The sequence below is a fragment of the Ranitomeya imitator genome, chromosome 9 (genome assembly GCF_032444005.1).
Source record: "Ranitomeya imitator isolate aRanImi1 chromosome 9, aRanImi1.pri, whole genome shotgun sequence".
Lineage (NCBI taxonomy): Eukaryota > Metazoa > Chordata > Amphibia > Anura > Dendrobatidae > Ranitomeya > Ranitomeya imitator.
In genome coordinates, this window is record NC_091290.1 from 61,295,458 (window position 1) to 61,367,546 (window position 72,089).

Consider the following 72,089-nt stretch of genomic DNA (forward strand, 5'->3'; position numbering starts at 1 on the left):
ATCGGTCAGAGAGATAGGAGGAGAACCAGGAGAGAACGGTGTCCTTGAGGCCGATGGAGCGGAGCATAGTGAGGAGGAGCTGATGATCCACGGTATCGAATGCTGCAGAGAGATCCAAGAGAATTAGCATGGAGTAGTGACCATTAGATTTAGCTGTTAGTAGGTCATTAGAGACTTTAGTGAGGGCAGTTTCAGTAGAGTGTAAAGAGCGGAAGCCAGATTGAAGAGGGTCGAGAAGAGAGTTATCTGAGAGATAGCGGGTAAGACGGGAGTGGACCAGGCGTTCGAGGAGTTTAGAGATGAAGGGAAGATTAGAGACAGGTCATACAAGTATATACATATTTACATACCTTGTCATATAAAGTATATTTTTTATACATTTCTTAATTATTACAGCACTGCAAGAATACATTTCACAAGACTGAGCTATGACCAAGAGCATACCAAATGCATGCTCTATTCAAGACATATTACTCAACACCAAGAGTTCACAATGCTTAGCATTCCTTTTACGTCCACATGTCTATTGAGATAGCACTTTCAATTTTTGAAACACCAAGCAGCATTGTGCATTCTACAAGCTGAACACCTATCTGAATTATGGCACATCATAAAACAACAGCTATTTATGCAGTTCAAAGTTGCAACATTTTCCAAGGGCACCATCACTTACAGTATAGATTATTGTATCAGTTCTGAAGGAATACTCTTTTTTTTTTTTTTTACAGCAAAAATTTATTGTATTTTGCCTGAAGAAACAAAAAGTTTTTACAGAGCTTGGGAAGTTGAATATCCATGCATATCTTGAGTATATTTATGTAGCAAGGAACACAGAAAAGTCTTGCAGTTTTCCTTTTAATTAAAGGTTCCTTTCTCAAAATCAGACATTTGAGATTAAAATGAATGTGTCTGCTCCACTTTTATATTTTTCAGAGATGTGTTAGAAAAAGAGTCAATATAGGGGTCTAAGCCTTTTGGATATCTACAGTATGTCAACACTTATCCCAGATCTTAAATAATAATAATAATAATAATAATAATAATAATAAATGTATTTGTATAGTACCAACATATTCAGCAGCACTTTACATTTTAGAGGGAACTTGTACAGACATAAGACATTACAGCATAACAATAATCACAAAAAAAAAAACAAATACCAAGAAGAATGAAGTCCCTGCTGCTTTCAAGCTCACAATCTATTAGGAAATAGGGGAGACAAAAAAAAAGGTGGATGGTAATAATTGCTTGTATTGTACAGACCAGCCATATTGGAAGAAATTGGGTGTTCATGCACAGCTACATGAACCAGTTATCAGCCAGAATACGTAAAAGTACAGACACAGAGTTATTAAATGCATAAGGCGACTGAGAACATAATACAAGAAACCTGGCAGAGTTAAAATTTTAAATGGGCAACACAGGGATAGTTAATTAAATGTGTTAAGGTGGTTGGCTAGTCTGAGGAATTGTGTGTTTAGGATACGCTTAAAAATAGATATTGGGGATTAATCGAATTATCCTGGTAGTGCATTCCAAAGAATTGGCGCAGCACGTGAGAAGACTTGGAGACAAGAGTGGGAGGTTCTGATTATTGAGGTTGTTATTCTCAAGTCATTAACAGAGCATAGGCCTAGGGTAGGGTGGTAGACTGAGAGGACGGAGGAGATGTAGGGTGGTGCTGGACCATGGAGCGCTGTGTGGGTGAGAGTGATAAGTTTATCATGAATTCTGGAGTGGATGGGTAATCAGTAGTGTTGAGCGATACCGTCCGATACTTGAAAGTATCGGTATCGGATAGTATCGGCCGATACCCGAAAAATATCGGATATCGCCGATACCGATATCCGATACCAATACAAGTTAATGGGACACCAAGTAGGTATCCTGATGGTTCCCAGGGTCTGAAGGAGAGGAAACTCTCCTTCAGGCCCTGGGATCCATAGTGAGGTGTAAAATAAAGAATTAAAATAAAAAATATTGATATATTCACCTCTCCGGCGGCCCCTGGACATCACGCTGGTCACCGGCAGGCTTCTTTGTTTAAAATGCGCCCGTTTAGGACCTGCGAATGACGTCCCGGCTTCTGATTGGTCGCGTGCCGCCCATGTGACTGCCATGCGACCAATCAGAAGCTGTGACGTCATTCGCAGGTCCTAAATTCCTAGAATTAGGAGTTTAGTAAATGAGAATGATGTCGCAGCTTCTGATTGGTCGCGTGGCGGTCACATGAGCGGCACGCGACCAATCAGAAGCCGCGACGTCATTCGCAGGTCCTAAACGCGCGCATTTTAAACAAAGAAGCCTGCCGGTGACCAGCGTGATGTCCAGGGGCCGCCGGAGAGGTGAATATATCAATATTTTTTATTTTAATTCTTTATTTTACACATCCCTATGGATCCGATACCGATACCCGATACCACAAAAGTATCGGATCTCGGTATCGGAATTCCGATACCGCAAGTATCGGCCGATACCCGATACTTGCGGTATCGGAATGCTCAACACTAGTAATCAGTGCAATAACTGGCACAAGGTAGAGGAATCAGTGTAGCGATTGGTGAGGAATATGATCCTGGCTGCAGAATTCAAGACAGATTGGAGAGGGGAGAGTTTGGTAAGAGGGAGACAAATTATTAGAGAGTTACAATAGCCCAACAGTAACAGTTTTTGCAGAGTCGAAGGTAAGAAAAGGTTGAATTATAGAAATGTTTTTGAGATGCAGATAACAAGAGCGAGCCAGTGATTGGATGTGTGTGTGTGTGGGTGGGGGAATGATAGCACTGAATCAAGTTATGACCCCAATACAGTGGGCATGTTGCTGGGAGTAATGGTAGAACCACACACAGAAATGGCAATGTCGGGCATAGGTAGGTTAGTAGAGGAAACACAGGGAATTCAGTTTTGGAAACCAAATCTACTAATTGTTTGTCCAATAGTGGAATCATACAAGGAGAAGAGGAGGGGCATAGAACTGTTCCTTGAGGAGTCCCATCAGTAAGGGGAAGATGAGAGGAAGAGGAGCCAGCAAAAGAAACAGTGAAGGAGCGGTCAGAGAGGTAGGAGGAGAACCAGGAGAGAATGGTGTCTTAGAGGTTGATGGAGCTGAGAATAGTGAGGAGGAGCTGATGATCCAGTGTCAAATGCTGCAGAAATATCCAGGAGAATTAGCATGGAGTAGTGACCATTAGATTTAGCTATTAGTAGATCATTAGAGACTTTAGTGAGGGCAGTTTCAGTAAAGTGTAAAGAGCAAAAACCACATACAGAAGAGAATTATCAAGAAGAGTTATCTGAGAGATAGCGGATTAGACAGGAGTGTACCCATTGTTCCAGGAGCTTAGAGATGAAGGGAAGATTAGAGATAGGTCTATAGTTAGGTGGGCGCAACATTTATTCATTGGTCTTTTTCATCTCACCTTCCTTCAGGTCTAGAGTTAGCAGCACAGTTTTGGTCGAGGGATGGTTTTTTTGTAATTAATGGATGTATGATGGCATGCTTAAATGAGGAGGGAAAGTTACCGGAAGAGAGAGAGGTTGAATATTGAATAGATTAGTGGTGACAGCAGGGGAAAGGGACTGGAGGAGATGTGATGAAATAGGGGCACCGTTGCAAGTAGTAGGGCGAGAAGATGCAAGGATCATGGTCACTTCTTCTGTGACTGGTTCAAAGTCAGAGAGTGAACTATATGCAGTGAGGGAGGGCAGGAGGGAGGACAGTGCATGGTATGAGGGGATTAGGACAAAATTTCCTGTCGGATATGGTCATTTTTTTCTTTTAAAAAATTGGTCAGATCATCAGCATGCAGATCTGTGGTGGGGGCACGCACTTTTTGGTTGAGAAGTGAAGGGCAGAGTTGTATGTTTTAAGCATACACTTATAATGGATGAAATCTTCAAGCAGATTGGATTTTCTCCACCGACGTTCGGTGCACCTGGAGCACCACTATAGAAAATGTGTTTGCAGAAAGAGCCAGGGTTGTTTTAGTCTGTGTTGAGTTGTTCTATGTATAGGAGGTGCAGCTTCATACAGTGCACATTGCAGTGTTTCATTATAATGTTTCAGTGCAGCATCGGGACATGAGAGGGAGGAGATTGGGGCCAATGTGGACTGCAAATTCTTCATGAGTTTCTGGGTGTTAATGGCCCATATATTTCTACAAGTGTAGAAAGTGGGGTGTGTCCTGAGCGGGATGACAGTTCATGACAGAGAATGAAAGAAGGTTAAGGCCAGAGAGCAGGAGACAGGAGTTGGTAAAATCATACACTGATCAAAGCCAGGGAAGACCAGGTTAAAGGAGTTTCCATCTTCATGCGTAGGAGGGTTAGTAAGCTGCGAAAGGCCAAAGGAGGAGGTTAGAGATAAAAGGTGAGTGGCAGATGGGGAGAGCGGAAAAGCAATGTGGATGTTAAAGTCTCCCATGATGAGAGACATGAAAATGTGGAAGCCAGGTGGCAAAGTGATTCAGGAACTGATGGGAGGGGCCTGGAGGACCATACACCAAAGCCACTTGCATAGAGAAGGGGAGGTAGAGTCTGATGGCATGGACCTCAAAAGAAGGGAAGATAAGTGAGGGCACTTGGGGGATAACCTGAAATGTACATTTGTGATAGGAGCAGACCAACACCTCCACCTGCTCTGTTGTCTGATCTTGGGTATGAGAGAAGTGTAGACCAACATATGAAAGAGCAGCAGCAGCGGTGGTGTCTGACTGCTGGATCAAGGTTTCAGTAAGAGCTAGATGGTTAAGAGAATCAGAAAGGAAGTGGTCATGGATGAAGGAGAGTTTACCACACACTGAGCGAGAATTCCAAAGGATACAATTAAAGTAGACAGAAGGCATGCAGGGAATATTAATAAGATTTGAGGGGTTTCAGAGTGTAGTAGTTGAGGGGTTCGACTTACTATAACATGGAGTGCCAGGGATGGGAGAGATATCTCCTGCAACTAGGAGGAGGATAGAAAGAGTGAGCAGATGGTTAAGTGATTTGTGAGAGCGTCTCTTGTGTTAGATGGTGGGACTGAGTGGATCTGTGCAGTTTAGCAATTTGAAAAGAGCGTAAGTGATGTGCATAGGAGAAGAAAGGACAGAGGGGCTGATAAAGATGGAGTGTGAAGAGTTAGTTCAAAGACAGTGGATGTGAGTGAATGCAGCAACCAGGATATAAATTAAACAAATGCATATGGTTAATATTTGTTACAATCCAAATGTAATGGGAATAGCTTTTTTTAAATGTCTTATCTGTCTCCTGCCCTGTCTAAATGACATGATAAACTGCAAAGTACTTTGAAAAAATGTACTTAAAATAAAATGTACATAAATGCCCCCCCCTACATAAATGCATCCTCGAAGCTATGTCTGAATATATATACAGGAGGTGTACTCTTAGGCCGGTTTTACATTTGCGGTTGTCTCCGCAGCGTTTCATCCGCACTAATCCGCATACATTGTGTATTTCTATATTTAACATTAGAAACGCAAGTGGCTGCGTTTGATTTGCCTTTGCCGCGTTTGACGAGGCATACGTCGTTCCGTCGTCTGCGGTTTGGCGTGGTAAACGCTGCATGTAGTAATTTTGGAGGCGTCAATTAGCCGCCTAGAAACGTATGCGGTTGTTAGCGGTACAAATGCGCCAAAAAACGCATTGCTGTCTATGTGAACGCATGTGGCCGCAAGCACATGCGTTTGCTTGCGTTCGTGAACGCATGCGTTGCACCAGAGAAAAACATGTCTAGACACTGATAAACCACCCCCACATACAAGGAGATAAAGGGAGGGAGTGGGCAGTTGCAGGTCACTATGCAGCAGACAGAGAAGCTTTCCAGGTGCAGCAGAGCAGAAACAGGAAGCAATCTACACTCAGAACAATGTGAGTATGTCATAGCCAATGCCTTTATTTTCTATTTTCTGTCTCTACATGTCCTAATTTCTTCCATTTCTTTCTTTCTGCATGCATCAGAATGTCTTCTTCTTCTGATGAGGAGCAACGTCCTGGGCCTTCTGAAGCGGAACATGTCAGTGAAGTGAGTACTCAACTCATCAGATTGGAAAGTATTCACTGTCACATCTACACATATGACAATTTTTTTTTCATTTTTTTAGAGTACTTCTACTGCGGCAGAGGCTGGGCGGGAGCAGCGGCAGCGGCAGCGTCTATGTATACAAGGCTCACTGTTCACTGTATCCTCACTTTAGCATTCTTGAATCTTCCTTTCTTTACTTTCCTCTTTCTTTACACTTTTCTTCTGGAGTCCTTTTGTATCTTGATTTTCCTTATTCATGCCATTTCTCATCCTCTGTTTTCTTTCTTTTGCTTATGTTAATGCATCCAACATTAATGTCTTTATTTAATTTTTAGGCTCCAAAATGGGATGAAGACCTCATAGAAAATGACCTCCTCATCTCCCTGGTCCAGGAGCGAGTCCCGTTGTGGGACACCTGTGATAGAAATATATATATCATGTAGATCTCACTTGCATGTATACTCCTCTATAATTATCTCACACCTGCGTGATCAAGAAGTAAAATGACCTCGACCATGGTACAATATAAAAGAAGCAGTGTGAAACGCGCGTCGGGGCAGAGGGGCGCCGCGGCTTATCCCCTTGGGACTGACTATCAGGTACACCTTTTAGACTTATATCTATACGCCTATTTGGAGGAGAAATTTTTTTTGACATACCATTAGGAGAAATAACGTTTAGCATCTTTAATGTGTATGTACTCGGGCAAATGAGTCTCTCCATAGGTATCATACCTTGTATAAGTTACTAGGCTATATATGGTGAATTGATATGTTAATAAGTACGTTAGTCCAAATGTTAGAGATAAGCCTATGGCAGATTTGTCCCTCGTTTATGGTTCCAGCATCCTTCCTTACTAGTAGATATATGTTGTTTTTATACATTTTCTAAATAAAATATTGGTTTTATATTGTACCATGGTCGAGGTCATTTTACTTCTTGATCACGCCGGTGTGAGATAATTTAGTTAATGGTACTTTGTCCCCCATTTGGAGGGACGTTATAGATACTATTGAGCCCTATCAGTGAATATATCCTCTATAATCATATATACTCATATATCCACAGCTAATATATACTCAGCTAGTTTATAATCAATTGCTCGATTTGACCACATGAGCTAGGCCAGATGGTACCTCGTTGCTTTCCAGACACCCGAAAAGCGGAAGAACGCCAGATGTATTAAGTGCTGATCAGATGTCTCAACTCTGCAGCACGGTGGCGCAGTGGTTAGCACTACAGCCTTGCAGCGCTGGGGTCCTGGGTTCTAATCCCACTCAGGACAACATCTGCAAAGAGTTTGTATGTTCTCTCCGTGTTTGCGTGGGTTTCCTCCGGGCACTCCGGTTTCCTCCCACATTCCAAAGACATACTGATAGGAATTCTAGATTGTGAGCCCAATCGGGGACAGTGATGATAATGTGTGCAAACTGTAAAGCGCTGCGGAATATGTTAGCGCTATATAAAGATTATTATTATTATAGATTATTAACTCTGTCCTAGATCCTGAGAGCTACATTTTAGTTGCTTAATCAGCATTCATATGTGCATTAATCACAATATTCCATATATATTTAGATAACCAATAACAGAGGAGCTAGACAATATGGTAATTAACTAACCACCCCTAACCACTCCTTTCTATATGCAATTATAAAACTATGTATGTACAATAAATCATCAGTTTTGATGGAATGCTTTTCTGTCACAATGGTGTACAGTCCATTCTTGATGAGCGCTCAAAATACTCAGTCTTATTGGGAACGGCCGCAGCACACACAGGGATAGATTTATCCAAACCAAATTTCCATAACACACCCGGGTTCCACAGCACTCGGACAATGTGACGATCCTGCGCCTAAGGAATGAGGTGGCCAAAGCAATGTGGGATGGCTGGGATAACGCCCCTACTCGGGTCCGAAATGCATTTTCTAAGTTTTGCAATGCAGTGTGAAGCAGCAGTGACCTTGGCCGTGCTCACACCCCTGTCTGTGTTACGAGAGAAACTCTTAGGAGTTTCTCTCATCACACACAGTTGTGTGAGCACGGCCAAAAGTACATTGTATAACCATAATTTTTTGCTTTTTCAACAGTGCAGAAAGTCAAAACACGTTGGCGTTCGATGAAGGACCGCTTCAACAAGGACCTGCATCAAGAGAGCCGTGTTCCCAGTGGTTCAGGAGCAAGGATCCGAAAGTACAAATACCATCGCATTCTGGCATTTTTAAGATCGGTCCTTTCCCAGAGAATGTAAGTATTTCTCCCGTGCATTTGGTTGTGTTGTATTGCCATAATCTGTATGTTTCTATTCCACAGGAGTTGGCATCTGGTTAATTTTTGGTATTATTTTTTTTCCCTTTTTTTAACAGCACATGGATCAGTACTGTTGGCCCAAGTTCTGCAGCAGTTCTTCATTAGACAGCCACGGACCCGCCCCAGCCATCCTGCAGCGCTGCAGCAAGTGGACCTGTCACACTACCTGGAGACCAGGAAGCTGGTCCATCAGGTGTTCCCCTTTCCCAGTCCTCTGCCTCTGCCCCTTTTTTTTTGGGCTCCTCCCAGCAGCGGCAGAGGGCATCGGACAGGTCCCTCATGCCCGAGTTTTTGCACTTGAGCTCGGTTTTTCACGAAGGACTCAAGGCTTTGGGTGACCGAATGGATTTTTCCCTTAGCCACATGAATACACATATCCAGGAGGTCACCAAAAGCCTTGGCCAAGTAAAAGCCGACCTCCAGAGGCCAGCACATCATTTCTTTAACCAAATTGAGCAGGGCATGTCGGAATACCTTACTCCTGATCTCCAGCTTAGTGTCATGCAGGCCTGCAATGCTGCTTACATGCAGGATATGCAGCACAGTTGGTATTTTCAGCAGACAGTGTCGGCATATCCACCTGTGCCTTCACTGTCACGATTAACCTCAATGTCGACCTCTGCTGCATACCACTGCATGGCCACCTCTATTTCTAGCACTGCCGGACACCACTACAGCAACACCACCATGCCGAGTGCTGTAGGACAGCCCACCGCCACCACTATGACAAACGCTGCTTCTGCTTGGACCTCCTCCACTGACACCATGATGCAGCAGCAGGACCCTGGCATGGCCTTCCGTACCACCACCACCACGATGCAGCAGGACCCAGGCATGGCCTTCAGCTCTACAAGTGCTATGGACTCTGGAATAGCCTTCCGCTCTACGAGCACTATGGACTCTGGCATGGCTGCACGCTCTATGAGCACTATGGACTCTGGCATGGCTGCATGCTCTACGAGCACTATGGACTCTGGCATGGTTGCACGCTCTATGAGCACTATGGACTCTGACATGGCTGCACGCTCTACGAGCACTATGGACTCTGGCACAGTGCAGACCCTGACAGGTCATCAACCACGACCATGCCACGACATATGAGCCCACCGAGGCTTACCAGAACCCAGCGATCCCAGAAAGGGAGAAAAAATAAAAAACAGCGTACTGTTACTATTCCTCCCCCCTCACCTTCCAGTGTATTTGTTATGTCAGGTTTGTCTCACCCTACCAGTGTGTCTCAGGCCTCTCAAGTGTCAAGCCCTATCCCCGAACTACCAGACCCCACAAGTTTAATTGCCCCTTCTCCTGCCACCCCTGCGTTGTCTACAGTTAGCCAGGCCTCACAGCTTCACCCCCCCCCCCCATTTCCATCACTCTACCCCAAGCAGGCACAGTTAAATAAATATTTTTGTTGTTCTAAAATAAATACAAGTGTTTCGCCCCAATTATGTTTGGTTAATTGTGTCTTTCGCCACCGACAACACACACCGTGCGCCAAATAAAACACTGCGCCGCACACTTTATTTTTTGGCCACATCATAGCTCCAGTAGTTAGCAAGTACAACACTTTGTGTGTCTTTAGTATAGAGCTATGAGGTGGACCAAAAAATTTATACTTGTATTTTCTCCATAATCTCTTCATTCTGCTTAGTCTGTGACTAGTGTTGCAGACTGAAGAGAAAATGGTGGCAATACACTGCAAAACTATACTCAACAGGTCAGGTGTCCAAAAACTCAATAGTTAGGACGCCTGACCAGGTGAGTAGAGAAGTGCATTGTATAACCTCCTTTTTCTCTTCTGTGTACGTAATCTATTTCACACAAAGTGAATGGACGATGGCGGTCATACACGGCATATCTGTGCTCACCTGGATATGTATCAGGAATAGTGAATTCATGAGGCTGTTATATGTGCATCATGAATTCATTATTTCTGACACCTGACTTGATGAGTATAGATCTGTTTTGTATGACAGCCATTGTCTCTTCAGTCTGTGTCCAATGGATACTGCATAGCAGAACAGAATCAGGATGCAATGACGTCAACAACCTTACCACTAAAACAACATCACTGCCATCACACTAGCAGTATGTGGTCAGTATTTTATATCAGTATTTTTAAGCCAAAACAAGGAGTGGAACAATTAGAGGAAAATTATAATATTAACATATCTAGCACCTCAGCCTTTATCACCCACTCCTGGTTTTGGATTACAAATACTGATAATAAATACAGACCAAATACTGCTATTGTGAGGACAACCTCGGTTTGTAGAGGAAAAACATATGAGACACGGTCAAGATACCAAAAAATAAAGTTTATTAACGAGAAACATTAGTAACATGTAAGAAAATAACTGGTACAGATAAAATAACAACAGGACATTTACACAACATAGTCCTGCCATGACACACGTCCAATATCTGAATAAAAAGAGGCAGCAAATTGGTCCCGCATGTGGCCAACTTCAGCTGTTGACCGCAGTGGGTGATGCTGGTAATCGGGCAGTGGGTGTGCAATTGGTTCATCCAGTTCAATGTTGGGCCGCTCCTAAGCCATTATGTAATTGTGCAGAACCACACAGGCTTTGACCACCTCGTCGACTGTCTCCATTTTTAGATTAATGGCTGATGCAAGAATGCGTCATTTTGAGACTAGAATCCCAAAGGTACACTCTACAGTTCTTCGGGCCCTGGTCAGTCTGTAGTTAAAGATCTTTTTAGTGTGGTTCAACTCCCGACTGAAATATGGCTTGAGTAGGTTTTCACACATCTGAAAGGCCTCATCCCCAACCATAACAAATGGCATCGGTGGACCTTGAGTGTTGGGGAGAGGTTGTGGCCGTGGAAAATTAAAATTTTTGCCATACACACGGCGGCCCATATCCGACTTCTTGAAAGTCTGGGAATCGTTGCCACGGCCAAAAGCTCCAATGTCCACGTGATGAAGCGACAGTCCGCATCGGCTATTGCCATGAGCACAACAGAAAAATATTTTTTATAGTTGAAGTACTCCGATCCTGTTCTGGCTGGTTTGATAATGCGGATGTGCTTTCCATCCACAGCTCCCAAACATTTGGGGAAATCACACAAACTCCAGAATTTTTCTGCAATTCCAATCCACATGTCCAAGGTTGGTAGGGGTATAAACTCATCCCGGAATGCATTCCACAAAGCCCGGCAGGTGTCTGCAACTATTCCTGACAGGGTGGATATTCCAAGCCGGTATTGGAAGTGGATGGATGATAAACTCTCTCTGGTTGCCAGAAATCTGGAAGAAAATAAATCATTAAAAAAATTACAATCAATTCTATTTATGATAACCAACGTCCAAATAATAATGCTGGCACTTCTAATTACACTATGAAAAACAACGGTCACCCAGATAGGTAACCAAAACGAAGAGATCCAGAATAAAGTGAATTAAAGCTTTTATTGGAAAAATTGTAAAATGCATAAAATGCCCAAGCACCCTAACATAAGGTACATAACCCAGGTGGAACGCTGTGCTGACTGCAGGTAAATATCATTATAAAGTCTGGGTCATGTACACTGGTGTTTTATGCATTACGGGTATGCTTAGGCAGCTAGAGGTGTATCGGACAAATATGAGATTATGGAGCTACTACCGTACATTTGATATTATTGAATGATGTACTGGACTTAGCCTTCCATCTTATCTTAGGGTGCTTGGGCATTTTATGCATTTTACAATTTTTCCAATAAAAGCTTTAATTCACTGTATTCTGGATCACTTCGTTTTGGTTACCTATCTGGGTGACTCTTGTTTTTCAATTCTATTTATGGTGTTGTTATTCTAAAGACATAAAGGAAAATATCAAGCAAGTTTAGATTTCTTACGTACCTTAATGTAACCAGCAGACGTTCCTCTGGTGGAATCGCTCTACGGAGCTGGGTGTCCTTTCTCTGCATGGCTCCTTGGACACGAGCAAGCAAATCCCGGAAAGAGTCTTGCGACATCCTTGTATATTCCGGGAATTTGTCCGGGTTGGCATTAAGCTCGCCATACAGCGTGTGATAGGCTCCACGTCTCTCACGTAATTCAATAATGGGGTGTCTCCATAAATGCCTACGACATCTCCTCCATCTTTTGCTATTTCTGTCTTGCTCCCAAGCAAACGCACAGGCAAGAAACAGGTTGATGCTTAAATCCAGGTTGAAATAAAAGCTCTCCATGCGAAGATCCATCATGACACAGGATACAGGCAGGATACAGGGGCAAAATCTGAAGATTTCAGCTGTTCAAGGGTCTATATAAAGATATCCCATAATACACGCCCTCTGTAGTCACATTGGCGGTGTCTGGTTATCTAGATTTTTCTCCTGTAAAATTTGTCACCATGCGCACCAAAATGCAGACGCAGGCAAAAATGCATAGAAAAGCGTACAAATGTGGCGTTTTTTTAACCGCATGCGTCAAAAAACAAGTTTTTTCCTGCACTTGCGGATGCAGATTAAACGCTGCGACTTCTAATGCAAATGTGAAACTAGCCTTAGATCTAGCAGTAATTCGACTTGTCAGCAATGAACCAACTAAATTAGGAGAGCAGAAGACAATAAATGTAGAGACAAATAAACAAATTTGCAGGCCAACATGGATCATAAACTCCTTTGAGAAAGTGACATGACCTTACAACTTAATTTAAGGGACCAGCTCAGTAAGATTATTGAACTATTTACCATTAAAATATGCTTGCAGAGATTGAATTGAAGTGACAGGAGACAAGCAGGATATATGCAGCAGATGAACTATATGCCTGTATGAAGAGAATAAAGATGAGTGTTAGATTATGCCATGATTAAAGGGACACTGTCACCTGAATTTGGAGGGAACAATCTTCAGCCATGGAGGTGGGGTTTTTGGGTTTTTGATTCACCTTTTCCTTACCTGCTGGCTGCATGCTGGCTGCAATATTGGATTGAAGTTCATTCTCTGTCCTCCATAGTACATGCCTGCGCAAGGCAAGATTGCCTTGCGCAGGTGTGTACTACGGAGGACAGAGAATGAACTTCAATCCAATATTGCAGCCAGCATGCAGCCAGCGGGTAAGGAAAGGGTGAATCAAAAAACCCCAAAACCCCGAATCCATGGCTGAAGATTGTTCCCTCCAAATTCAGGTGACAGTGTCCCTTTAACTGCAAGGTACTTTTAAAAACAATGCAGTTAGAATAAAACGTATACGTAAATGCCCCCGTACATAAAAATATACCCAGTATCAAATATTTAGTGTACTTAAAGAAAATTCTGTAACAAAAGTGCTGTTACTCTATGAATTTGGACCAATTTATAAATATATAATCCATGCATTTTATATTGCATATACTGTGATCCTCCAGAATTCTAATCCAATTGAAGGATTATGAATATATATTTGAGGTCCTTCCCTTGCCTTACTCTCTGATAGCTGGTTGGCCTGTGACTGGTCAAAACATTCACTTAAAGAGGGACTCCCATCAAAGTTTTTATCCTCTTAATATATTGCTATTACAGTGCCTTGCGAAAGTATTCAGCCCCCTGGAACTTATCAACCTTTTCCCACATATCATGCTTCAAACATAAAGATACCAAATGTAAATTGTTGATGAAGAATCAACAACAAGTGGAACACAATTGTGAAGTTGAACGAAATTTATTGGTTATTTAAAATTTTTTGGGAAAGTCAAAAACTGAAAAGGGTGTTCAATATTATTCGACCCCTTTACTTTCAGTGCAGCAAACTCACTCCAGTAGTTCATTGTGGATCTCTGAATGATCCAATGTTGTCCTAAATGCCTATTGATGATAAATATAATCCACCTGTGTGTAATCAAGTCTCCGTATAAATGCACCTGCTCTGTGCTAGTCTCTGGGTTCTGTTTGAAGCACAGAGAGCATCATGAAGACCAAGGAACGCAACAGGATACAAAATGGTTTCCAAAAACTTTAACCATCCCAAGGAGCACTGTGCAAGCAATCATATTGAAATGGAAGGAGTATCATACCACTGCAAATCTACCAAGACCCGGCCGTCCCTCTAAACTTTCATCTTAAACAATAAGAAGACTGATCAGAGATGCAGCCAAGAGGCCCATGATCACTCTGGATGAACTGCAAAGATCTACAGCTGAGGTGGGACAGTCTGCACAAATCTGGCCTTTATGGAAGAGTGGCAAGAAGAAAGCCGTTTCTAAAAGATATCCATAAAAAGTGGAGTTTAAAGTTTGCAACAAGCCACCTGGGAGACACACCACACATGTGGAAAAAGGTGCTTTGGTCAGATGAAATCAAAATCAAACTTTTTGGCAACAATGCCAAATGATATGTTTGGCGTAAAGGCAACACAGCTCATCACCCTGAACACACCATCCCCACTGTCAAACATGGTGGCGGCAGCATCATGGTTTGGGCCTGCTTTTCTTCAGCAGGGACAGGGAAGATGGTTAAAATTGATGGGAAGATGGATGGAGACAAATACAGGACTATTCTTGAAGAAAACCTTTTGGAGTTTGCAAAAGACCTGAGACAGGGACGGAGATTTATCTTCCAACAAGACAATGATCCCAAACATAAAGCAAAATCTACAATGGAATGGTTCACAAATAAACATATCCAGATGTTAGAATGGCCAAGTCAAAGTCCAGACCTCAATCCAATCAAGAATCTGTGGAAAGAGTTGAAAACTGCTGTTCACAAACGATCTCCATCAAACCTCAATGAACTCGAGCTGTTTGCCAAGGAAGAATGGGCAAGAATTTCAGTCTCTCGATGTACAAAACTGATAGAGACAGACCCCAAGCGACTTTCAGCTGTAATCGCAGCAAAAGGTGGCGCAACAAAGTATTAAGTTAAAGGGCTGAATAATATTGCACGCCCCACTTTTCAGTTTTTGAATTCCCACAAAAATGTAAAATAACCAATAAATTTTGTTCAACTTCACAATTGTGTTCCACTTGTTGTTGAGTCTTCCCCAAAAATTTACATTTGGTATCTTTATGTTTGAAGCATGATATGTGGGAAAAGGTTGAAAAGTTCCAAGGGGCCGAATACTTTCGCAAGGCACTGTATCATATTATATAGCACCGTGTCCTTACAATTGCTCATTTTTCCTTTCTACCCAGTTATTTAATTTTTTCTTTTTTCTGCTCTATGTAGAAACAGGAAGTCTCTTTTCCTTACACGAGTCTTCCCCTATTCAATTCCTGACTTAGCTGCTCCATTTTCTGCCTGGGTCTTTTGCAATGATGACTCATACTGGGATAATATGCCTCCTACTTCTACATTGAGCTTAGATGGATTCAGCTAGTCAGTTATTAATCACATGATGTCACAGACCTAATGGAAAACACAAGAATTAACTTGGTAGAAAGGCAAAATGAGCAATTGTAAGTACATAGTACAAATAATATGATGACTGTAGTATATTAACCCCTTTCTGCCTATCCTGTCGAAGTGACCTGAGACTTAATTCCCAGGGATGGGATAGTATGTCATCACCGATCAGCCGTCCTCACGAGGGGGAGCGTTGCCGATCACGGCCGGGTGTCAGCTGATTATTACAGCTGATATCCAGCACTATGTGCCAGGAGTGGTCACAGACTGCTCCTGGCCCATTAACCCCCGAAACACTGCGATCAAACATGATCGCAGTGTTCCGTATCATAGGGAAGCATCGCACAGGATGGGGGCTCCCTGCGTGCTTCCCTGAGACCCTTGGAACAAAGCGATGTGATAGCATTGTTCCGAGCATCTCCTCCATCCTTCTCCCTGCAGGCCCCGGATCCAAGATGGTCACGGGGGACCTTCCAGATCCTGCAGGGAGGTGGCTTGCAAGCACCTGCTCTCAGCAAGCATCGTGCACTGCCTGTCAGATCGCTGATCTGATACAGTGCTGTGCAAAGTGTCAGATCAGCGATCTGAAAATATATAGTGATGTCCTCCCCTGGGGCAATGTTATAAAGTAAAAAAAAAATAAGATGTGTAAAAAAAAAAAAAAATTCCTAAATAAAGAAAAAAATATATATATTGTTCCAATAAATACATTTCTTTATGTAAATTTAAAAAAAAACAATAAAAGTACACATATTTAGTATTGCCACGTCCGTAACAACCTGACCTATAAAGCTGTCCCACTAGTTAACCCCTTCAGTGAACACCGTAAAAAAAAAAAACGAGGCAAAAAATAATCCTTTATCATCATACCGCTGAACAAAAAGAGGAATAACACGCGATCAAAAACACGGAAAAATTGAGCCACCATACAGCATCATCAGCAAAAAAGTAAAATTTGTATCCATTAGATAAAAGCGATGCAAAAATAATAATTTTTTTAATAAAATAGTTTTTATTGTATAAAAGCGCCAAAACATAAAAAAGTGATATAAATGAGGTATTGCTGCAATCATACTGATCCAAAGAATAAAACTGCTTTATCAATTTCACCAAACGCGGAACACTATAAACTCCCCCACCAAAAGAAATTCCTGAATTGGTGGTTTTTGTTCATTCTGCCTAACAAAAATCGGAATAAAAAGTGATCAAAAAATGACATGTGCCCAAATGTGGTACCAATAAAAATGTCAACTCGTCCCGCAAAAAACAAGACCTCACATGACTCTGTGGACCAAACTATGGAAAAATTATAGCTCTTAAAATGGGGTAACGCAAAAACTATTTTTTGCAATAAAAAGCATCTTTTAGTGTGTGACAGCTGCCAAACATAAAAACCCGTTATAAAAACCCTCTATAAATAGTAAATCAAACCCCCCTTTATCACTGCCTTAGATAGGGATAAATAATAAAATAAAAAAAGTGTTTATTTCTATTTTCCCATTAGGGTTAGGGCTACAGTTAGGGTTAGGACAAAAGTTAGGGTTGGAGCTAAAGTTAGGGTTAGGGTTGGGAATAAAGTTAGGGTTTGGATTACATTTACGGTTGGGATTAGGGTTAGGGGTTTTTCAGGGTTAGGGGTGTGGTTAAGGTTAAATTGGGATTAGGGTTAGAGGTGTGTTGTAGAGTTGAGCGACCTTGACCTTTTTAGAGTCGAGCCGGGTTTCGCGAAACCCGACTATCTCAAAAGTCGGGTCGAGTGAAATCGGCCGATTATGACGTAAAGTCGGGATCGACCGAAACACGAAACCCAATGCAAGTCAATGGGGCAGCATAGTCGGCAGTGAGTGGGGGCCAGGAAAACACCTAGAGTGCCCATTTTAATGTCAAAACCATCCATTCTTCTTAATGAAGCTTGTCAAGCGTAATTTACCTTATAATAATTGGAAGGCATTTGAAATTGGGGGTCATTTGGCTAAAGTTGTGGTGGGTAGGGCTGGTTCAAGTAATTAGTGGGCCCAGGAAATCTGGACCACGTCACGGCAGTGGAGCAGGGAGAGGTAAGTATTTCAACTTTGCAAGTGCTGTGAACCTGAGCAAGCAGGGGGGGCCCACTCGTTGGCATTGGCACTGGCATAGGGCCCCTCAAAGTACAGCGGTGTGTTTGCACGGCGGGGGCGCCTCCCACCGGCAGCAACACTTTTGCGTACTATGAGAGGCCCTGTGCCAGTGACGTCGCCAACTAGTATTCCTCCCCCCACCTGATGAAGGAACCTGCACTTTCATCTGCACCTTCCTCTTTGTCCCCGTGTAAGGTGGTATGGTATGCGGGAAGAGCAACCTGACTTTCAGCAGGGTCACAATGTTGTTGTGTAGCGTGCACGGGGAATGTTGCGTTATGGATCAATGTACCAGCAGACTCATCTATCACTGGCTGGGCAATGGGCAGGATGAGGAGGAAACACAGATATAGGCCCAAAGAATAAAGTTGGCTAAATGCAGTTCAAAATTGGTAACACAGGAATAACCAGGGGGCATTGCAGTGGAGGACAACTGGAATGAGAGGCTGACACAGAGAGTAGGCCAAAATCAGTAAGTAGTCGAAATGCAGTTCAAAATTGGCAACCGTAGTAAACAGGCGGCACAGCTTTGTTCAGTGGAGGAGAACAGCAAGGAGTGGCAGACACCGATAGTAGGCCCCAACCCAACTAGTAGGCCAAATGCAGTCTAACATTAACAACTACTTAACGAGCGCCTGAAAACGGAATTTCAGGACAGGAAACCAGGAGAACAGCAAGGAGCAGCAGACACTGTTAGTAGGCCCCAAACCAACTAGTACGCCAAATGCAGTTGTTCCATTTAACCACAATTTAACGAGAGCCTGAAGATAGAAGCTCAGGAAAGGCAACCTGGAGAACACCTTGGAGTGGAACACACCATCTCTCTCCACCCCATACCCATTTTGTAGGCCTAATGCAGTGTAGTTTTCTACAACTACTAAACGAGAGTCGGAAGACCGAAGCAATGGCAAGGAAACCTGGGGAACACCTTGGAGTGTAACACACCATCTCTCTCCACCCGATACCCATTTTGTAGGCCTAATGCAGTGTAGTTTTCTACAACTACTAAACGAGAGTCTGAAAACCGAAGCAATGGCAAGGAAACCTGGGGAACACCTTGGAGTGTAACACACCATCTCTCTCCACCCGATACCCATTTTGTAGGCCTAATGCAGTGTAGTTTTCTACAACTACTAAACGAGAGTCGGAAGACCGAAGCAATGGCAAGGAAACCTGGGGAACACCTTGGAGTGTAACACACCATCTCTCTCCACCCGATACCCATTTTGTAGGCCTAATGCAGTGTAGTTTTCTACAACTACTAAACGAGAGTCGGAAGACCGAAGCAATGGCAAGGAAACCTGGGGAACACCTTGGAGTGTAACACACCATCTCTCTCCACCCGATACCCATTTTGTAGGCCTAATGCAGTGTAGTTTTCTACAACCACTAAACGAGAGTCTGAAGACCGAAGCAATGGCAAGGAAACCTGGGGAACACCTTGGAGTGTAACACACCATCTCTCTCCACCTGATACCCATTTTGTAGGCCTAATGCAGTGTAGTTTTCTACAACTACTAAACGAGAGTCGGAAGACCGAAGCAATGGCAAGGAAACCTGGGGAACACCTTGGAGTGTAACACACCATCTCTCTCCACCCGATACCCATTTTGTAGGCCTAATGCAGTGTAGTTTTCTACAACTACTAAACGAGAGTCTGAAGACCGAAGCAATGGCAAGGAAACCTGGGGAACACCTTGGAGTGTAACACACCATCTCTCTCCACCCGATACCCATTTTGTAGGCCTAATGCAGTGTAGTTTTCTACAACTACTAAACGAGAGTCGGAAGACCGAAGCAATGGCAAGGAAATCTGGGGAACACCTTGGAGTGTAACACACCATCTCTCTCCACCCGATACCCATTTTGTAGGCCTAATGCAGTGTAGTTTTCTACAACTACTAAACGAGAGTCGGAAGACCGAAGCAATGGCAAGGAAACCTGGGGAACACCTTGGAGTGTAACACACCATCTCTCTCCACCCGATACCCATTTTGTAGGCCTAATGCAGTGTAGTTTTCTACAACTACTAAACGAGAGTCGGAAGACCGAAGCAATGGCAAGGAAACCTGGGGAACACCTTGGAGTGTAACACACCATCTCTCTCCACCCGATACCCATTTTGTAGGCCTAATGCAGTGTAGTTTTCTACAACTACTAAACGAGAGTCTGAAGACCGAAGCAATGGCAAGGAAACCTGGGGAACACCTTGGAGTGTAACACACCATCTTTCTCCACCCGATACCCATTTTGTAGGCCTAATGCAGTGTAGTTTTCTACAACTAATAAATGAGAGTCGGAAGACCGAAGCAATGGCAAGGAAACCTGGGGAACACCTTGGAGTGTAACACACCATCTCTCTCCACCCGATACCCATTTTGTAGGCCTAATGCAGTGTAGTTTTCTACAACTACTAAACGAGAGTCGGAAGACCGAAGCAATGGCAAGGAAACCTGGGGAACACCTTGGAGTGTAACACACCATCTCTCTCCACCTGATACCCATTTTGTAGGCCTAATGCAGTGTAGTTTTCTACAACTACTAAACGAGAGTCGGAAGACCGAAGCAATGGCAAGGAAACCTGGGGAACACCTTGGAGTGTAACACACCATCTCTCTCCACCCGATACCCATTTTGTAGGCCTAATGCAGTGTAGTTTTCTACAACTACTAAACGAGAGTCGGAAGACCGAAGCAATGGCAAGGAAACCTGGGGAACACCTTGGAGTGTAACACACCATCTCTCTCCACCCGATACCCATTTTGTAGGCCTAATGCAGTGTAGTTTTCTACAACTACTAAACGAGAGTCTGAAGACCGAAGCAATGGCAAGGAAACCTGGGGAACACCTTGGAGTGTAACACACCATCTCTCTCCACCCGATACCCATTTTGTAGGCCTAATGCAGTGTAGTTTTCTACAACTACTAAACGAGAGTCTGAAGACCGAAGCAATGGCAAGGAAACCTGGGGAACACCTTGGAGTGTAACACACCATCTCTCTCCACCCGATACCCATTTTGTAGGCCTAATGCAGTGTAGTTTTCTACAACTACTAAACGAGAGTCGGAAGACCGAAGCAATGGCAAGGAAACCTGGGGAACACCTTGGAGTGTAACACACCATCTCTCTCCACCCGATACCCATTTTGTAGGCCTAATGCAGTGTAGTTTTCTACAACTACTAAACGAGAGTCTGAAGACCGAAGCAATGGCAAGGAAACCTGGGGAACACCTTGGAGTGTAACACACCATCTCTCTCCACCCGATACCCATTTTGTAGGCCTAATGCAGTGTAGTTTTCTACAACTACTAAACGAGAGTCGGAAGACCGAAGCAATGGCAAGGAAACCTGGGGAACACCTTGGAGTGTAACACACCATCTCTCTCCACCCGATACCCATTTTGTAGGCCTAATGCAGTGTAGTTTTCTACAACTACTAAACGAGAGTCGGAAGACCGAAGCAATGGCAAGGAAACCTGGGGAACACCTTGGAGTGTAACACACCATCTCTCTCCACCCGATACCCATTTTGTAGGCCTAATGCAGTGTAGTTTTCTACAACTACTAAACGAGAGTCGGAAGACCGAAGCAATGGCAAGGAAACCTGGGGAACACCTTGGAGTGTAACACACCATCTCTCTCCACCCGATACCCATTTTGTAGGCCTAATGCAGTGTAGTTTTCTACAACTACTAAACGAGAGTCGGAAGACCGAAGCAATGGCAAGGAAACCTGGGGAACACCTTGGAGTGTAACACACCATCTCTCTCCACCCGATACCCATTTTGTAGGCCTAATGCAGTGTAGTTTTCTACAACTACTAAACGAGAGTCGGAAGACCGAAGCAATGGCAAGGAAACCTGGGGAACACCTTGGAGTGTAACACACCATCTCTCTCCACCCGATACCCATTTTGTAGGCCTAATGCAGTGTAGTTTTCTACAACTACTAAACGAGAGTCTGAAGACCGAAGCAATGGCAAGGAAACCTGGGGAACACCTTGGAGTGTAACACACCATCTCTCTCCACCCGATACCCATTTTGTAGGCCTAATGCAGTGTAGTTTTCTACAACTACTAAACGAGAGTCGGAAGACCGAAGCAATGGCAAGGAAACCTGGGGAACACCTTGGAGTGTAACACACCATCTCTCTCCACCCGATACCCATTTTGTAGGCCTAATGCAGTGTAGTTTTCTACAACTACTAAACGAGAGTCTGAAGACCGAAGCAATGGCAAGGAAACCTGGGGAACACCTTGGAGTGTAACACACCATCTCTCTCCACCCCATACCCAATTTGTAGGCCTAATGCAGCCTACTTTCCGACAACTACTAAACGAGAGCATGAAGATCGAAGCTCAGGAAAGGCAACCTGGGGAACACCTTGGAGTGTAACACACCCTCTCTCTACACCACGGAAGGGCTGATTCTTAGGAAGGAAGGCTGTCGGAAAGAAGCAGGGCGCGTCCGAGGGTGATTATATTCTTATTAGGTATATACTCATCCTCGGACGCGCCCTGCTTCTTTATTTGTAATGAATGTTTATTTGCAATGTGGTTTTGACTTACTCTATTTTTTTGTTAAATAATGATTTTATTATTTTCATTGTTTTGCATCTTCTTGGCAATAATATAAAGAAGACGCGACAGGACAACACTCGGTGGATGCCATATCTGTGTTTTAAATTGAAAAAAACTTTCAGTTAACTACTTGCAGGAGAAAGTTATTGTAGCTGGTGGCCATTTTTAGTACTGTACCAGATTTTTGTTGTATGTGTTTGTTTTTAATGTTAAAATGTCTGCATTTGATATCTCTCCAGTATTTTCTTTTTTATAAGCAAAATACTTATTTTTATATTTTCTGATGTTGGTTCAAGGGGTACACGGGCAGCAGTAGACAGGTCAGTGGAGGCCTAGTGGAAGGAGGGACCACAGACAGGCTTTGAAGGCCTAACATAATAAATTGGGCTGGCTGTAGGCAATTTAAAATTGGTTCCAGGGGAACACGGGCAGCAGTGGCCTGGTCAGTGTAGTAGTAGTGGAAAGAACGGGCCGCAGACAGGCTTCGAAGGCCTAACATAACAAAAATTGGGATGTAGGCAATTTACAATTGGTTCCAGGGGAACACGGACAGCAGTAGACAGGTCAGTGGAGGCCTAGTGGAAGGAGGGACCGCAGACAGGCTTCGAAGCCCTAACATAATAAATTGGGCTGGCTGTAGGCAATTTAAAATTGGTTCCAGGGGAACACGGGCGGCAATAGACAGGTCAGTGGAGGCCTAGTGGAAGGAGGGACCGCAGACAGGCTTCGAAGCCCTAACATAATAAATTGGGCTGGCTGTAGGCAATTTAAAATTGGTTCCAGGGGAACACGGGCAGCAGTAGACAGGTCAGTGGAGGTCTAGTGGAAGGAGGGACCGCAGACAGGCTTCGAAGCCCTAACATAATAAATTGGGCTGGCTGTAGGCAATTTAAAATTGGTTCCAGGGGAACACGGGCAGCAGTAGACAGGTCAGTGGAGGCCTAGTGGAAGGAGGGACCGCAGACAGGCTTCGAAGCCCTAACATAATAAATTGGGCTGGCTGTAGGCAATTTAAAATTGGTTCCAGGGGAACCCGGGCAGCAGTAGACAGGTCAGTGGAGGCCTAGTGGAAGGAGGGACCGCAGACAGGCTTCGAAGCCCTAACATAATACATTGGGCTGGCTGTAGGCAATTTAAAATTGGTTCCAGGGGAACACGGGCAGCAGTAGACAGGTCAGTGGAGGCCTAGTGGAAGGAGGGACCGCAGACAGGCTTCGAAGCCCTAACATAATAAATTGGGCTGGCTGTAGGCAATTTAAAATTGGTTCCAGGGGAACACGGGCAGCAGTAGACAGGTCAGTGGAGGCCTAGTGGAAGAAGGGACCGCAGACAGGCTTCGAAGCCCTAACATAATAAATTGGGCTGGCTGTAGGCAATTTAAAATTGGTTCCAGGGGAACACGGGCAGCAGTGGCCTGGTCAGTGTAGTAGTAGTGGAAAGAACGGGCCGCAGACAGGCTTCGAAGGCCTAACATAACAAAAATTGGGATGTAGGCAATTTACAATTGGTTCCAGGGGAACACGGACAGCAGTAGACAGGTCAGTTGAGGCCTAGTGGAAGGAGGGACCGCAGACAGGCTTCGAAGCCCTAACATAATAAATTGGGCTGGCTGTAGGCAATTTAAAATTGGTTCCAGGGGAACACGGGCAGCAGTGGCCTGGTCAGTGTAGTAGTAGTGGAAAGAACGGGCCGCAGACAGGCTTCGAAGGCCTAACATAACAAAAATTGGGATATAGGCAATTTACAATTGGTTCCAGGGGAACACGGACAGCAGTAGACAGGTCAGTGGAGGCCTAGTGGAAGGAGGGACCGCAGACAGGTTTCGAAGCCCTAACATAATAAATTGGGCTGGCTGTAGGCAATTTAAAAGTGGTTCCAGGGGAACCCGGGCAGCAGTAGACAGGTCAGTGGAGTCCTAGTGGAAGGAGGGACCGCAGACAGGCTTCGAAGCCCTAACATAATAAATTGGGCTGGCTGTAGGCAATTTAAAATTGGTTCCAGGGGAACACGGGCAGCAGTAGACAGGTCAGTGGAGGCCTAGTGGAAGGAGGGACCGCAGACAGGCTTCGAAGCCCTAACATAATACATTGGGCTGGCTGTAGGCAATTTAAAATTGGTTCCAGGGGAACACGGGCAGCAGTAGACAGGTCAGTGGAGGCCTAGTGGAAGGAGGGACCGCAGACAGGCTTCGAAGCCCTAACATAATAAATTGGGCTGGCTGTAGGCAATTTAAAATTGGTTCCAGGGGAACACGGGCAGCAGTAGACAGGTCAGTGGAGGCCTAGTGGAAGAAGGGACCGCAGACAGGCTTCGAAGCCCTAACATAATAAATTGGGCTGGCTGTAGGCAATTTAAAATTGGTTCCAGGGGAACACGGGCAGCAGTGGCCTGGTCAGTGTAGTAGTAGTGGAAAGAACGGGCCGCAGACAGGCTTCGAAGGCCTAACATAACAAAAATTGGGATGTAGGCAATTTACAATTGGTTCCAGGGGAACACGGACAGCAGTAGACAGGTCAGTTGAGGCCTAGTGGAAGGAGGGACCGCAGACAGGCTTCGAAGCCCTAACATAATAAATTGGGCTGGCTGTAGGCAATTTAAAATTGGTTCCAGGGGAACACGGGCAGCAGTGGCCTGGTCAGTGTAGTAGTAGTGGAAAGAACGGGCCGCAGACAGGCTTCGAAGGCCTAACATAACAAAAATTGGGATATAGGCAATTTACAATTGGTTCCAGGGGAACACGGACAGCAGTAGACAGGTCAGTGGAGGCCTAGTGGAAGGAGGGACCGCAGACAGGCTTCGAAGCCCTAACATAATAAATTGGGCTGGCTGTAGGCAATTTAAAAGTGGTTCCAGGGGAACCCGGGCAGCAGTAGACAGGTCAGTGGAGGCCTAGTGGAAGGAGGGACCGCAGACAGGCTTCGAAGCCCTAACATAATAAATTGGGCTGGCTGTAGGCAATTTAAAATTGGTTCCAGGGGAACACGGGCGGCAGTAGACAGGTCAGTGTAGTAGTAGTGGAAAGAACGGGCCGCAGACAGGCTTCGAAGCCCTAACATAATAAATTGGGCTGGCTGTAGGCAATTTAAAATTGGTTCCAGGGGAACACGGGCGGCAGTAGACAGGTCAGTGTAGTAGTAGTGGAAAGAACGGGCCGCAGACAGGCTTCGAAGGCCTAACATAACAAAATTGGGCTGTAGGCAATTTAAAATTGGCTCCAGGGGAACACGGGCGGCAGTAGACAGGTCAGTGTAGTAGTAGTGGAAAGAACGGGCCGCAGACAGGCTTCGAAGGCCTAACATAACAAAAATTGGGCTGTAGGCAATTTAAAATTGGTTCCAGGGGAACACGGGCGGCAGTAGACAGGTCAGTGGAGGCCTAGTGGAAGGAGGGACCGCAGACAGGTTTCGAAGCCCTAACATAATAAATTGGGCTGGCTGTAGGCAATTTAAAATTGGTTCCAGGGGAACACGGGCAGCAGTAGACAGGTCAGTGTAGGCCTAGTGGAAGGAGTGACCGCAGACAGGCTTCGAAGGCCTAACATAAGAAAAATGTCAATACAATGGTATTGACAGTGCCAGGCATTGAAGGATGTCAGCGCATAGACTAAACATTGGTGGAGCTGTGAGAGAAAATTTTGCAAGTGGTAGAGCACTGTTTGACCTGGGGGGGGGGACTGTCTTGTGGCCGGCGGTACAGGCCCAGGGCCCCTCATATTACAACGGTGTGTCTGACGTTGGGTGCGCACCACCACCGCCAGACACTTTATTGTACTATGAGGGACCTAGTGGCAGTGCCGTCGACCAAAAGCGGGCACACCCACCTCTTCAGACAAACAGTACTCTGACGGGTGCTGGCGCCAAGTGGCGATACCACGGCCCCGTGTGGGGACTTTGGCCATTTAGGGAGGTGTTAAGATGTCGGATGCTGGACAATCAGGTGCTGCAAATTACGAGATTGGAAAAGTCGTTCAGAATAGTCCACAGGCAAGACCTTTACATAGGAAAGCTAGGTGTCAGCCGGGCAAGGTGGGGCAAAAGATTTCGAAATCCAGTTGTGGTTCATTTTAATGAAGGTTAGATCATCTACATTTTGGGTAGCCAGACGAGTCCTTTTTTCTGTTAGTATTGAACCTGCAGCACTGAATACTCTTTCTGATAGGACACTAGCTGCCGGGCAAGCAAGCTCCTGCAATGCATATTCTGCCAATTCTGGCCAGGTGTCTAATTTTGATGCCCAGTAATCAAATGGGAATGACGGTTGAGGGAGAACGTCGATAAGGGATGAAAAATAGTTCTGCCCCTCTAACACCTCTGGTCTGCTGGCCCCTGCAGCTCGTGTTAGAACGATCACGGGTGCTGTGTGCAGGGAATGCCAGAAGCAAACGGTCAATAAGAGTTGATTGTTTGGTTGCTAATATTAGTTCCAAGTTCTCATGTGGCATTATATTTTGCAATTTGCCTTTATAGCGAGGATCAAGGAGGCAGGCCAACCAGTAATCGTCATCGTTCATCATTTTTGTTATGCGTGTGTCCCTTTTGAGGATACGTAAGGCATAATCCGCCATGTGGCCCAAAGTTCCAGTTCTCAAATCTGTGGTTGTGCTTGGTTGAGGGGCAGTTTCAGGCAAATCCACGTCACTTGTGTCCCTCCAAAAACCAGAACCCGGCCTTGCCGCGCCAACAATTTCCACTGGCCCCGGAAAAGCTTCCTCATTAAAAATATAATCATCCCCATCATCCTCCTCGTCCTCCTCCTCCTGTTCGCCCGCTACCTCGTCCTGTACACTGCCCTGGCCAGACAATGGCTGACTGTCATCAAGGCTTTCCTTTTCCTCAGCTGCAGACGCCTGATCCTTTATGTGCGTCAAACTTTGCATCAGCAGACGCATTAGGGGGATGCTCATGCTTATTATGGCGTTGTCTGCACTAACCAGCCGTGTGCATTCCTCAAAACACTGAAGGACTTGACACATGTCTTGAATCTTCGACCACTGCACACCTGACAACTCCATGTCTGCCATCCTACTGCCTGCCCGTGTATGTGTATCCTCCCACAAAAACATAACAGCCCGCCTCTGTTCACACAGTCTCTGAAGCATGTGCAGTGTTGAGTTCCACCTTGTTGCAACGTCTATGATTAGGCGATGCTGGGGAAGGTTCAAAGAACGCTGATAGATCTGCATACGGCTGGAGTGTACGGGCGAACGGCGGATATGTGAGCAAAGTCCACGCACTTTGAGGAGCAGGTCGGATAACCCCGGATAACTTTTCAGGAAGCACTGCACCACCAGATTTAAGGTGTGAGCCAGGCAAGGAATGTGTTTCAGTTGGGAAAGGGAGATGGCAGCCATGAAATTCCTTCCGTTATCACTCACTACCTTGCCTGCCTCAAGATCTACAGTGCCCAGCCACGACTGCGTTTCTTTCTGCAAGAACTCGGACAGAACTTCAGCGGTGTGTCTGTTGTCGCCCAAACACTTCATAGCCAATACAGCCTGCTGACGTTTGCCAGTAGCTGCCCCATAATGGGAGACCTGGTGTGCAACAGTGGCAGCTGCGGATGGAGTGGTTGTGCGACTGCGGTCTGTGGACGAGGTCTCGCTTCTGCAGGAGGATGAGGAGGAGGAGGAGGGGGTGCGAACGGCTACAGCCAACTGTTTCCTAGACCGTGGGCTAGGCAGAACTGTCCCAAACTTGCTGTCCCCTGTGGATCCTGCATCCACCACATTTACCCAGTGTGCCGTGATGGACACGTAACGTCCCTGGCCATGCCTACTGGTCCATGCATCTGTTGTCAGGTGCACCTTTGTGCTCACAGATTGCCTGAGTGCATGGACGATGCGCTCTTTAACATGCTGGTGGAGGGCTGGGATGGCTTTTCTGGAAAAAAAAGTGTCGACTGGGTAGCTCGTAGCGTGGTACAGCGTAGTCCATCAGGGCTTTGAAAGCTTCGCTTTCAACTAACCGGTAGGGCATCATCTCTAACGAGATTAGTCTAGCTATGTGGGCGATCAAACCCTGTGTACGCGGATGCGAGGCTAAGTACTTCCTTTTTCTAACCATAGTCTCATGTAGGGTGAGCTGGACTGGAGAGCTGGAGATCGTGGAACTAGCGGGGGTGCCGGTGGACATGGCAGACTGAGAGACGGTGGGAGATGGTATTGTTGCCGCCGGTGCCCTAGATGCAGTGTTTCCTACTACGAAACTGGTGATTCCCTGACCCTGACTGCTTTGGCCTGGCAAAGAAACCTGCACAGATACTGCAGGTGGTGCAGAAAATGGTGGCCCTACACTGCCGGAAGGGATGTTGCGTTGATGACTAGCTTCATTGCCCGAGGGTGCTACAACCTTAAGGGACGTTTGGTAGTTAGTCCAAGCTTGCAAATGCATGGTGGTTAAATGTCTATGCATGCAACTTGTATTGAGACTTTTCAGATTCTGCCCTCTGCTTAAGGTAGTTGAACATTTTTGACAGATGACTTTGCGCTGATCAATTGGATGTTGTTTAAAAAAATGCCAGACTGCACTCTTTCTAGCATCGGATACCTTTTCAGGCATTGCAGACTGAGCTTTAACCGGATGGCCACGCTGTACTCCAACAGGTTTTGACTTTGCCACGCGTTTTGGGCAAGATACGGGCCCGGCAGATGGAACCTGTTGCGATGTTGATGCCTGCTGCGGCCCCTCCTCCTCCGCTTCAGAACTGCTGCCGCCTGCACGCTGTTCCCCCAATGGCTGCCAATCGGGGTCAAGAACTGGGTCATCTATTACCTCTTCTTGTAGCTCGTGTGCAACTTCGTCTGTGTCACCGTGTCGGTCGGTGGTATAGCGTTCGTGATGGGGCAACATAGTCTCATCAGGGTCTGATTCTTGATCAGCACCCTGCGAGGGCAATGTTGTGGTCTGAGTCAAAGGACCAGCATAGTAGTCTGGCTGTGGCTGTGCATCAGTGCACTCCATGTCAGATTCAACTTGTAATGGGCATGGACTGTTAACTGCTTCACTTTCTAAGCCAGGGACGGTATGTGTAAAGAGCTCCATGGAGTAACCCGTTGTGTCGCCTGCTGCATTCTTCTCTGTTGTTGTTTTTGCTGAAGAGGACAAGGAAGCGACTTGTCCCTGACCGTGAACATCCACTAACGACGCGCTGCTTTTACTTTTACCAGTTTCACGAGAGGAGGCAAAAAAGCTAGAGGCTGAGTCAGCAAGATAAGCCAAAACTTGCTCTTGCTGCTCCGGCTTTAAAAGCGGTTTTCCTACTCCCAGAAAAGGGAGCGTTCGAGGCCTTGTGTAGCCTGACGACGAACCTGGCTCCACAGCTCCAGACTTAGGTGCAATATTTTTTTTCCCACGACCACCTGATGCTCCACCACTACCACTACCCTCATTACCAGCTGACAATGAACGCCCCCGGCCACGACCTCTTCCACCAGACTTCCTCATTGTTTTAAAAACGTTACCAAACTAACGGTATTTGTTGCTGTCACACAAATTACACGGTGAGCTATAACTTAAGTATGATTTAGCTACCCCTTTACAGGTGGGTGAGACCACAACGAAAATCAGGCACAATGTTACATACTCTGTTGTTGGTGGCAACAAATGAGAGAGATGCCACACACGCAGGACTGTCACTGAAGAGCAAATGTAAATATTAATCTCCCACTGATTTGTTTTTTTTTTTTTAACAGGGAGACTTTAGAAAAAATAAAATAATAAAAAAAAATGATTTTTTAAGGAAGAATTTATAAACCACATAAAATGAAATGATTGTTTCAGGGAGAATTTAGAAAACAAATTAAAAAAAAATAGGCTTTCTATGGCCCACTGAGTGAGAGAGGACGCACACAGGAGTCAGGAGTGGCACACAAGCCCAGAGGCCAATATTTATCTCCCACTGATTGATTTAGTGATTTTTTCAGGTAGATTTTGGAACCCAAATCAAGCAAAAAAATAAATAGGCTTTCTCTGGCCCACAATTGGAGAGAGAGAGAGAGATGGCACACCCAGGAGTCAAGACTGGCACACAAGCAGAAAGGGCAATATTAATCTCCCACTGATTTGATTTTTTTTTTTTCAGGGAGACTTTAGAAAACAAAAATACAAAAAAATGAATTTTTCAGGAAGAATTTAGAAACAAAATAAAATAAAATGATTGTTTCAGGGAGAATTTAGAAAACAAATTAAAAAAAAATAGGCTTTGTAGGGCCCACTGAGTGAGAGAGGACGCACACAGGAGTCAGGAGTGGCACACAAGCCCAGAGGCCATCTCCCACTGATTGATTTAGTGATTTTTTCAGGTAGATTTTGGAACCCAAATCAAGCAAAAAAATTAATAGGCTTTCTATGGCCCACAATTGGAGAGAGAGAGATGGCACACCCAGGAGTCAAGACTGGCACACAAGCAGAAAGGGCAATATTAATCTCCCACTGATTTGATTTTTTTTTTTTTCAGGGAGACTTTAGAAAAAAAAAAATACAACAAAAATGATTTTTTCAGGAATAATTTAGAAACCAAATAAAATAAAATGATTTTTTCAGGGAGAATTTAGAAAACAAATAAAACAAAAAATAGGCTTTCTAGGGCCCACTGAGTGAGAGATGACGCACACAGGAGTCAGGAGTGGCACACAAGCCCAGAGGCCAATATTTATCTCCCACTGATTGATTTAGTGATTTTTTCAGGTAGATTTTGGAACCCAAATCAAGCAAAAAAATTAATAAGCTTTCTATGGCCCACTGAGTGAGAGATGACACAGACAGGGATGGCACTCTAGCAGAAATGCCAATCTTAATCTCCCACAAAAAAAAAAAAAAAAAAAAAAAAAGGAACTGTCCTTCAATTACTATCTCCCTGCAGTAATCTCAGCCAGGTATGGCAGGCAGCAATAAGGAGTGGACTGATGCACAAATTAAATAAAAAGTGTGGACAAACAAACAAGATAGCTGTGCAGAAAGGAAGGAACAAGAGGATTTGTGCTTTGAAAAAAGCAGTTTGTTTGCACAGCGGCGTACACACAGCAATGTAGCTATCAGGGAGCCTTCTAGGGCAGCCCAATGAGCTACAGCGCTGAGGAAAAAAAAAAAAATGTAGCTTCCACTATCCCTGCACACCGAAGGTGGTGTTGGGCAGTGGAAATCGCTACAGCACAAGCGGTTTGGTGGTTAATGGACCCTGCCTAACGCTATCCCTGCTTCTGACGAAGCGGCAGCAACCTCTCCCTAAGCTCAGATCAGCAGCAGTAACATGGCGGTCGGCGGGAACGCCCCTTTATAGCCCCTGTGACGCCGCGGACAGCAAGCCAATCACTGCAATGCCCTTCTCTAAGATGGTGGGGACCAGGACCTATGTCATCACGCTGCCCACACTCTGCGTTTACCTTCATTGGCTGAGAAATGGCGCTTTTCGCGTCATTGAAACGCGACTTTGGCGCGAAAGTCGCGTACCGCATGGCCGACCCCGCACAGGGGTCGGATCGGGTTTCATGAAACCCGACTTTGCCAAAAGTCGGCGACTTTTGAAAATGAACGACCCGTTTCGCTCAACCCTAGTGTGTTGGAGTTAGGGGTGTGGTTATGGTTGGGATTAGGGTTAGGGGTGTGTTGGGGTTAGGGGTGTGGTTAGGGATGGGGTTAAGGTTAGGGGTGTGGTTAAGGTTAAGGGTGTGTTGAAGTTAAGGTTGGAGTTAGAATTGGTGGGTTTCCACTGTTTAGGCACATCAGGGGCTCTCCAAACGCGACATGGCGCCCGATCTCAATTCCAGCCAATTCTGCGTTGAAAAAGTAAGACAGTGCTCCTTCCCTTCCAAGCTCTCCCATATGCCCAAACAGAGGTTTACCCCAACATATGGGGTATCAGCATATTCAGGACAAATTGAACAACAACTGTTGGGGTCCAATTTCTGTTGTTAACCTTGGGAAAATAAAAATGTGGGGGCTACAAAATCATTTTTGTGGGAAAAAAGATTTTTTATTTTCACGGCTCTGCGTTATAAACTGTAGTGAAACACTTGGGGGTTCAAAGTTTTCACAACACATCTAGTTAAGTTCCTTGGGGGGTCTAGTTTCCAATATGGGGTCACTTGTGGGGGTTTCTACTGTTTACTTACACCAGGGGCTCTGCAAATGCAACGTGATGCCCGCAGACCATTCCAATTAAGTCTGCATTCCAAACGGCGCTCCTTCCCTTCTGAGCTCTGCCATGTGCCCAAAAGGTGGTTCCCCCCACATATGGGGTATCAGCATACTCAGGACAAATTGCAAAACAAGTTTTGTGGTCCAATTTCTCTTGTTACCCTTGGGAAAATACAAAACTGGGGGCTACAAAATCATTTTTGTGGACTTTTTATTTTTTTATTTTCACGCCTCTGCGTTATAAACTGTAGTGAAACACTTGGGGGTTTAAATTTTTCACAACACGTCTAGATGAGTTCCTTAGGGGGTCCACTCTCCAAAATGGTTTCAATTGTGGGGAGTTTCCACTGTTTAGGCACATCAGGGGCTCTCCAAACGCGACATGGCGTCCTATTTCAATTCCAGCCTATTTTGCATTAAAAAGTCAAACGGTGCTCCTTCCTTTCCGAGCTCTGCCATGCGCCCAAACAGTGGTTTACCCCCACATATGGGGTATCAGCGTACTCAGGACAAATTGGACAACAACTTTTGATGTCCAATTTCTCCTGTTACCCTTGGGAGAATAAAAAATTGGGGATGAAAAGATTATTTTTGTGAAAAAATATGATTTTTTATTTTTACAGCTCTATATTATAAACTTCTGTGAAGCACTTGGGGGTTCAAAGAGCTCACCACACATCTAGATAAGTTCCCTTGGGTGTCTACTTTCCAAAATGGTATCACATGTGGGGGGTTTCTACTGCTTAGGCACATTAGGGGCTCACCAAACGCGACATGGCGTCCTATCTCAGTAAACCTCTTTTAATGCACCCCATGATCCTGTTTGCCTTGGCAGCTGCTGCCTGGCACTGGCTGCTCCTGGTAAGTTTATCATTAACTTGGATCCCCAAGTCCTTCTCCCTGTCAGATTTACCCAGTGGTTTCCCGTTCAGTGTGTAATGGTGATATTGATTCCTTCTTCCCATGTGTATAACCTTACATTTATCATTGTTAAACCTCATCTGCCACCTTTCAGCCCAAGTTTCCAACTTATCCAGATCCATCTGTAGCAGAATACTATCTTCTCTTGTATTAACTGCTTTACATAGTTTTGTATCATCTGCAAATATCGATATTTTACTGTGTAAACCTTCTACCAGATCATTAATGAATATGTTGAAGAGCACAGGTCCCAATACCGACCCCTGCGGTACCCCACTGGTCACAGCGACCCAGTTAGAGACTATACCATTTATAACCACCCTCTGCTTTCTATCACTAAGCCAGTTACTAACCCATTTACACACATTTTCCCTCAGACCAAGCATTCTCATTTTGTGTACCAACCTCTTGTGCGGCACAGTATCAAACGCTTTGGAAAAATCAAGATATACCACATCCAATGACTCACCGTGGTCCAGCCTATAGCTTACCTCTTCATAAAAACTGATTAGATTGGTTTGACAGGAGCGATTTCTCATAAACCCATGCTGATATGGAGTTAAACAGTTATTCTCATTGAGATAATCCAGAATAACATCCCTCAGAAACCCTTCAAATATTTTACCAACAATAGAGGTTAGACTTACTGGCCTATAATTTCCAGGTTCACTTTTAGAGCCCTTTTTGAATATTGGCACCACATTTGCTATGCGCCAGTCCTGCGGAACAGACCCCGTCGCTATAGAGTCCCTAAAAATAAAAAATAATGGTTTATCTATTACATTACTTAGTTCTCTTAGTACTCGTGGGTGTATGCCATCCGGACCCGGAGATTTTTCTATTTTAATCTTATTTAGCCGATTTCGCACCTCTTCTTGGGTTAGATTGGTGACCCTTAATATAGGGTTTTCATTGTTTCTTGGGATTTCACCTAGCATTTCATTTTCCACCGTGAATACCGTGGAGAAGAAGGTGTTTAATATGTTAGCTTTTTCCTCGTCTTCTACAACCATTCTTTCCTCACTATTTTTTAAGGGGCCTACATTTTCAGTTTTTATTCTTTTACTATTGATATAGTTGAAGAACAGTTTGGGATTAGTTTTACTCTCCTTAGCAATGTGCTTCTCTGTTTCCTTTTTGGCAGCTTTAATTAGTTTTTTTAGATAAAGTATTTTTCTCCCTATAGTTTTTTAGAGCTTCAATTGTGCCATCCTGCTTTAGTAGTGCAAATGCTTTCTTTTTACTGTTATTTGCCTGTCTTACTTCTTTGTTTAGCCACATTGGGTTTTTCCTTTTTCTAGTCCTTTTTTTCCCACAAGGTATAAACCGCTTACAGTGCATATTTAGAATGTTCTTAAACATTTTCCATTTATTATCTGTATTCTTATTTCTGAGGATATTGTCCCAGTCTACCAGATTAAGGGCATCTCTAAGCTGGTCAAACTTTGCCTTCCTAAAGTTCAGTGTTTTTGTGACTCCCTGACAAGTCCCCCTAGTGAAAGACAGGTGAAACTGTACAATATTGTGGTCGCTATTTCCTAGATGCCCGACCACCTGCAGATTTGTTATTCTGTCAGGTCTATTAGATAGTATTAGGTCTAAAAGTGCTGCTCCTCTGGTTGGATTCTGCACCAATTGTGAAAGATAATTTTTCTTGGTTATTAGCAGAAACCTGTTGCCTTTATGGGTTTCACAGGTTTCTGTTTCCCAGTTAATATCCGGGTAGTTAAAGGGACACTTTCACCTGAATTTGGAGGGAACAATCTTCAGCCATGGAGGCGGGGTTTTGGGGTTTTTTGATTCACCCTTTCCTTACCCGCTAGCTGCATGCTGGCTGCAATATTGGATTGAAATTCATTCTCTGTCCTCCATAGTACATGCCTGCTCAAGGTGCAATCTTGCCTTGCGCAGGCGTGTACTATGGAGGACAGAGAATGAACTTCAATCCAATATTGCAGCCAGCATGCAGCCAGCGGGTAAGGAAAGGGTGAATCAAAACCCCAAAAACCCCACCTCCATGGCTGAAGATTGTTCCCTCCAAATTCAGGTGACAGTGTCCCTTTATAGTCCCCCATAACCAGGACCTCATTATGGGTTGCAGCTTCATCTATCTGCTTTAGAAGTAGACGTAGACTTTCCATGATTTCTGTTATATTTGGGGGTTTGTAACAGACTCCAATGAGAATTTTGTTACCATTTTTCCCTCCATGAATTTCGACCCATATGGACTCGACATCCTCATTCCCTTCGCTAATATCCTCCCTTAAAGTGGACTTTAGACAAGACTTTACATAGAGACAAACCCCTCCTCCTCTCTGATTTTTACGATCCTTTCTAAACAGACTGTAACCCTGTAAGTTAACTTCCCAGTCATAGCTTTCATCTAACCATGTCTCGGTTATTCCCACTATGTCAAAGTTACCTGTAGATATTTCTGCTTCTAGTTCTTCCATCTTGTTTGTCAGGCTTCTGGCATTTGCGAGCATGCAGTTTAGAGGATTTTGTTTTGTTCCAATCTCCTCGCTGTGGATTGTTTTAGAAATGTTCTTACCTCCCTTCTGAGTATGTTTTCCTGGGTCTTCTTTGTTCGAGTCTAATGTTTTTCTTCCCGTCCCCTCTTCTTCTAGTTTAACACCCTCCTGATGAGTGTAGCAAGTCTTCTGGCGAATGTGTGTTTCCCAGGTTTGTTGAGGTGTAGTCCGTCTCTGGCGAGGAGTCCATCGTACAAGTAATTCACACCGTGGTCCAGGAATCCAAATCCTTGTTGTCTGCACCATCGTCTTAGCCAGTTGTTCGCATCAAGGATCCTGTTCCATCTCCTGGTGCCATGCCCGTCTACTGGAAGGATAGAAGAAAAAACTACTTGTGCATCCAGTTCCTTTACTTTCTTCCCCAACTCTTCAAAGTCCTTGCAGATTGTCGGTATGTCCTTCCTTGCCATGTCATTGGTGCCAACATGTATCAGAAGAAATTTGTGGACGTCCTTGGAGCTGAAGAGCTTTGGTATCCTATCGTTCACATCCTTGATCATCGCACCTGGAAGGCAGCATACTTCTCTTGCGGTTATGTCCGGTCTGCAGATGGCTGCTTCTGTGCCTCTCAGTAGTGAGTCTCCCACCACCACCACTCTTCGTTGCTTCTTGGCTGTACTTTTTGCTGTCACTTGTTGCTGTGTGCCCTTTTCTTTTTTGCTTGCTGGTATTGCTTCATCCTTAGGTGTGCCATCTTCATCCTCTACATCATTAGGTGTGCCATCTCATCCTCTCGCGAGACCGCTAAGTCTTCTGGGTAAGTTCGCAATGCATCTCTGGGAACGGAAGATGGCGGCCGGCGCCAGCGCATCGTCCGACGGCGGAAGGTGAGTATAGCAGGTTTTTTATTTTTTATTATTTCTAACATTACATCTTTTTACTATTGATGCTGCGCAGGCAGCATCAATAGTAAAAACTTGGTCACACAGGGTTAATAGCAGCGGTTACGAAGTGCGTTACCCATGGCATAACGCGGTCCGTTACCGCTGGCATTAACCCTGTGTGAGCGGGGACCGGAGGGGAGTATGGAGCGGGCGCTGACTGCGGGGAGTATGGAGCAGCGCTGGTGACACTGACTGCGCCGTGGGGAGTATGGAGCAGGGAGTATGGAGCGGCACCGGGGACACTGACTGCGCCGTGGGGAGTATGGAGCGGGGAGTATGGAGCGGCACCGGGGACACTGACTGCGCCATGAGGAGTATGGAGCAGGGAGTATGGAGCGGCACTGGGGACACATTTTGCTGAATTCGCTTGAATCAAATCACAGAATATTTGAAGTAAATTTGATTTGTTTCAAACTAATTCACTTATCTCTAATATATACAGTGGGGCAAAAAAGTATTTAGTCAGTCAGCAATAGTGCAAGTTCCACCACTTAAAAAGATGAGAGGTGTCTGTAATTTACATCATAGGTAGACCTCAACTATGGGAGACAAACTGAGAAAAAAAATCCAGAAAATCACATTGTCTGTTTTTTTAACATTTTATTTGCATATTATGGTGGAAAATAAGTATTTGGTCAGAAACAAACAATCAAGATTTCTGGCTCTCACAGACCTGTAACTTCTTCTTTAAGAGTCTCCTCTTTCCTCCACTCATTACCTGTAGTAATGGCACCTGTTTAAACTTGTTATCAGTATAAAAAGACACCTGTGCACACCCTCAAACAGTCTGACTCCAAACTCCACTATGGTGAAGACCAAAGAGCTGTCAAAGGACACCAGAAACAAAATTGTAGCCCTGCACCAGGCTGGGAAGACTGAATCTGCAATAGCCAACCAGCTTGGAGTGAAGAAATCAACAGTGGGAGCAATAATTAGAAAATGGAAGACATACAAGACCACTGATAATTTCCCTCGATCTGGGGCTCCACGCAAAATCCCACCCCGTGGGGTCAGAATGATCACAAGAACGGTGAGCAAAAATCCCAGAACCACGGGGGGGACCTAGTGAATGAACTGCAGAGAGCTGGGACCAATGTAACAAGGCCTACCATAAGTAACACACTACGCCACCATGGACTCAGATCCTGCAGTGCCAGACGTGTCCCACTGCTTAAGCCAGTACATGTCCGGGCCCGTCTGAAGTTTGCTAGAGAGCATTTGGATGATCCAGAGGAGTTTTGGGAGAATGTCCTATGGTCTGATGAAACCAAACTGGAACTGTTTGGTAGAAACACAACTTGTCGTGTTTGGAGGAAAAAGAATACTGAGTTGCATCCATCAAACACCATACCTACTGTAAAGCATGGTGGTGGAAACATCATGCTTTGGGGCTGTTTCTCTGCAAAGGGGCCAGGACGACTGATCCGGGTACATGAAAGAATGAATGGGGCCATGTATCGTGAGATTTTGAGTGCAAACCTCCTTCCATCAGCAAGGGCATTGAAGATGAAACGTGGCTGGGTCTTTCAACATGACAATGATCCAAAGCACACCGCCAGGGCAACGAAGGAGTGGCTTCGTAAGAAGCATTTCAAGGTCCTGGAGTGGCCTAGCCAGTCTCCAGATCTCAACCCTATAGAAAACCTTTGGAGGGAGTTGAAAGTCCGTGCTGCCAAGCGAAAAGCCAAAAGCATCACTGCTCTAGAGGAGATCTGCATGGAGGAATGGGCCAACATACCAACAACAGTGTGTGGCAACCTTGTGAAGACTTACAGAAAACGTTTGACCTCTGTCATTGCCAACAAAGGATATATTACAAAGTATTGAGATGAAATTTTGTTTCTGACCAAATACTTATTTTCCACCATAATATGCAAATAAAATGTTAAAAAAACAGACAATGTGATTTTCTGGATTTTTTTTTCTCAGTTTGTCTCCCATAGTTGAGGTCTACCTATGATGTAAATTACAGACGCCTCTCATCTTTTTAAGTGGTGGAACTTGCACTATTGCTAACTGACTAAATACTTTTTTGCCCCACTGTATACTGTGCATATAAATGTGTCAGGAGACTTGCTGTCAGATAATATATTGTGGTCGGAGATCAGATCAATGTGTATAAATGTTTGAATGAGCCATTATAAGGATCTTCAGGGACTTAATACATTTTTCACCCACAGAAGCACTGGGATAGGCACAAAACGGCTGTTGTCCTCCTTCACTTCCACGCTCCCCCTGTTTACCTAAAGATTGACATGCCACATGGAATAAAAGAACATTTTTTTAACGCAATGGTGAGTGCTGTTTATCCTTCATAATTCTATACACATTTGTACTTTAACATTTTTTCATGTACCACCAAGCTTATTTCTATGGGGTATGATCCAAGCTAAGGATTGACTCAGAATTTGTTTAAAAGGTTGGTGCCATTTTTTCTTGTTTTTTAACCAATATTAATATCAGTATTATTGGGGTTTGGACTCCTGGTTCCTCTGCCAATTGTCTCTTCAGAGAGGAAGAGAACTTGAATTCTAGGGACACCTATTGGAAGTAGCAATCCTAAAAGTCAAGATAATATTGACCCTTTAACGAGACTTACCATAAGACTTATAAGCATCCTCACATTGGCATGCCAGGCCAGGCATGTCTCTCTATACAAAGAAAAGCGCTGCCCCTTAGTTCCTTGATTCCTTGCATAGGCACATCAGCCTGTCCTGTTGTATCTGGCAATATAGCTCAGTCTCATTTAAGTGGAAGCAGTATTATGCAGAGCCACATTGCGAGTTTAGCTATGTTCCAAGTAAGTAATAAGAGAGACCTTACCTGCAGGAGTCCCATGAAGACTGTCAACCACCCACTATATCAACAGTGATTCCAAAAAGCCAGAAAAAAAACATAATATTGTAACAAATCTGCTGGCATCACTGCATGGCCTCCCATCCCCCACCTGCATTACACTCAAACTCACTTTTTTCTCTGGGCCTTGTTGTGACTTCTCTCTAATGCCAGCTCCATGCTGTGTGCCTCATGTCTGCTGTTTGCTCTGTTCATGCTCTGTGTGCATAGGGGGTGGTGCCGGCAACTCCTGTTTCTTATAGAGACTGTGTGCACCTTGCTAAGGTGTCCCTGGCCAATTGCCATGAGGCTTCCTGTATTTAAGACATCCCAACCCATTGGTGGGGGCATGTGCAACTTACTCCCTCAGTCAGTTCTTAGCTGCTGAGGTGCCAGGCCATGTCTCTGTGACTCTTGTGTTCCGCCACCCAGGGGGGTATTGCACACTGGTCTGTTTCCTGTGTAGCCACCCAGTGGGGCTTAGTACCCTGGCCTATGTCCTTGTGTAGCCACCCAGCAGGGCTTCGTACCCTGGCCTATGTCCGCCACACAGAGTGTCATCGTACCCTGGCTTGTGTCCATGTCTCTGTGTCTTGTCTCATTCCTGACTCTGTCTTAGTCTAGTCCTGTTCCTGTGTTCATTTATATCCCTTCCTGGTGGCCTTCTGTAAAGCCTTTCATGAGCCAAGTACTGCATCTCCGGAAAAGTCTTCCCCTCCAAGCTCACAGAGATGGTCCAGACAAAAGAAACCTGTAGGTAAACCGTCGCTTCCGTCCATGACCTGTTGTGAATTCTGTTGTCGAACTCCCTCCTGTGGTCGTGAGTGGTACTTCGGCGAGTTCTGTCTATGGGCTCCCTCTGGTGGCTGTGAGTGAAGCTGCTGCTTCTGAGGTGCCTTACACAGGTGACGTAGTTTATCCTTTGGTTGACTGCTCTATTTAACTCCTCTCAGATCGTTACTCCATGCCAGCTGTCAATGTTTTTGCATTTGTTCAGTTCGCTCCTGGATCTCTCTGGTGACCTGCCTTCTCCTGCAGAAGCTAAGTTCCTGATAGTCATTATTTGTTCATTGTTTTCTTGTCCAGCTGGTTTTCATGATTTTGTCTTGCTAGCTGGAAGCTCTGGGATGCAGAGTGGTCCCTCCGCACCGTGAGTCGGTGCGGAGGTCTTTTTTGCACACTCTGTGTGGTCTTTTGTAGGTTTTTGTGCTGTTCGCAAAGTTACCTTTCCTATCCTCTGTCTATTTAGTAAGTCTGACCTCCCTTTGCTGAAACCTGTTTCATTTCTGCGTTTGTGACTTTCATCTTTACTCACAGTCAATATATGTGGGGGGCTTCCTTTACCTTTGGGGAATTTCTCTGAGGCAAGGTAGGCTTTATTTTCTATCTCTAGGGCTAGATAGTTCTTAGGCTGTGACGAGGCGCCTAGGTCTGGTCAGGAGCGCTCCACGGCTATTTCTAGTGTGTGTGATAGGATTAGGGCTTGCGGTCAGCAGAGCTCCCACATCCCAGAGCTCATCCTGTATGAGGTTTAACTATCAGGTCATTCCGGGTGCTCCTAACCACCAGGTCATAACAATGACCATCCAAGACTCACCTGTTCCACAACCTGCCAATGCGGCAACCCAAGCAAGATCCAAGAGGTCTAATAAGAGGGGGCTGGCAAATCTGCAGCCTGAATCTGGTGCTGAGATTGAAATACAGTATCCCTGTGGTTGTAAAGAACATTCAGATGGTCTTTGCCCTGTGAAGCCTGTACTCCAAAACCCTGGGCCAGTAGGATAGGCTGTCCCTGGCAAGAGTACTTCCTCTCCATCAAAGTTAATGACTGTTTCTCTGCCTTCTGGGAGCTTTGGTGTGTTTAAGCCGCCTGTCATACGGAGTCGGTGTATGGTCTCCGTTCTACAGCTCCAGAACCCGGTGTGGGCGTTGCCTGATTATGGCCGAGCCCTGTCAAGAGAAGTCTACTCCTGCAAGGACAACTACAGCTCCAAGTTGGAGCCTTATACACGAAGAAATTTGTTTTCCATATGCTGTCTGGTATGCCCATGTGTCATTCGGAGCCAAGGACTCTACCACTCACTCTGGTCAAGAGTTCCAGTAAAGTGCTTCATCTGAACTTACCCAGTTTTGAGAAGTGTCTGGTTCCCATGCGTCAAAGACACTCAGCAGTGTCATCTTCTTCAGCTGCTCTGCTAGTCGTCATGTCAAGGTGTGCTGACATCACCGAAGATGGGGAAACGGTGATAATGTCTCCACACATCTCCAGCGACTATACCAATAAACAGTTAGTCGTCGAGTCAAGGTGTGCTAACATCACCAAAGATGGGGAAGCGGTGATGATCTCTCCACACATCTCCAACGACTATACCTGTAATCCGTTCCTAGGGACATCCCCACCGTTTGGACGTTTTCTTCTGGATAACAAGCAGAAGATGGCTCCTATGTAGATACCTTCAGCATCCTTGTGGCCGGCTGGTGAAGATTTCAAAGCAGAAGTTTGTTCACCTCAATTTTATTCTGATCTGAGCCGGTAGAGCTGTTGTTCTCCACACTCATCTCTAATGACTTTTCCTGTGTTCAGTATCCAGGAACTTCTGTGCTACTTGTTGGGCAAGAGTTGAACCCCGTGGGAGAGTTTCCAGTTTCCAAGAGTCTGGCTGGTGAAGATGTTAAGACAGCAGCGTTCAAGTCCCTGTTACCTGTCTACCTAGAGGAGGTGGTCCAGCTTATTGTGGAAGCTAACCCCATTGAGCACCAAGAGACTTTGTTTTCTGAGATTCTTGGTGACCCGCCTGCCTTATTCTACACTGAATATGTCATGTTGGCCGGGACAGTGTGTGAACCTATTCTTCTTCTGCAAATCATCCTGGCGAGCTTGAAGAAGAGGGGCCATAAAGGGGGGGTACTGTAAGAACTCTTCTGGCATCAATGCATGGCCTCCCATCCCCCACCTGCATTACACTCAAACTCACTTTTTTTTCCATGCTGTGTGCCTCATGTCTGCTGTTTGCTCTGTGCATGCTCTGTCTGTGTGCATAGGGGGGCAGCGCCGGCAACTCCTGTTTCTTATAGAGACTGTGTGCACCTTGCTAAGGTGTCCCTGGCCAATCGCCATGAGGCTTCCTGTATTTAAGACATCCCCACCCATTGGTGGGGGCCTGTGCAACTTACTCCCTCAGTCAGTTCTTAGCTGCTGAGGTGCCAGGCCATGTCTCTGTGATTCTTGTGTTCCGCCACCCAGGGGGGCATTGTACCCTTGTTTGCTCCCTGTGTAGCCACCCAGTGGGGCTTAGTACCCTGGCCTATGTCCTTGTGTAGCCACCCAGCGGGGCTTTGTACCCTGGCCTATGTCCGCCACCCAGAGGGGCGTCGTACCCTGGCTTGTGTCCATGTCTCTGTGTCTTGTCTCGTTCCTGACTCTGTCTTAGTCTAGTGCTGTTCCTGTGTTCGTTTATATCCCTGTCTTGGTTTGCTTTTTCTGCTGTGCATACTCTGTGTCTTGCTTTGCACTCTGTATCTAGCTTCACTTTGCTCTGTACTCTGACACTCTGTGGCCCTGCTCTGTGGCTCCGCTCAGCTCTTGCTCTGCGGCTCCGCTTCTTGTGGTTCTACTTTGCTCCGCTCCTTGCGGTTCAACCAGGCTCCGCTCCTTGCGGTTCTACTTCTCCCGCTCTTGGCTCCGCCTCCTGCGTTTCTGCACTTGACTCCGCCTCCAGCTCTTGGCCCCGCCTCCTGCGTTTCTGCACTTGGCTCTGCCTCCTGCGTTTCTGTGCTTGGATCCGCCACCTGCTCTTGGCTCCGCCTCCTGCGCTTCTGTTCTTGGCTCTAGCTCCTGTGCTTTCGCTCTGCATCCGCTCTTGTGGTCTTTTTCTACCTATTCTTAAGTCCTCCTGTCTGAACAGGTTCTTACCTGTTTTACATACCTGCCTGCAGACCGGTCCCTACCGGTTCTTCCAGTGTACCAGTCTTGTCCGCCTGTCCTGCCAGAGAGCCAGCCGTACCTGCCCGCTCCTTGCGGTTCAACCAGGCTCCGCTCCTTGCGGTTCTACTTCTCCCGCTCTTGGCTCCGCCTCCTGCGTTTCTGCACTTGACTCCGCCTCCAGCTCTTGGCCCCGCCTCCTGCGTTTCTGCACTTGGCTCTGCCTCCTGCGTTTCTGTGCTTGGATCCGCCACCTGCTCTTGGCTCCGCCTCCTGCACTTCTGTTCTTGGCTCTAGCTCCTGTGCTTTCGCTCTGCATCCGCTCTTGTGGTCTTTTTCTACCTATTCTTAAGTCCTCCTGTCTGAACAGGTTCTTACCTGTTTTACATACCTGCCTGCAGACCGGTCCCTACCGGTTCTTCCAGTGTACCAGTCTTGTCCGCCTGTCCTGCCAGAGAGCCAGCCGTACCTGCCTGCCTACCAGAGATCCAGCCGTGCCCGCCTGCCTGCCAGTTCCTCTGTTGTACCCGTCTGCCTGTCTGTGTCCCAGCCGTGCCCGCCTGTCTGCAAGAGTGCCAGCCATGCCCGCTTGCCTGTCTATGTTCCGTTCCTTAGTGGGATCAGCAGCCACAGCCAGACACCACTCTGGGGTGGTACTTGGTAGCTACCTATTGCACAAGTCTGACCTCACCATCAGAGGCTCCAGCGAACACCTAGGAAACTACTTGGTTATGCCCCTTCCAGGGTAGTTTGGTCTGTGGTCCAGTGGGGCCACACCCCAGCACGCCTGCGCCAACCAGTCTCGGCGCGTGTGTGACAGTTATAATATTATTATGCCGCGGAATTAGGATATAGCATATTATTATACGATGTGAATAAATAAGGATAAATAATTTTATTTACTTGAATATACATAGAACCGCAGTCTAGAAATTCACTGGATGTTTGGAAATTTGCAAGTGCTGTTTGGTGCGTTTGCTTATTGTATATTAAGCAACGTGATATAAAGAGCAACAAGAGCTTTTTTGTTCTTTTCATCATAAATTCACTATTTCTGGGTCAATTCCTTTCATGTGGAAAGCAGTCAAACACTTCTTGAAATGACTTCTTGAAATGACAAGCCTGCCGAGCGCTGTGAGGTTATCGATTTCCCTTATGGAAGGAACTTCTCGCCTGTGTACCTGCCGCAGGAACTCAACTGTCAGCCTGATGACAATGGGACACTCTGTGAAACATATAAAGGCTTTATCATTATTCATATTCATTATATCAATCAACTGAAGGAAAAGCAAAATTGGATTTAAGAGGAAATTAGCAATGTCAAAATAGCTTATGAATCCCTAAAATCAAAATATTTCCTTTATAATTAATATAGCGTAGTAAATTGTCATTTTCATCTGCCAGCAATTCTGCAAATAAGTTAATTTCATGATGAAAGCAAAACAAAATAATCAAAAAACACAACTCCTATAAAAAAGGTAGAAAAATCAAAAGGTATCCGGAGGATGAGTACGGTAGATAAGGAATTTGTTTTAAAGGGAAATACTAATTTAATTAATTAAAGCTGATAAATTGAATAAGAATAAATTAATCAATTTTCTCTATGACCTTAAAAGGATTTAGGAACCAATCCTCTAAAATCCTATTTGGGTGACATTCAGATGTCCGTTTTTTAAATATTTGTTCTCTCTGTGTATTCAAAGGATAGATAATAATTATACACATATTACAGTATATGGTGTTGTTCACATGTCTGTTTTCTTGTGAGCAGAATGTCTCCATGAAAAAATTGAAAATTGCTAAAATGTTTTTTTTTTAATTCAAGGTATCAAAATCACCAAGGTCTATAGTTCTGAAAAAAACACGGAAGGCCCACGGATGCAATTTGTGTGCATTCTACGTGCTGTCAGATTTTAAGATTCTAATGGGATGGATGCGTTTTTCAATATTTTTGGACATATGAGAAAGTTACTGACCAAATAGTTATGAAAATCTGATTCAACACACAGATGAAAATCAATCTGGTTATCTCACGCATGAGAAAAAAACGGCACCTGAATTTTTTAGTTTTTTTTTTATTTACACCATGCTTGTAAAAAACTAAGTTCTACAACCTATTCCAAATATTGAAAAATAAAATGCAGTATAAAATGCTGAATCCTTTTATAAAATGGATAAGTTTTATTTGCAAAACAGAAAATTAACAGACAGTACAGTACAAAAAGTTTCAAGATTTTTTTACTCCCTTCCCGATTGGTCGACTTTCCATTTATGTGCTTTAGGCCGGGGTCATACTTGTGAGTGTGATGCGAGAAACTCGCACAAGTCTCTCACATCAATACCCGGCACTGCAGATGACACTCGGGACCGGAGCGTGTGGCTTCATGTATTTCTATGCAGCTGAACGCTCCGGTCCCGAGTGCCAGCGGCAGTGCCGGGTATTGATGTGAGAGGCTCGCGTGAGTTTCTCGTATCACACTCGGAAGTGTGACCCTGGCCTTTATTTTTCCTCCCTTTCTTCCAAAAGTAATACAATTTTCAGCTGTCCTTTGATGTAGACATATTTGTTTTGCACAAAAAGTTGTTATTTTGAAAGACTACAGTCACTTTACCATTCAATGTAGTGAAAAACAAGAAAAAATTCCAAGTGTAATGATGACATTGCAAAAAACCCACAATTCCACAACTGTTTTGTTTTATGGTATTTGTGTTTGGCAAAAATGACTTGCGAACATGATTCTCCAAGTCAGTACGACTACAGCGATAGTAAACTTGCATTGTTTTTTTTACGTAGCAAAAAAAAAAAATTGGTAAATTTGTAAAATAAAAAAAAAAAATTGTTGCTCGTGGCTCGCCTGTCCAGATAATGTACCAGAGAAGTCCAAGTAGAAGTAATAGAGAATAGACTTTATTTTTACACGTTTCGTGGTGATCACACCACTTCCTCAGGACAGTCCTGAGGAAGTCGTGTGATCAGCACAAAACACATAGAAATAAAGTCTATTCTCTATTACTTCTACTTGGACTTCTTTGGTACATTATCCGGACAGGCGAGCCGCGTAGTCTGATGCCCCATTCTCTTCACCTAGCAATGGAAGTTGTTCTTGGCTCTTTAGTTATCATTGTTCTCTTCAATTTGTAATATATTGTTGGTTTTTCTTACTTTAACAGCAGGGTTCTAACAATTTTGCGTGTAATTGAGCAGATCAGACTAAACTCAAATTCTCAGTTTTTAGCGTTTTTTCCTGGGGAAATCGATTTGCAAAGAAGTTATTCTCTATGAATTCAATGTCCCTTACTATACTCTGTGGTCTATCCAGTCCAGTCTCCAGAGCATAGTAAACATAAAATGTAAAAAAATCCACTTCTACTCACCTTACCGCTCACCTCTCAGGCTTCACACCATCACCTGTCCAGTCCTTTTAACTCATTCATGTGACCTTAGCCTAATGTCAAGATAAACTTCAAGTGAAATTGAGCATTTAATAATTTTCACTCAGATTTTGTCTTTTATCTTTTGTGGCCAGAGGAGCTTGAAAATAATGTGATGCATTACGTTACTACGCCAAGTGAAAGGGGTATTTTGGAGTCAAGCTTTTGCTTGTTAAGCAGCCCAATATTTCTCAAAATGACATTTTTAAAGAAAATTGACCCCGTTCTAAGCTTTTGTTGGTGGTTATGTGATCTTTGCTCTACTGACTTTATATCGACATGCTTTACTGGCCAGAGCCACCTAAGCACTATACTGTTGATTGAATGCCATCAATGACGTGCTGTTTTAGGGTTGAAATAATGCTGAAACTACTCCAATGCCTGCTGCTGTAAATAAGGGGCACCCCAATAATATGGATTCCAATGCTTTTTGTGTTTTTTGAGACAGTCTTTATGCAGCGCCCCAGAGACCTGGTCGTTGCAGTATGGCACTCTGCCACTAAGGAGAGTAGCGGTACGTCTGATGGCACTAAAGATTTCTCCTGACCAGGTATCACCAGAACACATTACACTTTACACTCCGGCCACTAGGGGGAGAAAAAGGCTTTATTTATTGGGCCACTCTTCACACTGGTAAAACTAGGGGCTGGGGAGGAAGTTAGTCAGAAACTGACTGGGTTGGAACCAGGCAACATCCCGTGGCAGGGGGTGTTGCAGGGAGAAGACACAGGGGGGTCCCTGTCAGGCGTGGGAACCTGGCAGGTGCCTAGCGAACAGAACAGAACGTAACGGAACCGCGCCTGCACACCTTGCGGCGGTATCCTAAGAGAGAGACAAGAAGGGAAGAATATTGTGGAACCGTGTAAATGAGATCAAGCACAAAGGAGAGCCAGTAAGAGTCTTGACGAGAGAGAGGCAACATCTTACTGAGGCGCGTAGTCAGTGGCAAGAACACCTTAGGAGTAACTGACTTCAGGCCTTACTTCAAATTCCGCTGGACAGTTGATTATAGGTTGGCTGTCTACATTCTACACCTACGAAGACATAGGGGGCAACATTGGGAGAGGGGCGTCTCTAGGGTCCCGGAAGACCTCCAAGCCTTCCCGTCAAACGGGTGGCGTCCTAGCCATAACATATCTGGGGGACGTTAGAAACTAGTAACATCTGGAACCAAAGAACGAGAGAGAGAGAAAGCTGTAGAGAACGAACGAAGGAGAACAGCAGTTGTGAGGACTATTCCGAATGCTCAGCAGGGTAGCACTACAATACACAGGCGCTATTGGTAGGCAACGATTTCCATCTGCGAGGGAAACTCTGGATGTGCCCATCGGACAGGCCTGTCTCTGATAGCCCAGTTGAACGTGGTCTGGACTGAGTATATTGAAGCCTTCAGTAAAAAGGTAAAGAGACTGCAACCTTGTGTCCTCGTTATTGCCTGCACCTCACACCATCACCATCCACCTTACTGGGAAGCCCTGGGGATATACTTCACCTGTGGGAAGGTATACCATCCAGCTGCCATTCCATCACCCCAGCGGACCCCACAGCAGCGTCGGTCACCCTGACCGAACACCACAGGTGGCGTCACGAACCCTTGACAGACTGTACTACCACCTTCATTGGACGCCCCTTAGCAGGGTCACGACCGGGTCCAGCCACCGTGACAACCGCAGAACTGAAGGAGAAGGGACCGGTACCGAGTGACTTGTGGCCCTGTGTCTAGAGGCGATCCATTTACATGGTTAATAAGGGCTCTTTGAGACGTCCGCTATCATCGGTCCAACCTCGGATCACATTGCTCGGACTGATCGCTCGTCTCCTGAACAAGACACAACAGCCTAATAGAAATATATGAAGCTGTCCCACTCGGATTTGGAGACACCGAGTCAGTCAGTGAATTGCAATCCAAGATCGGACCGATGATCGCGGACTTCTGAATGAGCCCTAACACATTAAAAACTGGTTGCTGATTTTTTTTCCGTCAATTTCAAAAACCCATTTAATAGACATAAAAAATAAATATATTATAAACCTTATTTCCTTTTAAATCAGATCTGGAATATTATATGTCCTAACGAAGTATATAATATAATACTAGAACTGTAAAAAAAACCACATGGATCACACTTCTAAAACTGTATAATATTACACGGTGTTTATCATGTTGCAAATTCAATTAATTAGTACCATGTGAAAGGCTCTACCATTATCAGCAAATGCATCTGTTTATTATATTTTAAGTGAAAACTAACATTCATTGAATGAACACTGTAATATAGCGCCAAACTTCCCATGGCTAGCTGCCAGTCAATTATAATCTTTTATCTTTTGTAGATTCATCTGGTAATTTCTCGAGGTTGGCGATCTCTGAAGACTGAACGTATAATACATGGATTTTCCCGCAGCAATTCTATACAGTATTTTTTTTTTGTAGACCTTTAAGCTGTTGTTTTCATTTCCCCTCCATAAATAGCTTCAGCACCAGCAAAAAATAGAAAAAAATAAAAAAATAAAATAAAATAATGGAGGTAGGAAACACGACCTTTACAGGCAGACAACACAAACAGAAATGTTTCATGGTCGACATTTTTGCAGGAATATTGTCCAGTGCTTGCTAAAGACGGCAACAAAACACATTCAGCAAAACAATGTCATAAATATCACACAAGTGCATGGGTAAGCAGAAATTTTGCTGATAACTTCTTCGGATGCATCAATCCATAACGTTCCTACTTTTGAAGAAGTCAACGATGAAATATTAAGTCATTTTGATCTATTGTCCCTTCCTGGCGTTATTCTTATTGTAGGTCGATGGGCAGTTCATTTCTAGCATAAGAGACAGTTTTGTCGACTGCACTTTCAAGTCTATGAGATCGTTTTCTGGATTTCAAGGGACAATAGAAGCTATTTGTAAAAAATAGTTTCTTGGCTGCAGCGGGAAACAGATTTGGCCTATGACTGTGTATCGGTTTTCCTAGAAGGGGCTTGTTCCAAACAAAAAGGACAGTGTTGCTAAAACATGTTCTAGTTTTGTTTTTGATCCTGAGCTTAAATTGAAAACTATTCTAATCTTATCGTCAGTCTATTATACTTTCCCTGCAGAAAAGTTCAAGCGCAAGGATAAAGGTCTGTTTTCTTCTGGTTGTTCCTAGTCTTATAATTCAAGTCCATACACTGGAATAATCATGGAAAATCATACACAACCTTCGCAAAGGAAAATAGAACTTTTCTTCTCATCTGCTGGGTGCACACAATGGTATTTTCTGCCTGAAATCCGCATGAAAAAGGACCACAAAACCGCCAGAAAAAAAGTAATCTAAAGCACAGCAATGTAAAAATGACATTGCTATGCATGATTTGTCTTTTGTTATTTCTTTTATAGGGAATTTGTCAGCAGGTGTTTGCCTTGTAATCCGAAAGCACCTCAATGTATGAGCAGAGACCCTGATCCTAGTAATGTGTCACTTACTGTGATGTGTTTTGCTGTTCCAATACAAGCAGAGTTTTATCAGCAGGAGATTATCACACCAGGAAAACTGACCTGGAGTGAGTCTCAATCTGCACATGCGCCGCTTATGGCAATCATTTTCCTGAAGCCAATTGCAGGAATATATAAAGGGGAGGAAATCTCCGCTCACATGCTCCGACGTCTAATAAGAGGATAGGGCCCCCAGCTTTGGCCCACTCCTCCTGCCGCCTCCGCAGACCTCATGAATCAGCAATCCTGGCTTCTGTAACTCTGCTCCACTGCCGCTGCCCCCCCCCCCCCCCCCGGTAACATACAGTGGGTGCAGAAAGTATTCAGACCCCTTTAAATTTTTCACTCTTTGTTTCTTTGCAGCCATTTGGCAAATTCAAAAAAGTTCATTTTTTTCTCATTAATGTGTACACTCTGCACCCCATCATGACTGAAAAAAAGAAATATAGTAATTTTAAGAAAGAAAAACTAAAATATCACAAGGTCATAGATATTCAGTCCCTTTGCTCAGTATTGAGTAGAAGCACCTTTTGAGCTAGTACAGCCATGAGTCTTCTTGGGAATGATACACGTTTTCACACCTGGATTTGGGGATCCTCTGCCATTTTTCCTTGCAGATCCTCTCCAGTTCCGTCAGGTTGGATGGTGAAGGTTGGTGGACGGCTATTTTCAGGTCTCTCCAGAGATGATCAATTGGGTTTAGGTCAGAGTTGTTCTGAAGCCATTCCTTTGTGTGCTTAGGGTCATTGTCTTGTTGGAAGGCGAACCTTTGGCCAAGTCTGAGGTCCAGAGCACTCTGGAAGAGGTTTTCATCCAGGATATCTCTGTACTTGGCCGCACTCATGTTTCCTTCAATGACAACCAGTCGTCCTGTCACTGCAGCAGAAAAACACCTCATAGCATGATGCCGCCACCACCATGTTTCACTGTTGGGATTGTATTGGGCAGGTTATGAGCAGTGCCTGGTTTTCTCCACACACACCACTTGGAATTATCACCAAAAAGGTCTATCTTCATCTCATCAGATGAGAGAATCTTATTTCTCATAGTCTGGGAGTCCTTCATGTGTTTTTTTAGCAAACTCTGTGCTTTTATATGTCTTGTACTGAGGAGAGGCTTCTGTTTTGCTGCTCTGCCACAAAGGCCCGACTGGTGGAGGGCTGCAGTGATAGTTGACTTTGTGGAACTTTATCCCATCTCCCTACTGCATCTCTGGAGCTCAGCCACAGTGATCTTGGGGTTCTTCTTTACCTCTCTCACCAAGGCTCTTCTCTCACAATTGCTAAGTTTGGCTGGACGGCCAGGTCTAGGAAGACTTCTGGTGGTCCCAAACTTCTTCCATTTAAGGATTATGGAACCCACTGTGCTCTTAGGATCCTTGAGTACTGCAGAAATTCTGTTGTAACCTTGGCCAGATCTGTGCCTTGCCACAATTCTGTCTCTGAGCTCCTTGGCCAGTTTCTTTGATCTCATGATTCTCATTTGGTCTGACATGCACTGTGAGCAGTGAGGTCTTATATAGACAGGTGTGTGCCTTCCCAAATCAAGTCCTATCAGTTTAATTAAACACAGCTGGACTCCAATGAAGGAGTAGAACCATCTCAAGAAGGATCAAAAGGAAATGGACATCATGTGATTTAAATATGAGTGTCTGAGCAAAGGGTCTGAGTACTTATGACCAATGGATATTTCATTTTTTCTTTATTAAATTTGCAAAAATGTCTACATTTTTGTTTTTTTCCGGCAAGGTGGCATGCAGCGTGTAAACTAATGTGAAAAAATGAACTTTTTTGAATTTACCACATGGCTGCAATGAAGCAAAGAGTGAAAAATGTAAAGTGATCTGAATACTTTCTGTACCCACTGCATCGTCAGATTTAAAGATGCACCCCTTTTTCTCACAACTTTTTTGTGAAAAAAATGAGTTTTATAATCTGAAATATATCTAAGATTCTTACTATGAGATGCACCAAATATGTTAGGAAGATATGGATGAATTTTACTTCCAGCAAAATGTATGAAACACCAGTCTTAATAAATCTGCACTGATGCTTCAGAATAATTTATTTACTTAATTTTGACAATACTGAAAAATATATTCACTTTTGAAAGTCAAAACTGTAATCTGTTTTCCTAGGAAAAGGCAATGTGTAAATTAAAAGAAAGGTCTATTTCATCTCACTTTTGATCTAACGCAGAATAATACAATGCTCTTATCTGACCTGAAGGATTTGTCTGTGTAAATCAGAGATGGCACGATAGAGAGTAACGTGTACTAGGATGACCTTTGCAGAAAGAACTCTACATGGTTGCTGTTTCTTCCGATAAATATTCCCAATTTCACAGTAATCACTGGACCATCAATATAGTAGCCCCACACACATTAGACTAATCTCAGCCGCACCCGCCAATATCAACGGGTTTGACCAAAACTCTATTGTATATATTGGGCGCTAGATAACTGATTGTTGGGGGAGATGCCGATAGAGCATGTCTAATCTCGGACTGCCAATCACTTTGTTCTCCCAAAGAAAAGCCTCCAACAGAGATGCCTGTCTTTGGCTTTGCCATAAAGAGTGTATATGGGACAAAATGACTGTTGACTGAATGATAGGCAGAAACTTTGTACATCCAACAATCCTCTAACTTCTCTAGGGGACTTAACACTCCTATGAAGATAATATCAGAAATGTCTCAATGTTATTAGAGTGCTGGATTACATTGCAACATAACAAATCGATTAAAAAGCCGCAAGCTTGATAAGTCAATACTAATTACATTAACAACAGGGACAGCTCAGCCTCTTTTATCTCCTCTCATACCTGCTATTGAGCCCATAAGTTGAGCTTGGAAGGTGGGCTATGGTGCCAGACAGCAATCTTGGGTGCTGATATGGTATTCTCGCTATACCTCTGACATCTCAATGCAGTGGGTACGATGATGTCACTGCATTGTGCCTGCTGTTCCGAATTGTGTAGAGCTGTGCAGAGCTTCGGAGCACACTCTGTAGGGACTGGAGCAGTGGGTAAATAAGGAGAGGTGAGTGTTCTTTTTTTTCAATCAGTCAGTACATTATGGGGATATTATACTGTTGGGAGGGCTATTTTGGAGCAATTATACTGTTTAGGGGCCATTATAGTATCGGGGGACAATGTGGAGCTATTAGACTATTTGGTGGAATGTGTGGCAGCCATTATACTATTTGGAGGGCTATGTGGGGGATATTATCTAACTTGCAGGCTATGTGGAGGCTATTGTACTATTTGGAAGGTTTTGTGGGGCCATTATTCTATTTGGAGGACTATTAGGGGGGGCCATTGAATTATTTGAAGGGTAATGTGTATACTATTTGGAGGGCTGCGTGGCAGCCATTATACTGACAGGAAGGCTATGTAGGCAGCCATTGTACTATTTGGAGAGCTAGTGGGGTCCATCATACAATGTAGTGGTTGTGTGGGGTCTATCAAACTGTATGGAGAGTTGTGTTGGAGCCATCATACTTTGTGGAGGGTTGTGTAATCAAACTATGTAGATGGTTGTAGTGGCCATTATACTTTATGGAGCACCATTATATTGTTTGGAAGGCTATTAGCTGTATGAAGGTTCATCATCCTGTGTGCGGAGGACTGTTAGGGCCATCATACTGACTGTGGGGAATGTGTCACAGAGCATGCCTGTAAATATATCATATCTATATAGTTAATAATTTTTTTGAAGTGGCCATTACTTTTTAATGTATGTTGTTTGAGGTACTGGAGAATGGATATTGCAGCTATAGCAGCTGGGTGAGTTATCAGTTGTATAGAACTGGCTCGTACGGGATGAAAATATCGACACCTCTATATCTAAAATATATCCCCTTACCTTAGCAGACAATGAATCGTTCCATATTCTTAGTACTTTCTCCACATTTGCGTAATGAACTATTGGACCATCTAGAAATTTGAACAAAAGATATGATGACTGAAACCACTAAAGTGTAATTCACAGGTGGGAGATCTGGGACACTGACACTGGGAGAGAATGGCATATTTTAACAATAAAGCATGTAAGTAGGTGGAATTACAAAGCATTTCATAGATGATGGAACATAATTTTGGTGTACTAGATAAATCCTTTAAGAAAAATAAGCTTTCTCCTGCATATATGTGATTGAAATGATAAAGACAAGTTATTCTACGATCACGCAATGAAATATGAATAATAGCACCTTGAAGGAATTCTGCACAGCAGCATCACATTTCACTGCAGGAGTTCTTTACATATAACTGCTTAGATATACACTGAAAAACCTCCAGAAAAAACAGTAAACATATATATTAGAGGTTAGAGGATCGATAAGTGGAGGATCGAGTTTGAGTCAAATATGCAGAATTTGAGTGTTATGTGGCTTTGAACATTTTGAGGTTCAATTTATGGTTCACAAAAAACAACCTTGAATGGCACCATTTCTCACACTGCTGAAGCACCAGAGAGTAGGCAAACATCAGTTTGTATTGCCGTTCAGACCTCTCTATGGCTGGTTTCACATTTGCGTTTCAAAACACAGCGTTTTAAACGCAAACGCAGGTGGTGAAAAAAATGCATGTAAATGCGTGCAAACGCTGCGTTTTTAGACGCATGCGTTTTTGCACAAACGCAGCGTTTTGACGCGTTTACATGCGTTTTTTCCTGCGTTTGCAGGGTCCTAACCCTAACAATAAACCCTAACCCTAGGGATCCTAACCCTAACCCTAAGCCTAGGGATCCTAACCCTAACCCTTAGGGTTAGGGTTAGGATTAGGGTTAGGATCCCTTTAGGGTTAGGGTTAGAGTAGGGGGGTGGCTTATCAGTGTGTATTCTTGTGTTTTTCTATTGAAACGCATGCGTTTAAAAACGCATGCAAAGGCATGTGCTTAAAAACGCATGTGTTTACATAGACAGCAATACGTTTTTTTGCCGCAAAAAAAATGCATGCCTTTTTTTGCCGCAAAAAAACGCCGCTAGAAATTAATACATGTTGCATTTCTGCAACAAAACACAAGCGTAGAAACGACGCATGCGTCGTCAAAATGCGGCAAAACGCATGCAAAAAAACGCATGCGTTTTTAATGTTAAGTATAGGAAAAAAACGCATGTGTTTTTTTGCACTAAAACGCAGCGGCAAAAAACGCAAATTTGAAACCAGCCTATGATGTCCTGCAGCTATGACATTTGACATACTATCATACTTTGTGCAGTGTTGGTCAGTTTTTGGGTCATCACAGATCTGCGGTTCTCAGTGGAGCATAGTTTGTATAGCAGAATCATTTTCCATCTCCATAGTCATTAGGTAATTCTCACTCCTGGACAGTGTAAGCTTTTCTAGTCAGCAGGGTCCTCTCTTTCACTTTCCTGTAGGGTGTAAGCTTTTATGGGCAGTGGGGTTCTCTCTCTCTCTCTGTCTTTCTCGCCTGTAAAGTATAAATTCTTATGGTATAAATATACAATGGGTGAAATACGTATTGAACACATGAATTTTCTAAGTAAGTATATTTCTAAAGGTGCTATTGACATTAAATTCTCATCAGATGTGGATAACAATCCATTCAATCAAGACATGCAGATAAATCAAACCATAGATGTCCATAAATGAAGTGATGTGTCACGCTAACTTTAAATAATATTTTGTACAAAAGACTTTGTTGGTAATGATGCTTCAAGATGCCTCATCTATGGAGAAACTAGTCACATGCATTGCTCAGGTGTGATTTTGGTACATTATTCCACACAAACACGCTTAAAATCATGAAGATCACATGGGCTGCTTCTACGAACGCTAAGCTTTAGTTCCGTTCATAAATTTTGGTTTGGTTTTAGGTCTGGTGATTGCTGTTTCTGGGCCTTAGACAGCACCTCCGCTATGGTGACTAGTGTTGAGCATTCCGATACCGCAAGTATCGGGTATCGGAATTCCGATACCGAGTTCCGATACTTTTGTGGTATCGGGAATCGGTATCAGATCCATATTAATGTGTAAAATAAAGAATTAAAATAAAAAATATTGATATGCTCAACTCTCCGGAGGCCCCTGGACATCACCGCTGGTAACCGGCAGCCTTCTTTGTTTAAAATGAGCACGTTTAGGGACTTCCATGACGTCACGGCTTCTGATTGGCCGCGTGCCGCTCATGTGACCGCCACGCGACAAATCAGAAGCCGCGACGACATTCTCAGGTCCTAAACTCCTCATTCTAGGAATTTAGGACCTGAGAATGACGTCGCGGCTTCTGATTGGTCGCGTGGCGGTCACATGAGTGGCACACAACCAATCAGAAGCCGCGATGTCATTCTCAGGTCTTAAACACGCTCATTTTAAGCAAAGAAGGCTGCTGGTTACCAGCGGTGATGTCCAGGGGCCTCCGGAGAGGTAATTATATTAATATTTTTTATTTTAATTCTTTATTTTACACATTAATATGGATCCAAGGGCCTGAAGGAGAGTTTCCTCTCCTTCAGACCCTGGGAACCATCAGGATACTGTTGTGAATTCTGTTGTCGGGCTCCCTCCTGTGGTCGTGAATGGTACTTCGGCTGGTTCTGTCCGTGGACTTCCTCTGGTGGGTGTTTCTGAGTGTCCTTCCACAGGTGACGAGGTTAATTCGTTAGCTGGCTGCTCTATTTAACTCCACTTAGATCTTTGCTCCATACCACCTGTCAATGTTCCAGTATTGGTCTAGTTCACTCCTGGATCGTTCTTGTGACCTGTCTTCCCAGCAGAAGCTAAGTTCCAGCTTGTATTTCTTTGGTTTGCTATTTTTCTGTCCAGCTTGCTATTTTTATTGTTGTCTTGCTTGCTGGAAGCTCTGGGACGCAGAGGGAGCGCCTCCGCACCGTGAGTCGGTGCGGAGGGTCTTTTTGCGCCCTCTGCGTGGTCTTTTTGTAGGTTTTTGTGCTGACCGCAAAGTAACCTTTCCTATCCTCGGTCTGTTCAGTAAGTCGGGCCTCACTTTGCTAAATCTATTTCATCTCTGTGTTTGTATTTTCATCTTTGCTCACAGTCATTATATGTGGGGGGCTGCCTTTTCCTTTGGGGAATTTCTCTGAGGCAAGGTAGGCTTTATTTTTCTATCTTCAGGGCTAGCTAGTTCCTTAGGCTGTGCCGAGTTGCATAGGGAGCGTTAGGCGCAATCCACGGCTATTTCTAGTGTGTTTGATAGGATTAGGGATTGCGGTCAGCAGAGTTCCCACGTCCCAGAGCTCGTCCTTTATTATCAGTAACTATCAGGTCATTCCGTGTGCTCTTAACCACCAGGTCCATTATTGTCCTGACCACCAGGTCATAACAGTACAGGTGGCCCAAAGTACTAATGCATCTCAATAGAGGGATAAGAGAAGTTCTGAGACCATTTTTTTTTCTTTGCAGTGTGTTTTGTCTCTCTTTTCCCCTTTACCTCTGGGTGGTTCAGGACACAGGTGTAAACATGGACATTCAAGGTCTGTCCTCTTGGATGGATAATCTCACTACAAGGGTACAAAACATTCAAGATTTTGTGGTTCAGAATCCGATGTCAGAGCCTAGGATTCCAATTCCTGATTTGTTTTTTTGGTGATAGATCTAAGTTCTTGAATTTCACAAATAATTGTAAATTGTTTCTTGCCTTGAAACCTCGCTCCTCAGGTGACCCTGTTCAACAAGTAAAGATCATTATTTCTTTGTTACGTGGTGACCCTCAAGACTGGGCATTTTCCCTTGCGCCAGGAGATCCGGTATTGCGTGATGTTGATGTGTTTTTCCTGGCGCTTGGATTGCTTTATGACGAACCTAATTCAGTGGATCAGGCAGAGAAAATCTTGCTGGCTCTGTGTCAGGGTCAGGATGAAGCGGAGATATATTGTCAGAAGTTTAGAAAGTGGTCTGTGCTCACTCAGTGGAATGAATGTGCCCTGGCAGCAATCTACAGAAAGAGTCTCTCTGAAGCCCTTAAGGATGTCATGGTGGGATTTCCCATGCCTGCTGGTCTGAATGAGTCTATGTCCTTGGCCATTCAGATCGATCGACGCTTGCGTGAGTGTAAAGCTGTGCACCATTTGGCGGTACTATCTGAGCATGGGCCTGAGCCTATGCAATGTGATAGGACTTTGACCAGAGCTGAACGGCAAGAACACAGACGTCGGAATGGGCTATGTTTTTACTGTGGTGATTCCACTCATGCTATCTCTGATTGTCCTAAGCGCACTAAGCGGTTCGCTAGGTCTGCCACCATTGGTACAGTACAGTCTAAATTTCTATTGTCCGTTACTCTGATTTGCTCTTTGTCATCCTATTCTGTTATGGCATTTGTGGATTCAGGCGCTGCCCTGAATTTGATGGACTTGGAGTATGCTAGGCGCTGTGGTTTTTTCTTGGAGTCCTTGCAGTATCCTATTCCATTGAGAGGAATTGATGCTACGCCTTTGGCCAAGAATAAGCCTCAGTACTGGACCCAATTGACCATGTGCATGGCTCCTGCACATCAGGAGGATATCCGCTTTCTGGTGTTGCATAATCTGCATGATGTGGTCGTTTTGGGGTTGCCATGGCTACAGGTTCATAATCCTGTATTGGACTGGAAATCTATGTCTGTGTCCAGCTGGGGTTGCCAGGGGGTACATGGTGATGTTCCATTTTTGTCTATTTCGTCTTCCACTCCTTCTGAAGTTCCAGAGTATTTGTCGGATTATCGGGATGTATTTGATGAGCCCAAAGCCAGTGCCCTACCTCCTCATAGGGATTGCGATTGTGCAATTAATTTGATTCCTGGTAGTAAGTTTCCTAAGGGCCGATTGTTCAATTTATCTGTGCCAGAACACGCCGCTATGCGGAGTTATATAAAGGAATCCTTGGAGAAAGGCCATATTCGCCCGTCGTCATCACCGTTAGGAGCAGGGTTCTTTTTTGTGGCCAAGAAGGATGGTTCGTTGAGACCTTGTATTGATTACCGCCTTCTTAATAAAATTACAGTCAAATTTCAGTATCCTTTGCCGTTGCTGTCTGATTTGTTTGCTCGTATTAAAGGGGCTAGTTGGTTCACCAAGATAGATCTTCGAGGGGCGTATAATCTTGTGCGTATTAAACAATGTGATGAATGGAAAACAGCATTTAATACACCCGAGGGCCATTTTGAGTACCTGGTTATGCCATTCGGGCTTTCCAATGCTCCATCAGTATTTCAGTCCTTTATGCATGACATATTCCGAGAGTACCGGGATAAATTCCTGATTGTGTATTTGGATGATATTTTGGTCTTTTCGGATGATTGGGAGTCTCATGTGAAGCTGGTCAGAATGGTGTTCCAGGTCCTTCGTGCGAATTCCTTGTTTGTGAAGGGGTCAAAGTGTCTCTTTGGAGTTCAGAAGGTTTCATTTTTGGGGTTCATTTTTTCCCCTTCTACTATCAAGATGGACCCTGTTAAAGTCCAGGCCATTTAGGATTGGACTCAGCCGACATCTGTGAAGAGCCTGCAAAAGTTCCTGGGCTTTGCTAATTTTTATCGGCGCTTCATCGCTAATTTTTTTACTGTTGCTAAACCGTTGACTGATTTGACCAAGAAGGGTGCTGATGTGGTCAATTGGTCTTCTGCAGCTGTAGAGGCTTTTCAGGAGTTGAAGCGTCGTTTTTCTTCTGCCCCTGTGTTGTGCCAGCCAGATGTTTCGCTCCCGTTTCAGGTTGAGGTTGATGCTTCTGAGATTGGAGCAGGGGCTGTTTTGTCGCAAAGAAGTTCTGATGGCTCGGTGATGAAGCCATGTGCTTTCTTTTCTAGAAAGTTTTCGCCTGCTGAGCGTAATTATGATGTTGGTAATCGTGAGTTGTTGGCCATGAAGTGGGCATTCGAGGAGTGGCGTCATTGGCTTGAAGGAGCCAAGCATCGCGTGGTGGTCTTGACAGATCACAAGAATTTGACTTATCTTGAGTCTGCCAAACGGTTGAATCCGAGACAGGCTCGATGGTCGTTATTTTTCTCCCGTTTTGATTTTGTGGTTTCGTACCTTCCGGGCTCTAAGAATGTGAAGGCTGATGCCCTGTCAAGGAGTTTTGTGCCTGACTCTCCGGGTGTTCCTGAGCCGGCGGGTATTCTCAAAGAGGGGGTAATTTTGTCTGCCATCTCCCCTGATTTGCGGCGGGTGCTGCAAAAATTTCAGGCTGATAGACCTGACCGTTGCCCAGCGGAGAAACTGTTTGTCCCTGATAGATGGACTAGTAGAGTTATCTCTAAGATTCATTGCTCAGTGTTGGCTGGGCATCCTGGAATCTTTGGTACCAGAGATTTGGTGGCTAGATCCTTTTGGTGGCCGTCTTTGTCACGGGATGTGCGTTCTTTTGTGCAGTCCTGTGGGACTTGTGCTCGGGCTAAGCCCTGCTGTTCTCGTGCCAGTGGGTTGCTTTTGTCCTTGCCGGTCCCGAAGAGGCCCTGGACGCATATTTCTATGGATTTTATTTCGGATCTCCCCGTCTCTCAAAAGATGTCGGTCATTTGGGTGGTTTGTGATCGCTTTTCTAAGATGGTTCATTTGGTACCTTTGTCTAAATTGCCTTCCTCCTCTGATTTGGTGCCATTATTTTTCCAGCATGTGGTTCGTTTACATGGTATTCCGGAGAACATCGTTTCTGACAGAGGTTCCCAGTTTGTTTCGAGGTTTTGGCGATCCTTTTGTGCAAGGATGGGCATTGATTTGTCTTTTTCCTCGGCTTTCCATCCTCAGACAAATGGCCAAACCGAACGAACTAATCAAACTTTGGAAACATATCTGAGATGCTTTGTTTCTGCTGATCAGGATGATTGGGTGTCCTTTTTGCCGTTGGCTGAGTTCGCCCTTAATAATCGGGCCAGCTCGGCTACTTTGGTTTCGCCGTTTTTCTGCAATTCTGGTTTCCATCCTCGTTTCTCTTCAGGGCAGGTTGCGTCTTCGGACTGTCCTGGTGTAGATACTGTGGTGGATAGGTTGCAGCAGATTTGGACTCATGTGGTGGACAATTTGACATTGTCCCAGGAGAAGGCTCAACGTTTCGCTAACCGCCGGCGCTGTGTAGGTCCCCGACTTCGTGTTGGGGATTTGGCTTGGTTGTCGTCTCGTTATGTTCCTATGAAGGTTTCCTCTCCTAAGTTTAAGCCTCGTTTCATTGGTCCGTATAAGATTTCTGAGGTTATCAATCCTGTGTCATTTCGTTTGGCCCTTCCTGCTTCTTTTGCCATCCATAATGTGTTCCATAGGTCGTTATTGCGGAGATACGTGGCGCCTGTGGTTCCATCCGTTGATCCTCCTGCCCCGGTGTTGGTTGAGGGGGAGTTGGAGTATGTGGTGGAGAAGATTTTGGATTCTCGTGTTTCGAGACGGAAACTCCAGTACCTGGTCAAGTGGAAGGGTTATGGTCAGGAAGATAATTCCTGGGTTTTTGCCTCTGATGTTCATGCTGCTGATCTGGTTCGTGCCTTTCATTTGGCTCATCCTGGTCAGCCTGGGGGCTCTGGTGAGGGTTCAGTGACCCCTCCTCAAGGGGGGTGTACTGTTGTGAATTCTGTTGTCGGGCTCCCTCCTGTGGTCGTGAATGGTACTTCGGCTGGTTCTGTCCGTGGACTTCCTCTGGTAGGTGTTTCTGAGTGTCCTTCCACAGGTGACGAGTTTAATTCGTTAGCTGGCTGCTCTATTTAACTCCACTTAGATCTTTGCTCCATGCCACCTGTCAATGTTCCAGTATTGGTCTAGTTCACTCCTGGATCGTTCTTGTGACCTGTCTTCCCAGCAGAAGCTAAGTTTCAGCTTGTATTTCTTTGGTTTGCTATTTTTCTGTCCAGCTTGCTATTTTTACTGTTGTCTTGCTTGATGGAAGCTCTGGGATGCAGAGGGAGCGCCTCCGCACCGTGAGTCGGTGCGGAGGGTCTTTTTGCGCCCTCTGCGTGGTCTTTTTGTAGGTTTTTGTGCTGACCGCAAAGTAACCTTTCCTATCCTCGGTCTGTTCAGTAAGTCGGGCCTCACTTTGCTAAATCTATTTCATCTCTGTGTTTGTATTTTCATCTTTACTCACAGTCATTATATGTGGGGGGCTGCCTTTTCCTTTGGGGAATTTCTCTGAGGCAAGGTAGGCTTTATTTTTCTATCTTCAGGGCTAGCTAGTTCCTTAGGCTGTGCCGAGTTGCATAGGGAGCGTTAGGCGCAATCCATGGCTATTTCTAGTGTGTTTGATAGGATTAGGGATTGCGGTCAGCAGAGTTCCCACGTCCCAGAGCTCGTCCTTTATTATCAGTAACTATCAGGTCATTCCGTGTGCTCTTAACCACCAGGTCCATTATTGTCCTGACCACCAGGTCATAACAGGATACCTTCCGATACTTGGTGTCCCATTGACTTGTATTGGTATCGGGTATCGGTATCGGCGATATCCGATACTTTTCGGGTATCGGCCGATACTATCCGATACCGATACTTTCAAGTATCGGATGGTATCGCTCAACACTAATGGTGACACCTCCTTGCCTTCTGGCTGGCCCAGCAAGCACAGCGTTTCAGCTGGCTCTCTGTCTAGCCATGGCTTGATGAGGTTGACATGATAGGCCTGATATGGTTTCCATCTTCCTGGCCATGTCCAACACCTTCAGTTTATAGGGGTCCGCCACTATTAACTGTTCCAAAAGCTCCTCCCTCACTTTCGCGACCCGAAACAACAACTCCCCATGCATCATAAAATAGGGAGCCTTGTGTCAGCCCCCGGCTCCTGTACACTCCCATTTATGACGGGGACATTGTTAAGGCTTCTTTCAGAGTTAGGACCCTATGTTGGGCAACTCAAAATTCTCACTGGTCACGCCAAACTCCAGAATGTCAGACTCAAGGGACACTTCCTCCTTATCCCCCACAAGGACACAAAAGGGAAAACTATCTGCATCTGGGAGTGGTGATACCTTATTAGAGTTCACTGGTTCCTTATTCACGCCAGCAAGCCCAGAACCCTTCCTTCACAGATCCCAAAATAAACAAAAGTCCAGGCCAATAATAAAAGGGTGCAACAAGTCCTGAACGATGCCAACCTCATGGGACACAATACTGTGGGCCGTTTCAATGTCCACTCTGGCCATAGGGTAGTCCTTAGTTAGAGGGGAAAGGCGTGCACTCTGTTGAAATGAAGCTGGTGCCGGCTGAACCTGGACTGGATCTATCATAAATTTGGACAAACAACCGCACTCAGACAATATTTTAAAGTTGCATCAGAAGTGTGAAGTCTTTATTGAGTAACACCACAGTGGTAAATAGAGTTCTGAGGTAACGTTTCGACCCGTAAGGTCTTTCTCAAACCTCACTTAGTGAATGAGCAGTGATGGAAGAGAGAGGAGGAGGACACTTGTTCGATGAACGGAGACAGAGGCTCCACAAATGGTCCAGAGGAACTAAGAGGTACGAGGGTCCGGAATGGCACGGACAGGGCGCAGCATCCCTAAAAGCACTGTGGGTCCAGCAGGGAGGAAGGAGGCGGCCTCTATTTACCACTGTGGTGTTACTCAATAAAGACTTCATACTTCTGATGCAACTTTAAAATATTGTCTGAGTGCGGTTGTTTGTCCAAATTTATGATAGGGTAGTCCTTAGCATAGCCATGCATGCACCGAATGCTGACTTTTTTCCAGGCATCAGTTGGAGAGGAAAGGTAGTTCTCACAAGAGTCACTAAACTCCTAGAGTGTAGCAGTGCCATAATCTTCCTCTTGTTCACCTTCATGGGACACACTTGAGGCCCTCATTGGGGGGACAGTTCACACTGCAGGCCGGATACACATAATATGAACATCGGCATCCTATGCCGCAGTCAATTTGTTCTGGGGTCAGGGGACAACGGGTGGCTATGTGGCCTGGACCTTTAATGCTTCCAGCAAACAACATCATCTGTAGGGACCTTGAACACCACCTACCCCACCCCTTTTGACCTTGGACTCCCACACCCCTTTTGGGACTTCGCTTTCTGTTGGGACCACCAGTGTGGAGTTGGCTGCCTTCACTAGGAACCTTCAACACCCTGGTATCTCTCAATCAGTTCAACCAGTTCATCGGCATTCCAGGGATCACCCTGGGCAACCCAAGTCTGTATGAGCCTTGGCAGGGAGTGTGCAAATTGGTCCATCATCACCCGTTCTACCATCTGCACAGGCATAGAGGACTCTGGCTGCAGCCACTTCTGGACCAGGTGCAACAGGTCAAACATCTGGGAGCAAGGTGGTTTGTCCTGGTGATATGCCCAGGGATAAACCTGCTGTGCCTTGATAGTCATTGTCACCCCAATTGTGTGAGAATCTCAGTTTTTAGCTTGTCATACTCTTTGGCTTCCTGTAAAACTATGTCATAGTATGCCTTCTGGGGTTCTCCCGTCAAGTATGGTGCCAGCACCTCTGCCTACTGCTCTCGTTGGAATTTCCCCCTCTGTATGACACTTTCAAACCCCGTCAGGAAAGCCTTAACATCATTCCCGGGGGTCATTTGCCGCAAAGCCCATCTTACCGCCCATCTTACTGGGGTTGGGGTGCTCATCTTGCCCTGGCTAGCAGTTGCCAGAAGCTGCAAATGCTGCCATTGCTCCAGCTGGATCTGCTGTAACAAAAGCCTTTTGGTCTCTTTCTGGCGCTGCTGCGACTGAGTGAGGTGTTCAGCAGGTCCTCCATTTTTTCTAGCGATGCTTGCTGGCTTGCCACAGACTTAACTCAGTATATGCAGTTTTTCCTGTAACAGTTGCATGTCCCTGCTGGGAATGCTGCCAGCACTTCTAGCACCAACTGAAGGGCTTTTACTCACTTGAATAAGATGGGAGGAACATAGGAGGCTTGTTCGTTTAACCCCTTAATGACCAGAGGTATTTTTGGCTTTTCATTTTTTGCTCCCTGTCTTTCCAGAGCCATAATCTTTTATTTTTTGGTCAAAATGGCCATATAAGGGCTTGTTTTTTGCGAGATGAGTTGTACTTTTGAACAACTCCATTGGTTTTAACATTGTGCACTGCAAAACAGGAAAAACATCCAATTGCGGTGAAATTGCACAAAAAGTGCAATCCCACAGTTGTTTTTGATTTTTTTTTTACCATGTTCACTAAATACTAAAATTGACCTGCGATTATGATTATTCAGGTCATTACGAGTTCATATATTCATCAAACATTTATAGGTACTTTTTTATTTAAAGAAGCTGTCCACTACTATAACTTTGTATTTCATAAATCTTGCTATTATGTGCCACTGAAAACTTCCACTGTGTTTATTTTAGCAATATTACCTTTTATCATGCTGTAGCAGCACATCCTCCGTGCTGGATCCAGCTCTCATGGGGTTAATCGACAACTTCCTTTCTCCTGAGTTATTGTGCTCTAATACTACAAGTTCCACGATGCATTGCACTGGCCTCTAAGCCCGAACCTACCACACCCGCTCCAAAACACACCCAAAACCCTCCCTCTATCTTCAAAAAGATTTATGATGTAATTTATGTCCAACCTCCTCTTTTACATTTGTCCAACCCACACTCCATGATAGATAGATAGATAGATAGACAGACAGATATGGGATGGATCGATAGATACATACAGAGATATATCTATCTATATATCTATCTATATCTATTCCAATAGATATGTCCATATCCATGTTTCTTAACCCCTTCACCCCTGGAGCTTTTTTCGTTTTCGTTTTTCACTCAGCTTCTTTCCAGAGCCATAATTTTTCTGTCAATATGGCCATGTGGGGGCTCATTTTTTACGAGACAAGTTGTACTTTTGAACTATACCATTGGCTTTACCATGTAGTGTAACAGAAAACGGGAAAAAATTCAAAGTGCGATGAAATTGCAAAAAAAGTGCAATCCCACACTTGTTTTTTGCTTAGCTTTTTTGCTAGGTTCACTAAATGCTAAAACTGTCCTGTCGTAATGATTCTCCAGGTCATTACGAGATCAAAGGCAGCAAACATGTCTAGGTTTCTTATGTAAGTGGTGAAAAAAAATTCCAAACTTTGCTAAAAAACAAATAAAATAATTGTGCCATTTTCCGATACCCGAAGCGTCTCCATTTTTCGTGATCTGGGGTTGGGTGAGGGCTAATTTTTTGCGCACTGAGCTGACGTTTTTAATGATACCACTTTTGTGCAGATACATTCTTGTGATCGCTTGTTATTGCATTTTAATACAATGTTGTGGCGACCAAAATAAACATAATTTTGGCTTTTGATTTTTTTTCTCGCTATGCCGTTTCGAGATCAGGTTAATTATTATTTTTTTATTGATAAACAGCTGACATGTTGCGACTTTGAATTGGGCTCACCGTCGGAGCCCACCTCAATGCGATGGGGTTAATGAACAATATGTTTCAGCTAAAAAAAAGGAAAAAAAAAAGGTGTGGGCTCCCGCGCAATTTTCTGCGCCAGAGGGGAAAAGCCGACGGCCGGGGGACAATATTTGTAGCCTAGGAAGGTGGTAATACCCATGGCCCCCTCCCAGGCTATGAATATCAGCTCACAGCTGTCTGCGTAGCATTTACTGGCAAGTAAAATATGGGGACCCCCCTGAAAAATAACGTGGGGTCCCCCTATATTTCATAGCCAGAAAGGCTATGCAGACAGCTGCAGACTGATATTCATAGCCTAGAGAGGGGCCATGGATATTGCCCCTCCGGCTACAAATACCAGCCCGCAGCCACCCCAGAAAAGGCACATCTATAAGAAGCACCATTTCCGGCACTTAGCCCTTCTGTTCCCACTCCCCTCTAGCGGTGGGATATGGGTAATAAGGGGTTAATGTCACCTTGCTATTGTAAGGTGACATTAAGCCGGGTTAATAATGGAGAGGCATCAATAAGACGCCTATCCATTATTAATCCTAGAATAGTGATTGGGTTAAAAAAGACACAGCCAGAAAAAAGAATTTTAATATTCTTAATTTCACCATACTTACCATACTCGATCGACTGCAAAAAATTAAAAATAATAAACTCACCGTATACTACCTATCCGCCGTAGTCCAATTAATACCGAGTGTCCCATGACAATCTCCCCTATAGAACAATGACATCGGGTGATGCCACTACTCTATAGGGCCTCCAGTGACACACTGACAGGAGACAATGGCTCCTGCTGTGTATCACTGAGGTTACCTTAGTTCAGGGTCTCACTTTATGGCATTGCTGTGTGGGAACTTTCCCACACAGCAGTGCCACAAGTGAGACTACGGACTGTTTCTCACAGGGACGGAGGAATACAGTGCGGAAGGATACCTTCCGTCATTATATTCCTGGAGCCCCTGGAGAGCGGTCACATCAGCTGATGCTGTTATTCTCCACGGGAGATTGTCATGGGACACTCGTTTTAATTGGATATCTGCAGATCAGGGAGCATATTGTTTGTTTATTATTTTAATATTTTTTAGAGGTGACAATGGCTTCGGGGATCAAGGTGACAAGGTGATGGTGAGTATGTACTCTATGTTATATGTACTGTATGTCTATATGTATGCTGTATGTAGTGTATGTACTGTATGTGTTGTATGTTGTATGTTGCATGTCATATGTCACATGACACATGTGACATGTTGCATGTCGTATGTCGCATGTCGTATGTTGCACGTCGCATGTTGCATGTCATATGTTGCAAGCCACATGTTGCATGTTACATGTTGTATGTCACATGTCGCATATTGCATGTTCCAAGTTGCATGTTGCATGTCGTATGTTGCATGTCATATGTTGCATGCCACATGTCATTTTGCGCATGCGACATGTTGCATGTCGTATGTCGCATGTTGCACACTGTATGTTGCATGTTGCATCTCATATGACATATGTTGCATGACGCATCTGACATGTTGCATGACACATGTTGCATGTCATATGTCGCATGACACATGCTGCATGTTGCATGTGACATGTTGCATACTCCATGTGACATGTTGCAATGTCACAGTTGCATGTTGCATGTCGTATGTCACATGTTGCATGTTGCATGCCGCATGTTGAGTGTGACATGTTGCGTGCCGCATGTCATATGTCACATGTTGCATGTCGCATGCCGCATGTCATATGTCGAATGATGCATGTGACATGTTGCATGCCGTTTGTTGAATGATGCATGTGACATGTTGCATGTCGCATGTTGCATGCCGCATGATGCATGTGACATGTTGTATGTCACATGTCGTATGTCACATGTCGCATGTTGCATGTTGTATGACGCATGTGACATGTTGCATGCCATATGGCGCATGTTGCATGTCGTATGTCGCATGCTGCATGTCGTATGTTGCATGGTGTATGTTTTATGCCTGTATGTATGTTGTATGTCTGTATGTATGTTGTATGTCAGTGTATGTGTGTATGTGTCTTTTTTTACATTCAACACATTAACCGGATGATGGGACTATTACTGTCCATCATTGGCTATTGTGTCACTCACTGTCACTATAGTAGGCATAGCCCGATGGGACTTGTAGTCCCATAGGATGATGCCTGTGCACAGACACACACCAATGACCCCCTTGCCTGAAGCAGACCCCAGCACTGCCAGTGGACCCACCGTACACACCCGCAGACCATAGCACCGCCCGGCGCCCGAACATCCCAGCGCAGCCCCGCAGACCCCCCCCGAACATCCCGGTGCCACCCCCCACCCTGCCCGGTGGCCGCACGCACATTTTGGCGCAGCCCTGCCCATCCCAGTGCAGCCCCGCCCATCCCAGCACAGCCCCACCTGCACATCCCAGCCTGCAAATCCCAGCCTAGTCCCGCCCACAGACGCCAGCACCACCCACAGCCCAGTCACTCTTGATGTCATTCTGTGGAGGCTGGGTCACTCCTACTGATGAGTCTGGAAATTGATGTGACATCGGTGGAAATTAGCGGCGGCTGCAGCCTGGGGGTCACATGACCCGGACTCAGCCACCGGCATTGCGCTGCTCACAGGCTAAAACTTCAACAGAATATATTTACAAAATTCTTTAGGGGCCATGAGGGGTTACATTGGGGTTAATTGAAAGTAGTGGACAACCCCTTTAAGCAGTGAAAAAAAATTCCAAAGTTTGTTAAAAAAAAAATTGCACCATTTTCCGATACCTGAAGCGTCTCCATTTTTGTGGCCTCACTTTGGGTGGGGGCTTATTTTTTACTGCCAAGCTGATGTTTGGTGCATATGCGATCTTTTGATGAACCTTTATTGCATTTTAATGCAATGTTGCGGTGACCAACAAAACAAAATTCTGGCGTTTTGACTTTCTTTCTCGTTATGTCGGGGGTAATTTTTTTATATTGATAGATTGGGCAATTCTGAACTCAACGATACAAAATATTTGTATGTTTCATTTTTTATTGTTTTATTTTGCATGGGGCAAAAGGGGGTGATGTAAACTTTTATATTTTTTTATTTTTTTTTATATTTTTAAGAACTTTTTTTATGTTTTGCATGCTTGAATAGTCTCCATGGGAGACTAGAAGTTGCAGTACATTGATCGGCACTGCTGCATACAGGCGACGATCAGATTGCCTGTATGTAGCAGAAATGCTCACATCCTATGAGCGATGATCACTGGGCGGCGCTCATAGCAATCCATGGTTATCATGGCGACTCATCGGTGACCCGCAATCACGTGACAGGGTCATCAATGGGCAGGATTACTGGCGTGCTTGCCGTTAGTGCGAGTTAAATGCTGCTGTCAGAGATTGACAGCGGCATTTAACTAGTTAACAGCCGTGAGTAGTTCGCAATTCCACCCACGGCTCTTAGAAGCAAATGTCAGCTATTCAAAACAGCTGACATGTACATGAAAAGATCTGGGCTCAGTGCTGGAGCCCACATCAAAGGGAGGTAGTCTGACATTAGCGTTCTATTATGCCTGATATCGCAAAGGGGTTAAAAGTTCATGTGGGTTTAATGCTTCATAAACCTAGAAGCCAAACAGAAAACAAATAGCCTTTAGATCACATGTCCATAGTAGGACTCTGCTCTGCCAGGCCAGTGGGTACACATGCTGGGGCAATGTCCAGTATTCAGGCCAGGTCTGGAGCCAAACACACAGGAGGGCTGTCTCCCTCCCAACATACAGACCATGTGCAAAAAATATAGTTCTTACCGATTCTCTGAGCCCATGACGGCACCACGGAGAGGGGATCCGCCCACCAAGGACAGGAAATCTACAGATAAAAAAGGCGGTACCACTCTCCCGCATCAGTTGTTTACATAGAGAATGATGGGAGACTACTAAAAGCTTGTTAGTTTTAACGTTACTTAGTATAAACAAGATACCGAGTGACTTAATAACAAAACTATGGCACTATGTTGATGTATGCACCCGCAAGTGAAGGGAGGGAATGTACGGGTGCCATCATGGGCTCAGAGAAATACCGTTATCGGTAAGAACTATATTTTTCTCTGTCGCCCATGACGGCACCACGGAGAGATTTGCATAGATAGTACATTCAGGGAGGGACCACTGCTTCCAGAACCCTTTTACCGAAGGTAAGGTCTGAAGAGGAGATAAGGTCCAATCTATAGTGCCTATAGAATGTAGATCGTGAGGACCAGGTAGCAGCTCTACATATCTGGTCAATAGAAGCTCCAGCCTTCTCCGCCCAAGAAGTTGCCACTGCCCTTGTCGAGTGAGCCTTGACCTCCCCTGGAACGGACATTCCACTTGCCGAGTATGACAGGCTGATGGCATCCGTGATCCATCCTGCTATAGTGGCTTTGCAGGCTTTTTTCCCCTTTCGGGGACCCTGGAAACACATAAAAAGAGAGGGATCCTCCCTACTCTCTCTGGTGGCTTCTAAGTATTGTAAGAGGCACCTCCTGACATATAATGTAGGTAATATTTGTTCCTCCCTTTTTAGGGTTGGGACAGAAGGAGGGGAGTGATATCTCTTGAGATCTGTGAAACTTGGAAGCCACCTTCGGGAGGTATGCTGGGTCTATCTTTAAAATGACCCTATCCTCTAGGAACTCTGTGTAAGGGGGGTTAGCTGAAAGTGCCTGTATGTCGTTAACCCTACGGGCAGATGTGAGGGCGACCAACAGGGAAGTTTTGAGAGATAGGTTTTTTATAGAAGTTTCATTTAACGGTTCGAAGGGCAGTTTAGTCAGGGCTTTAAGGACCAAATTTAAATCCCATTGGGGAATAACCCTTACTGGAAGAGGTCTTGATCTCCCAGCTGCTCTGATAAACCTTGAGACCCACCTATTTGAAGCTAAATCAAAATTAAATAGGGCTCCCAATGCTGCCACATGAACTTTTAGGGTGCTTGTGGCCAAACCTATCTCCAACCCATTTTGCAAAAATTCTAGTATGGAATTAAGGGGGATTTCTTCCCCTATCTTCGCACCTGATGATGAAAGGAATTTTTTCCATATCTTTCCATACTGTTTTGTTGTAACTGGTTTTCTGCTCTGCAATAGAGTTGAAATTAGCCCTGGAGAGAACCCTCTGCCTTCTAATAGCTACCTCTCAAAAGCCAAGCTGTCAAGTGTAAGCTCTTGACTAGTGTTGAGCGATACCGTCCGATACTTGAAAGTATCGGTATCGGATAGTATCAGCCGATACCCGAAAAATATCGGATATCGCCGATACCGATATCCGATACCAATACA